This window comes from Homalodisca vitripennis, chromosome 1 (genome assembly GCF_021130785.1).
Source record: "Homalodisca vitripennis isolate AUS2020 chromosome 1, UT_GWSS_2.1, whole genome shotgun sequence".
Lineage (NCBI taxonomy): Eukaryota > Metazoa > Arthropoda > Insecta > Hemiptera > Cicadellidae > Homalodisca > Homalodisca vitripennis.
The window spans coordinates 33,542,969-33,615,057 of NC_060207.1; the positions used below are offsets into that span (position 1 = coordinate 33,542,969).

The window sequence follows — 72,089 nt, forward strand, 5'->3', positions numbered from 1 at the left end:
ACTCTTTAGCTATATTTATAAATTCTCTGTTTTATGCACCATATGTAATGGCCACAATAGTAAAATATTTTTAGTAAATTACGCTCGGTTAACAATAAACAAGATAAGAGTAGGCCAAACCAAATATTGCAAAACAGATTTTTCTTAGGTTACAGCTAAATTTTAAGTGTATTAGTCATTTAATTAGGTTACCTACACATCTTATATGTTGAACGTTCAAATTTCTTATGGTTGAACTCAGTTTATTTTACTTATTTATTCTATGATTTACCCGCTACTATCATGGTTACACCATAGGAAAATAACGATAGCTGTCATTCTTGTGGTCTATGGAAAAATGAAAAAAGGCCACTAACGATCAGGCCATGGACAGACAAGCATAATCAACTAAATTGATGTTGCTCATATAAGAAGGAGCAACAAATAGCATTCTAGCTTCTTAAGTGATAAGCTTCACTGACGGTCAGTATGTAAATAATATCTCGGCATGATTGAGCAAATATAAAACAAAGTTCCTTCCTGATATATCGTAAACATTTGATTTGTTTATATTACGCGTACAGTTTTGTACAAACAAAATAATTAGGTTTAGTATAATGAAAACCAAAATTTTTTATTTTTTTACGAAATAAAATTAATAGAAATTTCGATTCTATAATTCATTGAAAACATTATGTCACTATGTAAAAAAGTTTTTAATCTTTTTCACAATGTTAGTCAACTTAAATCTGTGATGTTAAACAATGTTTTGTACTAAAAGTTTTTCCAGCTCAAGTTAAAGTTAGAGTAAAGCTATTTCGGCTTCCTCCTCAGAGCATTCCAATAAAAAAGACAGTAAAGCACGGAAATGTCTAAGCTGGAGCCCTTGTCTGATCGCACTCAGAAATACACCCTTCCCACGCTTTTAAATGGCTCATTTCCTTCTAACTTTCATCAACTTACACCATTTGGTGGGAATCTTCAGAGCAATTTATATTTTTTACTATACCTTATATATATATATATATATATATATATATATATATATATATATATAAGGTATAGTAAAATATAAATTATAATATAAATATAAATATAATTATATATATATTATACATATAAGGTATATATAATATAAACCTAAAATATTAGGAGCTTCGTTATTTTTCAAGCATAGTCAAAAATACATTTCAACAATAATTGAAATAAGTGTTACGCATAGTGTAACTGCAATAATGTACGTAAATCGTAAACGTAATATGTGTATGTGCAGGGTGTAATAAAACTAAAAATATACGGAACTTTTAAGGTTTTTAAGATCAGTCCTTTGGTAAAATAAAGCAAAATATCAATTTTTATAGTGCATCCAACGACAAAGACTCCTACTGGAAATCTGTGAATCGAGGGGTACCACAAGGCTCTGTCCTTGGCCCTCTTCTTTTTTAAATTTACATCGACGATTTGACTACTATTATCAAACACTAATTTTTCACCTGTATGCCGACGATTTGAAAATTTACAGCCACTTTTCCGTTTCAAACTATCCAAACATTGTTGCTGACATGAACACCCACTGACATTGACGCTATTGCAACGTGGGCCTTCAAACACGGACTCAAACTTAACGAAAGCAAGACTCAAACTATTCTTATTGAAACTTCCAGACTTCTGAGCGGTATCGACTTGAACAACTCTCCTACACTCATATTGAACGGTCGTCCTCTTTCATACAGTGACAAGGTCAACAATCTTGGACCGACTATTACAAAAACTTTTAGTTGGGCCGATAATGATGCTGAGACTTGTGCCAGGGTATTTGCTGGTATTCATAGTCTTAAGCTAATTTGCTATTTACGAGTATTTACCCTTGAATTTGAAAGTAATGCTAGTGAAGACCCTGATTTTCTGCCATTTAAATTACTGTAGCGAAGTTATAAATGACATGACGGTTGAGCTTTCGGACAGATTACAACGTGCTCAAAATTATTTTGTTCGCTTTATCTTCAACCTTAGACGATATGACCATTTAACACCCTTCATCAATCAGTTACATCTGTTAAAGTTGAATCTACTCCGTCAGTTCCACATTCTTAGCATGTTACATTCTGATTTGTATGACGATTATTCCCCTTCCTATCTGTCTGAACGCTTTTCTTCCATTTCTGAAACAAGCAATTGGAATACTCGAGGTGGAGCCTCTCTGTTATCTATTCCTGTTCATAGATCCTCTATTTACAGTAAATCATTCACTGTCTCTACTTGTCGACTCTGGAATAACTCCCGAATCATATCAGAGGTATTTGTAGTCAGCAACGGTTTCGGGGGGTGCTTAGGGACCATCTGTTTAGGGCCTCGTCGGGTTGACGATATCGTGGCATAGGGTATGGGACAATAGCTTTGTATGAATGGTGATGGGTGAATGTCTGTTAATTTCCTTGTAAGTTTTATTCTATTTATTTATTTTTAGTTTCATAGAGAACCTTTATTTCATTTTATTACTTGATATAAATATAGATGATAATTTATGAATGTAAAATAGTAATATAACTGTAATGTGGCTCTTGTTTTACAGTAATAGTAAAGTTTATTAATTTATTGTAAGGTGTAAGAGAGGACTAGTCCTAACCTCGCCAATTGAGTATGCTTTACGTTTTATTCAATAAAGACACTTTTCATTTCATTGTAAACTTTTTATTTTTTACATTTTTATGGCATAATTTACTGCGCAACGGAACCGTTATAAGCTTACATCTAATTTATTTATTGACCAATGTTTATGATCTAGGTGCCAAAATATTTTTTTATTGGATGTAGCAAATTTTATCAGCGTTTATCAGTTTACATAATGTTATTAGTACGTTTTAAAAACTTGAACCGTCACAATCTTGAACGTCATATGATTGTAACATAAACTCTTGATTATTAACTGGAAAAATAGTATAATGCATTTAATAAATTTAAATATGTTATATTATTTATGTAATACAATCCTGAAGCCACATGAGTGACATATTACACATTAACGCAAGAATTGTAGTGATATTGTACAGGTAGTAATCAGGTAATCGAAATTGTCATTTATCACAAATATTAATTGAGTATATTAGGCCTATATGCCGTTATATTACGGCAGGTAAAAGTATTTAACTTAACATTCCAATATAGGTTTAAAAGATTTTATACTTTTGTACGATGTTCAACATTTAATCTTGGCTTAATCCTCTTTAAATGAGACAAAACTAAATGGTACTAATGTGTGAGATATATAAGGTTGCATGAAATAAATTATAGTTAATTTAATATATACAGAAGCTTTAATATATATAAATTAGTTTTTATTTGTAAACACAATAAAGAGTTTTAGCCACTAAGGTGTAATGTATGGAAAAACGTATTATAATCATCCAACAAATAGAAGTAATTTCTAAATTAAATGTTGGATAAGGTACAAATTGTTTACTTATTTCGCAAAAAGTGGTCAAATACCTTTACCCTCTTTCCTTATCTTAATTCTAAGGATAGGACACAGTATTAATTTCTTTTTATTTATTTATAATTAAATTATTGTTTAATTTATACAAAATATTCGATGTTTGACATTCGTTTGGCATCTTTAAACTAATTTCAAGGATTTGAAAATTAAAATAATTTCAAATAGTAAACTAATTTTTTTGCCGACAAAAAAGGGGGATTCTGTTATTGAAAATTGCTGATATTGTCTTGCATCGCAGATTACTTGTTAGGTTGTAGAATTAGATCTCAACTATTTAGGTGGACAAGTTAACGCTGTTGGTCATGTTCAAAGTTGGACATTAGTCCACTTACCCTATGCGTGCAAGTCGAGTGAATTGAAAGTTGTTAATGTTGTCACCGGTACATATATGCTTTCTTTATTCCTAAATTAAAAGCAATACTTAAAATAGAGTCAGTAACTGATACAGTTACTGACTCTAATTTAAGTATTGCTTAAATATATATATATATATATATATATATATATATATAAAAACACTTGTTATATATATATAAAACAAGTAGGGTACTGTATTAGCGTCAACGTCCAGAAACAAAACTTGAGCTATGGACTTAAGTTCTTAAAAAAACAGCATCTTTTCAAATTTATGTACAGCTAAATTGTAAATTTACCTCTAAAAGTCTATTTGTATTATCTGCTCTAGTTGTGTGCATTTAAATGGTATGAAAAACTAACACACTTGTTGAAAATCGATTAATATAAACATTGTTAACAAATAATATTTGTAAAATTGGTTTTATAATTATTGTTTTAATTACAGTCAACGAGTCCTATGGTCTGCACTGGGCATTTATTTTATAAAACAAAGATATTTACTGAGTTCTACTGATTTTCTTCTATATTCAAATAATGTGTGGTTTTAATTTGTTGGTTCTTTCACTATTGCTGAATAAAAGTAGTTCAGCTAAAAAACATGAAAACTTGTGAAACAAAACTGCTTCCTTTGGATTACAAACCATTCTGCAATACGTGTTAAAATGAGCATTAAACGTGAACAACACTTGAGAACTCGCATAAAACCGGGCCGGCTTTACTTATGCAGTACCGCAGCGCACGTCGCTACGTGATTGCAGCAGAACTAGCTCAAGCGCTCGAGGCAACCGGCAAAACGAGTGTAGGGGAAACGTTATTTAAAACGTGTCTCGCCATACAAAAGAGGCCGGATAGGAAGCGATGTCTGATTCTGTATCGCAAAAAAGTAAAAATATAAAAAGCCACTTGTAGTGCACGCCAAGGTTGGGGGCGGCAATCGATAGGGTGGGGGCAGTAACAGGTGTCGGACGGCACGGGTCGATACGACGCGGGGCGCAAGCGCGACGCCTACTCAGGGTGAGGTGTGGTGCGCCAGTCCTCGCGGCACCGATCAACAAGTCTCGCCTAACAACTGTTGGAGAGAGGCGACGTCACCGTCACCTAACGCCGGCTTGGCCCCTTCCTGTCTGCTTCTATTCTATTCTACCTCTACTCTTCGTTTCGTCTCGGGTGACAGCTCGTCCCTCCTCTTCCACTAGGGTAGTGCCAACAGTACTTTCCTCCCCCGAAGAACTCACGTCCTCGTCTTCGTGCACTGTTCGGTGACTCGTCCGGCCCGAGAAGTGTTGTCAGAGACTCAGCTACGCCGTCACTATCGATCCCTCAACAAGTGCGAGTTATAAACAAGTGTTTCGTCGCGATACGAGTGGAGAGCCCGAGTGAATCCACAGGTTGCCGCTGAAGAAGCTGTTAAACCGAGGTTAACGTTACTGCAGGACCCATCGATCCTGCGGCAGTATCGGACACGACACCCGACTCGCAGGCGATGAATGAGGCCGGTCGATACGTGCTCTTGTAATGAATAACACAAAGGGCAGAGGGTCGCAACACCTGTTGACAGATCGATAACACCCACTCTGAAACGTTGTCTTAACCATCCTTCAATCTCACTCTTCACCGTCTACTCGTTCTCCTTCTCAACTCTCTGAATTTACCAAGTGCAACGAAGCAATACAGTGCCGAAAGTATACAAGTAACATGTTTTATTTCAATTGAGTCGTGTTCAGTTCATTGTGTTCCGAGTGCCGGGTAAGATGCCACGCTGTTACATGGTGAAGAAGTCTTGCAACAAGTACCAGACACCGGTCAGGGATACGGTGTGGTCTCCGCCACCCCCGGTACTTCCTGCTCCCTCGGCCAGTCCTCCCAGCAACCGTGAGTACAAATATTCTTGTGTTGCATTTGTAGGATGACTGTCTGATTATGTTATAAGAATACTTTGAATGATAAAGTAGGCAGATAAAAAGTGCTATTTTAAGTTGAAAAATTGTATGGATCGGATTGAAAGTACTATATTGATGAAAGAAACATACCACCGCATTTTGTAAGTATTAGAATTAAAAATAATAAATTTTTGTAAAAGCATTTTTTTGAGTAGCTAGTATTTCTATTGGCATATTCATATTTAATATACCTATAACCATCAAATAATAAAATAATTATACATTACTTTAAACGCACTATCTGATTATAACTAAATAAATAAATTAATTGTACTATCTAGTATATTTGAGTTCCGTTATGTGTTCGAAAAAGTAATGGAGTAGGCCTACATTCATATCCTTCAATTAAATTAAATTTATAAAAATGTGGCATTGTTAAATAAGTAATTATTTTGCATTTATACGAATTATTAATTATTAAAATAATTATTAAATATTGTCAAAGTCCACTTGTAAAAACCTTTTGCGATAATGCATCTTATTTGATCATCCTCCTTTAAAACATATTAAACATACATCATTAAATTGCTATATTATGCATATGTATTTAGCATTTATACGCAGGATGGGTGAAATGTAGTGGCATTGCTTATTAAAAAAAATACATTTAAAATCTTTGTCCAAAATGAAGACCTCACATTTATTGCATGTTCAATAGGCTATTTATCTAAATTATTTCGTGAAGTAACAAGTTAGAGATGCCTTTAAGGGTTGAGCGTTTAACTAAATTTGTTTAAATGGATCCATGACAATGGTGCTTGCTAGAAAATACAAATAGCTTATGTTCTTGATAGCTTCACACATAACTCCCTTCCTAAAATATGATTTGACAGCAGTTGATATAAGTGTGCTAATAAAACTATTTGGTTTGAATAAAACTTAATTAGAGTTATATTATACTATCGTTATGCGGTACAAGCAACAAAAGCACGAAGACTAGAAAAAGTAAATGCCCTCTTCTCGTATGTAAGGTCCCATAACATAAGGTGAAACATTTAACATAACTGACACTGTTGACGCTACGATCGGGTCATCTTTCACACACTTGTAGTTGAATGTTGCCTGTAAGCAAGTGCAAGAGTTGATTTTGCTTGTAGTAACTAGCTAAAAATAACTAAGAGGAATTAAATGTATGTTATATGAATTTGGGCTTATTTTTTGAATTGTGAAGCCGATGATAAATATATTAATTTTTGAATATTAAAAACCCGTCGGTTTAATTTGTCATCTATCTAATGACCAGGTATTAAATTTTCTCTCCTAATAATTTAACAAGCTAAATCTGCTAGATAATTTTTGTGAGACAGTTACAGCTGTAAAAATCTAAAATTTTATGTCAGTTTTACTCTAACCTTTATTTTCCCTCAGCGTTTACACTGAAAAAATCAAGATGATCTACAAATATCCGCTATCAAATACAATTATGTTAATTAAAAATCGGTATTAATCCCATTTATAAATATTTCCATGTGCTATTCATCAGTTATGACTTGTGATTTTAGCAATAGTTTGTTAATTCAATTATCATCAGCTCTGTTCCCATTGAAATACAGTGGTTAATATAGCGTGTATTTTACTTATTATGTATATTTGGAAGAAGTTGGTATGGAGGTTTTGCAATTTTCAATACATATTCTTCCGTCTTTGATCGATGTAAAAATTGATAATTTGTTATAGTAAAAATTAAAAAGGCAAAAATAACACTATGGAATACAGTAGTTATCAATTTACCTAGCATACATACAACCACATAAAGTAATCATTGATATATTTCTATTTATAGATCAAATAATCGTATTGTAGATTTCTATCATAAACTTATTCGAAACGTTTAATTAGTATAAATACATCATTATTCTCTACAGAGACAATTTACTCTATTATTTACAAATCTACAATTTTTTAAATTTGGATTATTTCTCACTTTCTAAGCAAAGACTTCTTTTATGTCAGTGCATACAAATCTGATGTACAAAGATCAACATCTATGATGTCCAACACAAGGGATTTGACTAACAATACTATAAGAGTCTTAATTAGTCTTAACGGTTGTCAAAAATGACACCAAAATAAAAGTTTTATTATGATTTTTTTAATGTTTAAAACCAAACATTATTTCCTTTTGGGATGTCTTGAATGTATAGGAAACACGTACGACGGTAGGGTTAATAAGCTACTATTTAACTGCCTAAAATAAGTAAAGTATATTTACCACCCGATTTACTGCTCTTCTACATATTTGATTTATTTTACTGAAATAAGACTTAAATACAAGACTCAAGTAAAGAAATAAAGGTAAAACTGAGAAAAAGTATAATTTATTAGTCAAGAAGAACATGATGTTTGCTTATTTTAGATTGTGAATATTATACATTTCTGCTATATACCTACTCGGGTAATATATATATATATTAAATAATTTACCTGTAACTAACCTGTTCCATTGTGGTTTCTTGCAAAATATATATTTTATTTTTGCTAAAGCATGTGACTCTGAAAGTCATACCTTTTATGCTAAATTTAATTTCATGTAAGTAACGTTACTCAAAGTATTTTTTACCGAGATATTGAGGAACATGTATACTGATATGACTCCAAACTGGCTCTCAATACCTGAAAAGTTAGTCTTTAATACGGCAGGGAAATTTATGAAATTCCTTGGAAGCTGAAAACGTGTTGTACGTAGGGAGGTATACACTACTGCAATGCCACACTGGATGCCACGAATACCTGCAGTCAATAAAGAAGGCTCCAGGCAGGAATCCTTTGGCTGCGGCTCGCGTAGGCAGCCCCTAGGGAAGCGTTTATTTCACAAATACCATACCTGGCACCTCCGTGCACCGAATTGTAATGCTATAATATCATTCTACAAGTTACTCCTGTACTAAACTCAATTAACTGCACCTAGTTTCAGGCATTTAAAGACTTTTTCTAGACAAAAATTTGTGTTTGACGTTATAGACTCGAATACATAAAAAATTCAAGAAAATAGTGTTAATATTAGATAGGTAAACGATTTTGTCTGACTTGAACAAAAATCTATAATTGTGCTAAATCCGTTGTCAACTCTACTAAGAAAAGGTAAGAGGTAAGAGGTAACCTATGTTCCATGTATGTGGTTTTCATAATATAATTTTTAAACTGTTACGTAAAACAATTGTTAATTAAAGTATTAAAATGTACTACCAAGTTTATAAATTAACAGAATTAGCAAGTAGGAAATTATTTATAGGTATTTAATATTGACCTTCACGTTCTTCTTCTAATAGGACTTTTCTCCTACGGCCGTTCTATTCAGTACTTAGATGTTTATTAAGTTTCAGAGATGAGAGTTACATTAGGTGGAGGTAATTAATTGTTATTTAAGCATACATCGGTTATGCAATAAATGGCCGGTATGACCGGTACTAACAAATACAAACAGAAAGTGCATGAAGGCTATTTTAAAGGGTTTAATTGAGACCTTAACCTTAGAGTATCTATTTAACCTGGACAAGAAACAACGAGAATAGTTGCTCCCTAGACGAGCAATTTCTGTTCTGAGCGATTGTCTCCGACCTGCATTTACTATTATCATTCTTACTTCAGTCACTAATAAGCCATTATTTTTTAGCTTGTGTTAGGACTCTTTAGCTTTCAGGTAAAATAGTAATACAGCGAGATTAGTTGCTCCCTGCACGAGTAATTTCCGTTCTGAGCGATTGTCTCCGACCTGCATTTACTATCATCATTATTACTTCAGTCACTAATAAGCCATTACTTTTTAGCTTGTGTTAGGACTCTTTAGCTTTCAGGTAAAATAGTAATACAGCGAGATTAGTTGCTCCCTAGACGAGCAATTTCCGTTCTGAGCGATTGTCTCCGACCTGCATTTACTATCATCATTATTACTTCAGTCACTAATAAGCCATTACTTTTTAGCTTGTGTTAGGACTCTTTAGCTTTCAGGTAAAATAGTAATACAGCGAGATTAGTTGCTCCCTAGACGAGCAATTTCCGTTCTGAGCGATTGTCTCCGACCTGTATTTACTATCATCATTATTACTTCAGTCACTAATAAGCCATTACTTTTTAGCTTGTGTTAGGACTCTTTAGCTTTCAGGTAAAATAGTAATACAGCGAGATTAGTTGCTCCTTAAGCGAGCAATTTCTGTTCTGCGCGAATCTCTCTCCAGCGTGCATTTTCTGTGCCTCGGTCACATATAAGGCGTTAATCTTTAGCTTGTGTTAGAGGTCGTTATGTCTCAGATAAAACGCATTAATATTTTCTAATTTATTACTTTGGTGAATTAGCGTACTAAAGATCAGGAACTAATAGTAGGTGAGATTATTTATTTCAATATTTTATTTCTAAAAACGTTTTTAACATTCCAGAATAAAGCCGACAAATAGATTTTTATTTTATTGCCTGCCTCTTCTTTCCTAATGTATACAAGCATATTACGTATTCTTAGTTTGGTCCTATGGATTAAATTGTTAGTAGTCAATAAATGTACACAGAAATATTAAGGTTCATTAAAACAGTGTCCTCCTTTGAGGAGACTAGTTTAAACTGATTTTTTATAAGAGTAAATAGAATACCTATTTTAATTTGCAATATCGTTTGAATCATTGGAGAGTCTTTGATCGCTCCTTTGTCATAAAATTGCATTTAAAGGTACTAGACAAGCACAAAATATTAAATAGAGTTTGTAATATAATATAGATAACTTAAGTAATGGATAAGCTACAATATCCTTCAACATACTTTATTTAAACATCCAGTACAATTACTTAATATAATATTAATGGATATAAAACACACTATAACCCAGCGAAAACCGACTTAGAATTTCACTGAACTTCATTCACAAATCACACATTTTTAGCGATTGTTAGAATTGTTATCTATGGATACTACAGACTTCATTTGATGATTAAAACTAAAAAAAATGTTTGAGACGAGCAAATAATAAGTCAGAATGATAGAACATAATCTGGATAAAGAAAGAATTGTAATGTAGAAACTTGCAATTCAGATTTTGCTTACGATCTTACTACAGCAGTCTACATACACAACAAATTATTCGTGGAATTTCCTCCCAATAAAAATCGTTCCCAAGTATCAAACCCCAAGTATTTTAAGCAACAGATGGAGAGATCAAGTAATATAATAGACTCGCAGTCACGCAATTGCGTTGAAGGCACGAAATAGTGGGGACGATAATGCATGAGTCATCCCTATACAAAGCGTCATGGGGTGCTGTCGCCATTTCGATGTGGGAGGGATGTGCCGTATACATGGCGTATTTCCGGATATTAGTTTGTGAGAAATTGTTAAAAAATAAATAAAATATTTTAATAAGCTACTATTATAAATACTAAAAATAATCTGAAACGTAAAGAAACACGTTTAGACTTTAAAAATCCCAGTTAAAATGGGTCATGTTGCATTGTTATGTATACATGAGTTTAACTCAAGCTGACCTCGTTTTCGTTCTCTCTGTGTGGGAAATGAAACTAAGTAGTATAAGAAACATTTTTGTATACCTCGGTTTTTAGTTTTGTATACCATGTATGCATATATACAGCTTGGCAAAATAACACAGTTCGTGGGTTTGCTCTAACCGAGGTTGCCTGATTCATATGAGAAGCATTCACAGAGTTAAACAATACTCAGAATTATGTAGCTTTCAATCATTTATGAGGGAGCCAAGTGGAGGAGGGGGTTGCTAGGTGACTCGACCGACGCCTGCTAGGTTGCCACGCAACCGATACCCCTTTTTCCATAAAGTAGCAATAAAATTTAAAGTTAACACCAGTCTGCTATAGCACATATCGAAAATCTAACTGTACATTGCTTTATTTGTAAAGTAATAAATCCTACCGTGTAACTTTTCATGTATGCAGTTTCCACTAAATATTCAACAGGTTGAAGGTAAGATGTGACAGAAAAACGGGTCCTGTATAAAATATAAAGAGGTAGAAAGGCGCGCTTTACAGAGCATTCGCCTAAGGTAAACTCAAGAGGCAAAAGTTTTCTTTGTTTTGGAACTAGAAGGACATTACTATTCAGCAGGTAGACGTGTAACCACGAAATGAGACCTCCTCTGTTATTCCGCTAATGACTGCAGCAGTCCTTTACGCTGCGGCGAGGTAACGAACTGCCCTCAGCCCTGTTAACCTGCACACATTGTCCCTTAAATGCTCAAATTTAGTATTGGTAATTATTGCAATTAAAAATTATTATAATTCATTACATTATTAAGTACATTAATCTACTTTGTGAGAAGTTGAGTATACGATTGGTGAAGATAATGACAACAAAAATTCTACCCTTATCATTTGTTTTGTTAAAAAAATCTCCCTAATCCCTTAAAATTTTAACGAATGAATACATTTTATTGTAAATACAAAGGTCTTCAACCAAACGTATATTAGTATGTGTGTTTGGAGTCGGCTTGAAATGAAGTAATTTTAGTACTGGTTTTGATTTGGTGCTATTTCAAAACGGCCACATTGGAATATTTTAGACTAATTCATTAGTTTGTCTATAATCAATAGAAATACGATTAGTTACTATTTGTAGAGGTTTATAAAACTGCAATTAGTTTCTAATTGTAAAATCATATTTGTAATTTTTTAAATGTGATTTTCATAACGAAAATTTTCAAAAGCTTGTCAAAATATGTCAAAATAATGTATCTGAATTCAGTCTTATTATGGAAATTTAAGGCTTTCAAGCTGCGTGACTTGGTTGTTTCTGGTTTCAGAATCATAACTTTATTCCCTTTTAATATATGCCTTATTACAGTTTTGTGATATTCTTGTATTTTTTGTTCTTCTATGCTAAATTTCAAATCTATAGCTCGTTTCATTTTAAGATGTTCTGTACCGAAACAGATAGACAGTCAATCGTACAGAACCTGTATTCTTGTACTCTGAGTATTCTTACAGCCACCAGATAGACAGTCAATCGTACAGAACCTGTATTATTGTACTCTGAGTATTCTTACAGCCACCAGATAGACAGTCAATCGTACAGAACCTGTATTCTTGTACTCTGAGTATTCTTACAGCCACCAGATAGACAGTCAATCGTACAGAACCTGTATTCTTGTACTCTGAGTATTCTTACAGCCACCAGATAGACAGTCAATCGTACAGAACGTGTATTCTTGTACTCTGAGTATTCTTACAGCCACCAGATAGACAGTCAATCGTACAGAAACTGTATTCTTGTACTCTGAGTATTCTTACAGCCACCAGATAGACAGTTAATCGTACAGAACCTGTATTCTTGTACTCTGAGTATTCTTACAGCCACCAGATAGACAGTCAATCGTACAGAACCTGTATTCTTGTACTCTGAGTATTCTTACAGCCACCAGATAGACAGTCAATCGTACAGAAACTGTATTCTTGTACTCTGAGTATTCTTACAGCCACCAGATAGACAGTCAATCGTACAGAAACTGTATTCTTGTACTCTGAGTATTCTTACAGCCACCAGATAGACAGTCAATCGTACAGAAACTGTATTCTTGTACTCTGAGTATTCTTACAGCCACCAGATAGACAGTCAATCGTACAGAACCTGTATTCTTGTACTCTGAGTATTCTTACAGCCACCAGATAGACAGGAGAGGAACAGTGATATGCTTCAATAAGGCTCAGCCAAATCTATGTACAAATAAAGTTTCAAGAAGAATTTAAAGACTAAAGATGAGGTCTTTCTCGATACTACGGATAAATAACTGAATGTTAAATACCATATCATTGTTCTCCGTTTGCAAGTTTGCAATTATTACGTTACCAAGTGATTATGTTTGCTATCGTTTAGCCAAATTTCATACAGTAACATGCACCATCATCGAACTTGATATTACCCACATAAAAACTTTTCAAAATTTCAAATCTATCAAATCAGTTCGTTCTCGAAATATCGTGTGGACAGAAAAACAGAAGATAAATGTTGCCCCACTGAGTGTTACGCATTACTAACGTCAACCAATAGTAAATAAAAATTCTCCAACGATCCTCAAGTTTCCAAATAATATGAATAATAAGTGAATTATCACTACAAGAAATATTTTCTACACTTTGACTAATAATTTTTTGCAAAATTTTACAAAACATTCCATAACTATTGAAGCATAGGGGACTAATTCAGATGTATAAACAGTAGCTCTCTAAAGAACCAATATTATTATAGCTTACATCTCTGTTCAGGGCGCAATCGGTCCCAGAGGTGCCAAAGCAATTCGTCCAAGTAAACAGCAGCAAAGTGTCTTTCTCTTAACTCCTGGTTTCTCTTCTATTTTAACTTCTGGCGTTCAGAAGAGAACTGTTGTTTATTCCGCGACTCATATTACCGCACAGCAAACCACAGTCTTAATGAAGAAATTGTCCCAATCTTACAGAAGTAATGTTTCGTAAGTTCATTAATCATGCTGTAAAACTAATCTAATCTTCTTACTTATATGGTTAGTTGTATATTGTAGCTTTCTAAGTTCAGTGTAATAGATGCAAATTATTGTATATTCTTGATAAAAAAATTTTCTTCATTATTCAAAATTTATTTCTACTCCAAAATCCATCTTTACCCTTAAATAAAAACACTGGAAGACTGAAAAATACAAAATAAATTATAGTATAAATATATTTAATAGTTAAAACATATTTTTCTCCAAAATGTTAAAAAGTAGATTACTATCGTTGTCTTTAATTTGCAAAATTTGTCCTTTAATATTCATTATGATTAAAATCGCTTTTCTGTGTTCTGTATATTTGTAATTTTTAAATCTTAAATGTTGTTTAATCACGTATATTTCATTAATAACTTCAATAAACAGTTATGTACTATCTAGTACAATAATTTGTTCTATTGTTGTAATTTTTATTATTATTTTATTATGTTAAAATTGAAGAGTCATAATGTTAGTTATAAATCTCCCGTTTGTTAAAAAAAATATTATTTAACTCTTAAACTATAAGGAAATCCACGCGGTGCACACATCGGACTTCTGATATATGGTTCTTGACAATTCGTTGTGTACTTAGGATTATAAAACACAAATTATTAAAAGGATAAATAATTTTGTTATGTCATTAATGTAGCAGTGAAATATCAGAATCTTAATAGTACTATTGTATACTTTTATATGTAACGCCAACTTAGTATTACGACCTGTTGAAGCAGTTCTTATTTTGTAACCAGATTCGTCTTAAGAATATGGGTCAATCTTGAACTAGATACTAACATTTGAGTGATGTTTTTGTCGCCCTGCATACTTATTACATAAATTATTTATCATATATGAAGACAGCTGTTATCGTTACATCTCCAGAAATCATGATGTTATTTACTTGAATATTGTAACTCTTTCTGTAATGTTAGAAAACCAAAGGTTTCGAATATTAAGATATTACTTGAACATGTCATACAATACGCATTACTAATAAATAGTTTTAAATCAAAATTGTTTGTAGATTTTTTATATATACATTATTAAAACTAACTGTAGATATATTCGTGTTTTGAAATATTCCTGTGTCTAATAAATTTGTATACGCTCACAGCATAGGTCAATACTAAAAGGAAATTATTATTTTCGGTTGTTGTATGCATGTAAAAGTATTAGTATATTGTATACTTTATATATGACAATAAAGAATAACTGGAGTGAGACAGTTAGTATCCCACGTAAGGTGTGATAACCTTTAAAAGGTAACCCCATAGGGGTAACCCCCATTAGGCGTGTACTAATTAACGTTATTAGACACAACAAAATAAAAGCAGTTACCTTTTTTAGACTTCAGAAATTTAACTAACAGGAGAGGATGTCATGTAGCAGGTGCTGCTCATGTGTCCCAAGGCGATAACTGAATTCTTTTACTTCGATGCTCAGCAGTAATATAGTTTACAGTATTATTATCAAGCAGCATATTTTGAAAGTAGTTTGATCAGTTAGTCCATTTGATCTATTTACTTTTTACTTTAGCTATTTTCAAAAATCGTGGCAATATTAGACAGGAAATAATAAGAATGAATGTGTATTTGTGTTTTAAATACAGTATGTATATACTAATTCTTGTTTCGGTTCTTTCAGACCTCAACTAGAAATTTGAAATACACCCGGCCACCTTATAAGCTTTTGCTGTCACACACATTTAAAATATATTATTCTGATTAGAACGCTGTCTTATTAAATTCTGATGCTTCTTCAGTCACTTGCCTTCTACATAGGTTTTAAACTCTAAAATTGTAGATATAAATGTATAAGAATCAGTAGATCAATTGTTTAGTATAAATAATTAAATTTTTAATACGAGCCAAAAGACGTCAATTAAAATTAAAACCGTTAGTTTATAATTTGATTTAGTTACTATGGATGAAATCAACCAAAACCATTACAGTGACAAAAAACCTTACTACTGTAAACAATTAGAGAGTGAAATATTGCATTAGTCTATGCACATCGACTTCCGTTATATAATAGCCAAATAAAATTGTAACAGATTTAAGTTTGGTATTTGTTTTGTGTAATAGTACTGTACAGTTATTCATGGATAATTAAGATACCAACAGACTGATAAAGGTACTCGTCCTCACTCACTGATCACATAGTCTTTGTGGGAACTTTTTACTAATATATATTGTTTTGTCAACTGATTGTAACGTACGTATATTTGAATAAACTTAATTCAATTAAATTCAGTATATATTATATATATATATATATATATATATATATATATATATAAATTATAAAGTGTTTGTTTAAAGCAATGAAATGGAAGGGCCTAATGATTTTTATTTGTTTGTTTTAGGTGTCCAGCAGGAAAGACCGATGGGTAAGTGATAAGTAATATAATTTATAGTTAATAGCTGGCTGTAATGAAACTACATTGAGCTTCAACCCGTTGTTAAGAACAATCTGAAACTTCAGATATTTTTACGCTCTTCTTTTTGGTCGTAGTACTTTGAGAGATATCTAATTTTAAAATTGTGATGGGTACCCATCCAAATTCTTTTAATCTACTTTTACTGAAACGCTTAGTACAACTTTTTAATATATAAATGACGAAATAAAACATATTTGTGGTTTTTTAAATAACGAATAACACTTTTAAACTAAAAAATGTTGATAGTTTTAAAATGGAACAGCTCATATTATTATAATATTTAAATAATGAAAATGTAGCCTTCTATTTGAAGTTTAATACTGTTTTATGTGTTCAAAATCAAAATGGTTGCTAGTAAAGCGTATTTTTAGACAGTTGTGCCAAGATTAGTTGTTGCTATCTTTTTTATGCTCACTAAAGTCAATTACAAATTTGGAATCGTTTGGCGTTTGGCGACGTGGTACCTTTTCTTCCTATTAATGTATCAAACATTTAAAACTTAAGTTAGAGTATAAATTGAAAGTGTCTGTGAAGATAAGAGGCACCTTTAAATAATTTTCTTGAGACCGATACCAATTTTTTGTGCTACGTTTGATAACTGATTCTTGCTATTACTTCGATTACCGTCCTAAGTAAGGAAGCCAAGTACTTGGCTAGACATATGAATATAATCAAGAATTTATAAAACTCTCGTACGAGTAATATATGAGATATTGCTCATATTCTATGTCGAAACAATTTTGTTGTTTTCACCCTTTTCCGTCGATTTTTTATATATCAGAGCGCCAAGAATAACAGCAAGGTGGCCTCTCTTTTCAGAGGGTAAGGCAGAAGGGGTGGATCTGGGTGACAAACGACTAAGTGTCTAGGTGTCTGACGACGTAGGGGTTTTCTTGACCACCTTCCAAGTAGAAATGCTAGCAATAAATTTGTGTACCTGGATCAACTTAATTAGTACCGAAGGGAGCTGAAACCTATATACTATTGAAGAGTCGTTGCATTGATATCTCTCTACAGCTACATTTATGTGTCTAAATTGGTCTGGAATAATTGTCTAATACTAAATAACTGCCTACCCGTTACTCTGATTTTGCTACTAGAAAATGAGGGGATTGTAGTAAATGAGACGGTGGACAGTTTAGCGAGAGTTAAAACTATGTTGTCTTTACAAACGTCTAGCAATAGTTAGAGAAGCTATTTTTGGATTCAGAAGACCTCAGATAGATTGTTCTCTAATATGCTGACTGGATATTTCCTATTTAACTGCAATCTGTTTGAGGTGGGGTATCTGTGAGTCGGAGGTATTTAGCTTTTTTGCTCCTTTAGGGTTATGGTATTAAAGTAAGATATTCCAACAGTTTCTTCAGCAAGAAACTTTCGTCAGATCGTCGTTGTTGAGTCATTCTTTAAGTAAGGTCATAGTGCTGAAATATTACATTGTGTTACCTGCCTCGTACGAGCTCTGAGTATGAAGTATGAAATATATAAAAACGGTGATTAAAATAAAACAGATTGAATCCTCCTGTTTACTTTGCTTTCTTGAGATACATTCCTCCTGAGTTACCAGTCCTAGAATTTCTAAAAAAATCCCTATAAAGATAATATAACGGAACATTAATTGAGCGATAGCGGTAGACTCGTATAAAGACCACTTTTTTATTTGACGTCTTCAGCTATTTTAAGGGGAAAATTAAAGAAATAGTCTAAACAAAATACTTGTATACGAAGAGAAGTGAAGACATTTAGATGTTTGTTGCTATGGCGTGTGGGTTACAATAAGAGAGATCTTTGACAGTCCAGATACTACGAAAGTCTGGAAGTGCTGTACGTGATATCTAGATGCTGAAAACCTGAAGATTCTACCCCCAAGATTCAGAATATTTTTCAGAAGAATGCTATCAACGGATTAACAGCTAGGAAAAGTTAAAGAAACAAGCTTTTAGAACATAGAAGATTCTAAAATAGGCAATGAGATCCAACGAGCCATATGTTTCGGGTCGTTATAATCAATCTTCAACTGAGGGCTTCTTACGTCAGAAAACTCGTATGAAGTGGGCTTTTTCATAAGCTTCTTGTTCCCATGGACAACAGATCACAAAGGTAAAGTACCACAAAAGGATTCGGATAAAATACAAAGGGGTTCAGAAGTCTAATAATAAAAGAAGATGTGGGGTCGTCCTACAGACCTGTATTAACAAATACAGGTTGCCTGGCTTTCGATCAATCAGTACTACGTAACTGGTCATCTTATGATCAAGGCCCAGTTTTTACGTTGACTAGCTTTAATTATGAATGCGTTATAACGTCATAGTTTTATGGGAGAAATGCTTGTGACCCTAAAAAAAGAACACTCGACGCAAACACTATGTAGCACGAATTTTAAAACACTGTGTGGTAAGACGCACTAAGTGAAATATTCTGTGCGTTTATGCACAACTGATACGTTTATTTCTCCTTCTGTTAATGCGCTTGCTGAAGATGTTACTGTAACATCTGTTCTATCAATTTAAATCATTCAAAATGAAACAAATTTCCATGATCATATATGAGGTTCTAAAAGTGTTTTGCTTTATTGTCCATATATTTGTTAGATCTTAAAAAGGTCCCTATGTATTTTAAGCTATGATCCTCCATAGTAGAAATTTGAGTAGTACATTCTCATGAAATCGTACAATAAACACGAAAAATAATAATTGTGTTTAGTTTATAAGTAATATTTCTTTTATAATCCCGAGATAAGGTCAAGTTTAATTACATTTATATTCTTATATTGCCTCTTTTGAGTTTAATAATGTTTATCAAACGATGTTACTATATTATAATTAGTTATTTTAAAGGGAGAAAATTTTCACTACTCTGTGAATGTTTCTCTACATCTACTTTTACAGAAAGACGCATTCAAGTGAAACTAACAATGATCGGTGTAAGAGAGGTTGACTGCCTTAAGTTGCGTAAATAGCAATATATTTATTTAGTTATATAAGTATCATGTACTGACAAGAAAAATAATTGTTTGAATTAAGCATTTTAGTTACGGTTTTTGCACTAATTTCTCATATCTTCAGCTTACCAATGGTAGAATTCACGATTCAATCAGCACGTGCATTTAAAGCAATGCGGAAGGAACGCTTAGGAAATTTAAGAACAATTACAATCAATAGTTTTCTCAGTACATATTTACGACATACCTTATACTTTCTTTTTCTGGGTTGTATATTTGACGAAAGCAAAGGTTTTAATACAAGGGACATTTTTATATCTTGGAGGTAATATAAAGATCTTTTGTATTACTTACTTTGTTTTCGTTTAATGTTTCAATATAATTTACCAATACTAAATTAGTTTCCTCCATTATGCCTTAAGGAACGGCATATTATAAAAATCCTGCTATGTTCGTTTTATGTTCTAGGTTACATACAAGAGTTCATACCGGAAGAAAGGTGTCTTCGGGCGCAGGAGGTACTTGGCCACGACGGAGGAATTCCCATTTTCCGAATGAGAAGTATAGAAGAGACTGAAGCTGCTCACGACCTACTGGAGTTGTCGAGGTCACTTCCACCCCTGCCCGCCCCCAGCGTTGTCACCGTTCCCAGCGATCCTGTTGCCGCATATCGACCTCCAACCCCCGTCACGGTCGTCCATCCCACAGTCAAATATCCTCAGATCATCCAAGAACCCGTACCGGTATACCACATATACGAGGCTCAGGCCACCTGTTACCCCGCACCCCAGCCTCCGTTAACTCCTCCAACTTCGGAATACTCGTCTGACGCCGAGAACAACAATCCAAACCCCCAGAACTCCGAAACTACCCAAATAACAAACGCCGCAGTGATATACACCTACGACGCCCTCCTAGTGTCGGACGGTAGATCTAAAAACAAAAACACCAAAAAATGTGCTCCATTAAGTCCGTCCTCGTCGGAAGACAGTATGACCACCGAGCGCGACGGTGACGACGTCAAGTCCGGTAGATACACATGTTCAGAGTGCGGTAAACAATATGCCACGTCGTCAAACCTGTCGAGGCATAAGCAGACACACCGCAGCCTGGATTCTCAGTCGGCCAAAAAGTGCATGACTTGCGGCAAGGCGTACGTCAGCATGCCGGCACTCGCGATGCATCTGCTGACGCACAAGCTGACGCACGGCTGCAGCATATGCGGCAAACTGTTCTCGCGACCTTGGCTACTGCAAGGACACCTTCGCTCACACACGGGAGAGAAGCCCTACGGGTGCGCTCACTGCGGCAAGAGCTTCGCCGACCGTTCCAACCTGCGCGCGCACATGCAGACGCACTCGCTCGACAAGAACTTCGAGTGTACGCGATGTCACAAGTCCTTCGCCCTCAAGTCCTACCTCAACAAACACCTCGAGTCCGCATGTCTTAAGGACGACGACGAGCCTTCTCAAGGGCATTTTATAGACGTCGAGTAGCAGCAAAGGAACTTTTCAGTGATTCAGTTCGCCGGTGTTCTTCCCGATAATGTGAAGGCGGACGAATCACTTGAAAAGAATTAAACAACTCCAAAATGAATTTTTAATACTCATTATTTTTATGATATCGGTTCATATCGAAACACCGCAGATTGGTATGACAAAAAGACATTTTTTAGGGAGGCAGAACTAGTCTACGGTGCTAACACTACGAATGTCCAGTTCTACAAAACTATGTGTTATTCCTAACGTTTGTGATATAAATTAACTAAATTAAAGGATAATATGAGAGTAAGCGAATGTGTTTAAAAATGGAATAAAGTTAAAAATTTTATATTTATTATAAAGAACTTCAGGATTATTTTAAATTTTAACGATAATGGATATGTTTACTAGTAACAGAATCCATTAAGTGTATTAATTTGGACGAGTGCCATATTACAATTATTGTTTGAGAAAATAAAACCAATTAACTTTACTAACTACACATACACATATCAAAAACTAATAAATGTCCGATAAACAGCTATGTACTTGTCATAACTTGCATAGCTCTTTTGTCACTTATAAAAGCTCAAAGATCAAAAGGAATGAAATAACTCTTAGTCATTACAGGGGCCTTATTTCAAAACCTTCAATATGCTCTGTTTATTTTGGTTGACTGAGTTCAGCCGCCTATTGGAATGTAACAAGATAATTCATGTTTTGTGTATTGATATGCCAAAAACGTAAAATAATTTATGTGAATGTAAAACAATATTTTCGTATGTGTTAAAGCAGTTTTGTATGTCAATTTAAGGAAGTAACCAGTGGATTGTAAACTAGTCAACATGTGATTGTCTACATTTTGTGCTTTTAAAAGGTTTAACATGTTTGTAATAGTAAGCAACGTAAGTGGAGGGCTGAGCAGCGCTAAGTAAAACACTACAAACTGGTGTTGTGTTAGAATTGGAAACTAAGGAAAGCTCGCATAGGAACCAATTTTAATGTTTACGAGTTTGCATTGACGTAGTCTTAAGAGTTGTATTCCAAAGATATTTCAGAAGTCTAGTCAGAAGCTTTATAGTTCTCTTATTGTAGTGATATATAGATGATTTTTTAATTTATTTAAACAACGATATAAGTAGATATTTTAGATCTCCCATTTAGATAGATTCAACTAGATTTTTACATATAAGTAATGATGACAGTTTTGATATTTTTCAAATCATGACGTAATTACTCGTACTTAGCCTATTTACCTGCTCAAAATATCGTTTATCACCAAGATATAATAAACTTATTAGAGTATAAATATGCATTCAGTGTATATGATATTTTATAGACTGTATTACTATAGCAATGTAGGTATTTTTGGATAATACAGAGTGCGCTATATGTGAGGTTTGTAGAATAGTAGGCGGGACGTAGAAGAAATCCTGCAATTTAATTCCTTGTGTTTTGTACATACTTAGCATTCACTCATCTCATAGTGTTTATATCATATTGAAGTAAGTATCTTTTTGAAACCGCTTTTAATGAATGAAAATATTTTGTGATAATTGAGCAAATTTATGAAACAGACACCTAGAATATGAATTTTAAAGACGTTGGGTTGATTGACGTTTGTTTGCTACAATACTTTTTGCTTCGCTCGGTACAACGAACATTGGTTTTCTTTTTTGTTTTTTATAAATAATGTCATTATTGTGAGTGTGGTACAAGAGCAAAAGCCAATGCGTAGTCACATTTATTGGAGTTATAAAAAACTATCCGTGTAGAAACGATGCACTGAAATAAAGTCAAACACACATTAAGCGTTACATTGCATAGTAATGTTTTTATTGGTCACAGTGAAATTAAATATTTAATAGTTTACTGGTAGTTACAAAAACTTAAATTACCATGATGATGACATATTGAGACACAATATTTATGTTATTGGATTTATATGTTTCGTATGGCATACATAAATACCTTTTCCTCAAAAACGTATTAAAATATCTTGTTATTTGAGTTAATGAGGCTTAAAAATGGGAAAAAATAAAAACTATATCTTATAAATAATTTTCTATTTGTATGTATAATTTTGTATATTTGCACCGTTTTCAGACAGATTAACTTTTAGATTAAAATATCTTTAAGCAAAAATACAAGAAATAGTTGTTTTTATTACTCAGAGTTATGAGATATAACGTGAAATAATATTTAAAGTACATTATATAATATCAACTATACATGATAAATATATATCGAGTTGTTGTTTACATCTAACCATATTCCGAAATTGAAAATCAATCATTGTGTTTTTTGAAGAAGGACAAATCCTTTGTCTGTTTGCTTGATTGTTACGGTCGATAGTAAAACGTATCTCCTAGACTATATAACATATATACGAGGAATACAGCAGGAAAATCCGTTTATCCGCACTTTATCGCAAAACTAAGCTAGCAGTGATATCTGTCACAGTAACTTGGTTGTATATAGGTCGCTACGAATCCTGCAGTAAGCAATTATTATTAGATGAATCCATAACTCTACATTCCATCAGGATGCTCTAATGAGGCTCTAGGCCGGGTCTATGATAGAAATTCAAATAGAGCGTAAAGATTTAGGCTCATCTGACGTTTCCTCTATTTTAAGAAGAGACCAATCCCGTTTCACCCTCATCACGAGTCATATTCCATAGGCAAAGATCTTATCTTTTTTAGGCAGAATAATAAATGTGGATAGTGTAACTGTTTCCAAGATAAACACTAGAACAGGCATAGAAACGATATTATTGATCCCTTAAGTATAATTTTAATCCAGTATTAGTCCCGATTCGAATTTCACTATTTGAAATGACGAGGAAGATGGTATTTATGTTGTTAAGGTGGTGTAATTATTTTGGTTTGGAAAATACTAATTTATTTAAATTCGTAGCTTTAAATAAAATAGCTTCTCAGAATACAGTAAAATGTGCTGTTGATCATACCTAGTGAAATTACTGGCATTTTAATTATAAAATTCAGGCACTTGTAATCAGTTCTAAATAAAAATGCCTAGATATAAAAATGTAAAATTTTAAAGGATGTTCATAAGAAATAACTTGAGGGAGTGATATGTTTTTAATTATAAAAAATTAATTTTAATAACATAGAAAGAAATATTTAAGAACATTACAATTTGGCGTGCCAAACCTAACACCATCTTTTCAATAACGGCGTTTACATTTTCTTCAATTATACTTTGTTTTAAATATATAATTTCCTTAAGCCACAAAGAATGAAAAACTTGTTGCTTAGTGTTGCTTTCGCATTTTGTGAGCCAGATTACAAAATAGCTAACTCTAAATGACTTTAATTACGTGAGGAGTGATTACAAAATATTATACTTTTTCTGGATTTTGAGAACCTGTAATTTTGTTCCTAACCCAAAATCTATTGCATCACTCTCAAATGTTACAATTTAATTAGGCTCAGTAACACTATTTTTAAACGTTTTAGTTTTTTAATCAATACTTGAATGTGACTACGTGTTTATGGCTAGAGTTCCGCAGCGCAGGGTCGAGAGGAGTTATTCGAGCAATAAAGGTAGTCAGTAGTGCAACAGATTGCTCAGATTCTGTAAGTTAGACAATATAGTGTAACTCCATTTACACATTTAGTGAAACTGATAAATTTGCCATTATGCTTTTTGTAGTTCGCTGCACGTCTTATTTATAATGCATGTAATGAGAATTAATTTTGCGACATTGTGATATTTTGCTGGATCAATTCTTTCACCTTCATATTCGATTTTCGAAATGTATGATAAATAAATACACCAAAGACGATTGAGTATCTAAATGGGGAGAGTTGAGTACAAGGTTGTTGAATTAGATATCTGTTCACTTTAAAAGTGTATATTTTAGTTGATATTTAAGATTATCTTTACAACTATGAACTTATTTATGTTGTCCAACTGCCATCACAATTACAAATTAATTAATAATATATTTTTAATAGTTTTTTTAGCTTTAATCTAATCTAATAAGAATTATTATTAATATTAATTTAGGTTATCATTGATCCTTACCAAAACCAATGCGTGTTTTCTTCCTATCTCATGTTACCTCAGTTTTCTAACCCAATATGCCATAGAGATATTAGTTGTAAGATGTGTTCCTTTACAACATTAGTTATGTATGATTTAAGAAGTCGAGGCTTTCAGTGACTTCAGAAATGTATTTTGTATCTTTATAGAAAGTAGACTAGAGCGCATGACTAGGGAAACTTGAACATGAATTTAACAGTTCTGTAAACACCAATGCAAATTAATTATTTTCAACTCATATACGATATTGTACTCTGACGTTATCATGCATTGTTATTATGACGACTTGTGAACAAAGGTAAAATAATGGCAATAAAATAGCAATATTACGTAAATCATTGTTTAATTTCGATCCCGCTTCCAATTGAAACTAAAAATATAATGTTGTTAGACTAATATAGAATAATTTTAAAGGGTATGGATGAAAACAACTTGTAAAGTATCAGTATTTACATGAAAAGAAATTCATATCAATGTATACGATGCAATGTATATCGCTGGATTGTACGGGGTATTGATTAACCTATTGACAAAATATATTGGCCATATTTTAGTCAATACCAGCTGATAATAAAAGTGAAAGTACTCTTAAACATATTAAATATGAATTTGGCCAGTCGTCCAACAGACAGAAGTGATCTTGCAGATCCAACAGACAATACCTTTAACGGGTTGGTTTCTCATTCACCCAGTAACTTCAGTCTATTCCCATGATGATTCATTTCTGGCTGGTTTATACCTACAGTAAATTTTCATCTGGTTCAGGAAAAATGGATATGCAACTTACATTTAGATAACGAAATAGGGATATACTGGTATAAAGGGTTAATCAATTGGTATGGTTTGCACAAAGAATGACTGTTGAAGGAGGTGTAACTCTCTTAGATTAAAATGTCTTGCAGGAATAAAATTTAAGGAGAGTCATTCGCTGCCCGATTTGATTGGTAATGGCTGAAATAGAGAAAGTCTTCCCTTCTTTTGAAAGACGTGACAGATAATGCTTACTAACTCTCCAATGGTAGTGCATAATGGGATCTTGGCAAAGAGCATCTCTAGTCTCTTACCAATACCCATCTTGAATATCCTGTTATCCAAGAAACCACTCAACATCCTTATGGGGTTGTGTAAAGAGATATCCTGAGTTCTGCCCTGAAAAAAATACATAAAATTAAAAACAAAAAACAAGGTTCACCCAAATCTAGGGGTTTAGTGGTTTAATACTGTGTCATGCATGGTGTCTCTATTAAACCCAGACGCTACAAGGAGAATCCTTGGCTGGACCCTTCAGTAGTTTCTTTATTTATACGGCATTGCCCAATTTTACAAACTATTTATCATATTTCATAGACTGATAACAAGTATGCAATACAGTAATAACAATTTTCAGAAAAATTTGCAAGCTTTGATACATTACAAATAAATATTACTGGTAGGCAGTTTATAATGTGCCTTATGTTCAAATGACCTGAGAAGCCAAGTTATTAAAGAAAAATACATAAGTAATTTCAAATGATCCAAAATTTTACAACACAAATAAGATCATATAAAAACAGCGATACTATAAAAATATCAACAGTAATAGTAAGTGTAACATACTGAGCAATTACAATAAATTACAATAAAAAAGTTATAAGTTTAGAGTATAAGTTTGATCAGTACTAAGACATTAACATTAAAAAAGCAACGGACATAACAATTGAAAATTAAATCATGTTATTAATTAATTAAATTCGACTGGTAATCGTAAATGAAGAGTTCAAAAAAAGGATAAAAACGAATAGCTACAATAAATCCAAGACTTAATGCAATATATGTGTTTCATTATCAATGTTTGTTACCTATAAATACGCAGTATTTCATTCCATTAGGGTAAATGTATAAAAATAATTACATACAATATCGCAATATTCTCAATCAGTTAATTTAGGTGTAACTTAACAACTGGTAGGTGCAGGCTGGACTAAATGTAGTAGTGCCACCATGTTTTGTCTCATTGTAACAAGTATAGGAATTTACAAATTTATTTATCAATGCCAGTAATATGTTATGTTAGCATCCTTTTGTGATCCTAATAAACTCTAAAGAGTTTAGCAATTTTAAAATGATTTAAAGTATAATAATTCAAAATTATTTAAAAACGTGCATTTGAACGCTTGCGTGAACACATAATTTCTCGTTATGACGTGGGTTTACATGTGACGACAAAATAAGTGTTTAAACTCACTCATAAAATAGTGCCAATAGTACAAAATATAATATGTATAAATATCTATCGTAGAATATATTTTATGGATTACGTATGCGAAATTCAAACTTATGCAATCATTTTGATTCCCAAGATAAACAAAATTATAGGTAACCAAACTATAAGATTAGTTCAGATTAGTGCACGTTTAGGAGTGCCAACTGGTCTGGTTAGAATACAAAAACACTCCCAATAATTTGGGATCGCAGTACTGGAAAACTGTAAGGTAAACATTATTATAATAATATGCTGATATAAGGTGTATAAGATCTGTCATCAGACCTGATATGTTTGAAATCGCTGTACTGGAAGACTGAAAGGGAAGCATTATTATTGTAAAATGCTGATATAAGGTGTACACGATACATCAACAGACGAGATATGTTTGGGATCACTGTACTGGAAGACCGTAAGAGGAGACAACATTTTAATAATATGCTGCTATAAGGTGTATATGATACTTCAGCAGGTGTGATATACATGTTATGTACTGGAGGATTGTAAGGGAGGTATTACTATAATAATATGCTGATATAAGGTGTACACTATCTGCTAGCATGCCTGATATGTTTGAAATCGCTGTACCTGAATACTGTAAGGTAGAAAGTATTATAAAAGTATGCTGATATAAGGTGTACACGATCTATTAGCAGACCTGATATATTTGGGATTACTGTACTGGATGATTGTAAGGGAGGTATTATTATAACAATATAAGGTGTACACGATCTGTCAGCAAACGTCATATGTTAGGGATCACTGTACTGGATGACTTTAAGGGAGTCAATATTATAATAATATGCTGATAATGAAGTGTACACGTTCCGTCAGAAGACCTGATTTGTTTGAAATCACTGTACTGGAAGATTGTAAGGGAGGTATTATTATAACAATATAAGGTGTACCCGTTCTGTCAGCAGATCTGATATATTCGGGATCACTGTACTGGAAGATTGTGAGGGAGGCATTATTATAACAATATAAGGTGTACACGATCTGTCAGCAGACGTCATATGTTAGGGATCACTGTACTGGATGACTTTAAGGGAGTCAATATTATAATAATATGCTGATAATGAAGTGTACACGTTCCGTCAGAAGACCTGATTTGTTTGAAATCACTGTACTGGAAGACTGAAAGGGAAGCTTTATTATTGCAATATGCGGATATAAGGTGTACACGATACATCAGCAAACCTGATATATTTGGGATCACTGTACTGGAAGATTGTGAGGGAGGCATTATTATAACAATATAAGGTGTACACGATCTGTCAGCAGACGTCATATGTTAGGGATCACTGTACTGGATGACTGTAAGGGAGTCAATATTATAATAATATGCTGATAATGAAGTGTACACGTTCCGTCAGAAGACCTGATTTGTTTGAAATCACTGTACTGGAAGACTGTAAGGGAGTCAATATTATAATAATATGCTGATAATGAAGTGTACACGTTCCGTCAGAAGACCTGATTTGTTTGAAATCACTGTACTGGAAGACTGAAAGGGAAGCTTTATTATTGCAATATGCGGATATAAGGTGTACACGATACATCAGCAAACCTGATATATTTGGGATCAATGTACTGGAAGATTGTGAGGGAGGCATTATTATAACAATATAAGGTGTACACGACCTGTCAGCAGACGTCATATGTTTGGGATCACTGTACTGGAAGATTGTAAGGAAGGCATTATTATAACAATATAAGGTGTACACGATCTGTCAGCAGACGTCATATGTTTGGGATCACTGTACTGGATTACTGTAAGGGAAGCATTATTATTGTAATATGCTGATATAATATGAACACGATCCGTCAGAAGACGTGATATGTTTGGGATCGCTGGTCGCTGGAATGGAAGTTTGTAAGGGAAGCATTATTATAACAATATGTTAATATAAGGTGTACACGATCTGTCAGCAGGCCACCTGTTGTACTGTGAGGGAGCGAAATGAGCCATCGACTGAATGGGTGTGTCGCCATTCACACACCCCAGCACTGCGGCCCCGTCGTCACGGTAACCTACGCCATAACCCACCGTCGTTTACAACAGCATAAACATGTTCCTTGAGTCAAATGCGTGTCCAATATCTCTAAAAAATTTTCATGCAATAACAAGACCATCGTAACACTTTTCTTTTGGAATGGTAACATTTTTTAAATAGAGTGATATTTCGCTTATTTTAATTTAAATCTTTATAAATTTATCAATTTTAAGGATGCTAATACAGAAAAAGATAGTAGTATCAGGTCAAAACACCACGTGTTGAAACAGGCTTCGCTAGTGTAAAATGCAAAATTTAAAATCTATGCCTCATTATAATATCTAGATGGACGAATAGATAGATAGACTTACGAATAGATAGACGGGCAGATAATTTCAGACAAAAGAAATTGATACGAATATGACGCACCGTGTGACTAATGTTTAATGTATAATGTATTATGTATATTAATGTAATAAATTTATTTATTTTCTTATAGCTTAAATTATACAATAGAATACACGTATAACAGTTATTAACTGTGGGTATATTGTAGTTCTATGTCCATGAAATAAAATAGTATAAATTCTGAACCCTTCGATCTTATTTCAAAGTTTCTTATAGAAAGTTCCACCTTCTCCCCCCCCCCTCCAACACACACACCGTTCCTCATCACCAAGTTTTGTATTTTCTCATTAGTATTCATGGAACGTGGGAGGGAGTCGGTGAAAAGAGAGTTCAACGATGTCGACCGGCTAATTACAGTTGCCATTATTGCGGATACTGCAATACACAGGCGAGCGCAATGTTCCTAAGCAATTACCAGCTACGTCATTTCAACATTTAGTACTTAAGTCTCCCAGAAGAAATAAAATAAAACTTTATTCTCTGTGTCTGGATTCACCGTAAACCATTTTATTGACTACGTTAAGGATTACTAATCGATTATAACTAATCAGTTATAACAGTTTGTACATATATTTAATTTTAAAGGATTGTAAGTGTATGTAAAGGGTACGCCTACACTCATTAGTATAGAAACTCTGCATTGATCTCATACTTTGTAATAGTGCAGTTATGAATATGAAAAGAAAAGGAAATTGGAAATTTTATCAAAATTTGATTTTATGTTGTGGAACAAACTTGAAAATCTTATCAGAAATCTTGTGTTGATAAAATATAATTTTGTCTTATAAATACGAGTGTCCGATCACATTAATGTTACAGTCTTGACGATATTTGTATACGTTTTGTAAATATGTATTTTCTTTAGACTGTCATAATACTACTTAAACAGTTAGTAGATATTGGAAAGTCGCTAAAATGTCTCTAAAAATTCCATGTTTTAAGTTATGAGGTTAGGGCTCATAAATTATGAATGCGATTTTCTCTAAAAGAAACAAAAAAATGTATCAGTTGCAATTCTTTTTGTGTGCATTTTTTCACAAAGAAATAATGTTTTATATGACTAGGTTGAGTTGCAATATTAAGCTCTTTGCCAAGTAATCAAGAAGGAATGCAATTAATGGTCTATTACATTAGTGATTCCTGTAGAACATTTTGATTAATTTATTACACTTTGTAAAGCGTTCTAAACACTTAAAGTAATTTTAGTAAAAATTATTTTAAGTCTCAACAGATAATGTATCTTTTATTTGGTTCACAGATCTTCTATTCCAATTAATGCTAGTACCCTCGAAGGCCTCACTTCTATTTCTACTCACTTTTTTTCTTTCAAGTAAAGTACATACCTTGCTATTTTCTCCACTAGGGGTTAATGATTGTTGCACCCGCTTTCAATGTACAATGTGTTTGCATGAAAATCAACTACGAAATGTAGGCCTATTTATTTCTCAGTAAACAGTTTTATGTTTATATTACTGTTGACAAATATGTGTTGAAACTTCTCAAATTTCCTTAAGAAACACATCATTAGTAATACCTGACAGCAGTGCACCCATGTCAGTAGGTATTTTAATGACAACCTCATTAATTAATAATTTTAGATTTTTTTGGCTCATCTCCAAATATTATTATTATATTAAGTGATTAGTATTCATTAGATCATTAAGGTTCCACCTTATTCCCTTCATAATGGATATTCAGCCTTTTGGCGCATTTTTAACCTCACCATGCTGCTTTTACTACTATTACAAATTTATCCGTTAAATGAAAAAGGTTTGAACATTGTTATCCTTATTAAAATTCGTTCAACAGAAAATTAAAACCACTAATATTAGCCTTAATACAAGCCCGATAATTTTTAATTCTATATTAAAATTACTTTGAAAGTCACATTGCGACTGGAATCTACCATAATTAATGAAAGTACCAAAATATTATAAGGGTTAAGCAACTTTACTCAGAAAATTAATTATATTGATTTTTTTTACAACTAAAGAGTCGTAAAATCGTGTGTTTTAGAGCACCGTCTCATAAGCCCATAATTAATCTCCTTCTCTCTGGCAGACATTACTAAACTCATACAACATATAGTTTATATCACAATTCACAATAGCATGTTCCCAAGAGATATCAAAGAAGTTGAAAAATGTTATATTTGAAAGTTAATTAAATAGAGAAAGGTTTCAGCGCCACACAACTTTCAAATAATCAGAAATGTGAACAATAATAGTTTTACATTGACTGCAATGCCATTAAAATTTAAATAATCCTCAAGTTTTTCTATATTATTTTCATTCGAAAATCCTACTGTATTACAGAGTTCCAGTAAATAATAGAACAATTAATTATACCTACTTTATATTCTTTTCGAATAAGATAATCGCTTTATTGATTGTACCACAGCCATTGAATATATTAGCCTCTATTATATTTCGGTGCAAAGCTTTACCTTGCAGTTTTGTGCCGTTTCATCGTTTGGGAAGGACGATGTTCCGTGGTAACATTATTGCAGATCCAGCAAAATTCATCCCCCCGTAACTGACTTGAAGCTACATATGTCTTAGGGAGATCTATACAAAACTTACAATCCTCCCTTATGGGCCATACTGCACTCGTTTCAGACAGTCAAGTATTGGAATACCAGTAATGTTTAGGATAAGGGGCACTTTAAATGCCACAGACGCAGTTTTCCCCCATCTAACAAACGTGGCTGTTTTTCCAGATGATGTGATCGCGATTGCTACGAAAATATCTTTACTTAGGTTTGCGTATAATAAATTAACTAAAAAATAATATAATTATCTAGATTAATAATTGTGAGAAGTGACTGTTTTTCAGAATAAAGTATACTCTTATGCTGAGTCCCAAATAAAGTTCTACCATCAGGTACCAGAAATTAAGTTATGGCCTTTGCTGCCATAAACCACGTGTGTTTCTTGGGTTATCGAGGTTAGACAATTTCTTCCTTCTTGGTAAATCAAAAGCCATGATGTCTTACAAATTTAAATATAGCGAGGACTTTTCAATGAATAAATACTCTTCGTGATAGATTTCAGTTTTCGTGTCAGTGCGCGTTTTCAGAAACATTGTGAACGATGGCAGGTTAGCTCTTTCATCAAAATGAACACTAACACATATATTAATATTTAATATAATTGAATTTGTCTTACAAAAATCCTACTTACTCTATTTTGGTATACATTTAGAGCCTATCTTATAAATAAGAATACATTGGTAAATGCTAAGCCCGAAACTCCAGAACGTCTAATCCGACTAGGCTAATTCTCTTTAATATATTCGTAAAGTCCGACGAAGGTTTTGAGACAGAGAAAAATAGGAAGGGTTTCCCGGATATTTAAGAATTCGGTAAAATAATTATAACATTTACGAAACGTTACCCAACGTTAATGTTACTAAGTAGTCGAACAAGTAGTGAAGTTTACCAAGGAGGTAGAAACATTTGTTTCAATATTTTAGAAATTACAATTTTAGAAATTATTAAATAATTACTCAGTGCTTTATCTGTAGTGTAACGCATATTGTAAAGACGAAATTACTATTAAATTTTTACTTTAGATTGGACCAATGATGAATAAAACATTTAATGCATTGAAATACTATTTAAACGCTGTTATAAAATCCGCCTTAGTGAATTAGGCTGTAAATGTTAATTCATAATGTAGTCAAAATTGAATGGCTACCTTGATATGGTGTTTGCCATTCTACTGTAGATTAAGGAACATATGCAAAGGAACTAGATACATTTTTACCAAAGAAGTCTCTTTAAGCATACGTATAAACATATATTTTAATCGGGGTAACAGATCAAAATCAGTTATAGCATCAGAATATCGCATATCAGAAATAGACGGTTTTTAATCTAAGTTTGATTCCAAAACCCACATATGTATCTATTTTCTCAGTCAGTGGAACAACATAATCTCAACTGTGGAACCGAAAATAAATTACACCGCAAGTGCATTAATCAGCCGGAACTAACTCTTTTTCACCAGAGTAAATTTGCAGTCTAACGAATGTTATATATTTTCACCATCGGGACTATAAATGCAAACTATAAATGTAGCACTTGAACATTTGAAACAAAAAGTCAATTAAAAAAGCCGAAGGTAGACGTTTTATGATTGTTGATTTTTGGTACATATTTTCTTCATCGAACCACAAGACAAACTAAACTAAGGCACTGGAATACCTTAGACAGAAAGTGAATTTAAACAGCAAAGGTTGATACTTTTCAACCAAAGTATATTTTTAAAATTTATATGTATATATAGTTTTTATATACTTCACAAAGAAGTCTACGTTCTTCGATTTTGAGAATTGCGTGTGATGCCACGGGTAAACGATAGTCTTAAAATTAAAAGAAATAGTTAAATGTGTTGCTAAGCGCTAATCTCGAGATCGGCGTTGCCAATTTCCCAAATAAAAAGAAATATTTTTTTCTGAAATACGCGGAAGGTTATATTAATAGAAATATCGGGGAAGTTTACAGGAATTATGTAGAATTAGGAAAATAACACAATGTTTATGTTTTTTAATCCACGTTAAACTGATACTAATGAGCTGTTTACACGTTAAGCTATGTTAATATTGAATTAATTAAAAATTTAAAAATATTTAATACACATGCTTCAATACTAGTGTAATACACAGATGAAGCTGCTATCTAATATTTTCTACAAATTGAACCTCCTAACGAATTTAAAACGTCTAATGCATTTCCAATGTTCCTTAAACGCTTATAAAACCCATATTATAAGAAAATCTGCAAATGCCTCAACAAGCCACGGTTTTCCACACGAGATTCCACAAAACGTGAAAACTTTGACTACAAAAAAACTTATTACAAATGTTTATGTTGATATATTGAATGAATTTAGTTTCAAGGATTCTATACTGTTACCCTTATACTGTATTCAGAGTACAGGTAATGGAAATAAATGGTTTTGGACTGAAGTAGTCTTTTTAAGTTTACGTATAGAATACGCTTCTTAATCTAAGTTGATTTAGAAGATATGTATATGGTTTTTGGTCTCAAATATGATTGTGGACCCTTAAATACATTAAACCGGAAATGAGTATAAGCGACCGGAATAAACCGGATTCACTATAGACAAGGTTACACGGCCTGAAAGTGACTTTTATTGCTCGTTTAATTACCAACGTCACTGGATTCGGTGATATGGAAGACTTCTCTCACGGATCAATTTTTGGCCATGCAATTAGTTCGATTACTTCAAATTTGCATAATAGGGGGAAACATTAAATATAACTTAAACGTACATGACTGGAAAAATGTAACTCAATCAGAAAACCTAAGTTCAGATGCAAACAGTTGTAATAAGTCATTAAAACAAATTTTACAACCTTATTCTTACTCTTTCCAAATTTCAGTAAAGAATATCAAAATGAAGCCATATAGAAATATATTATATTCCAGTACAAAGCGTGTAAAACACAGCATGGGAAAATAAATGAGGCTGGTCATGATTCTAGGAAATTATAACGCCCTATAACACCCGAAGAACTCTTTGTTATTGTTAACAGTGTGAGAGGACGCTATGCCCCGGGCTAGCAGGGAATTCCAGCAAAGTTCATCAAGGACAATATTCACGAATTGATGGAACCTCTACTGCACATAATCAATTTAAGCATTGGAACAGGAGAATTTCCTGGCAATTTAAAAATAGCCAAGGCAATTCCTCTTCACAAATCTGGCCCAAAAATACTTATATATATATAATAATTTCCTCCCAAAATCTTTATTAACAGGCATGACTACAATTCTAGAAGAAGTGTATAAAATTACAGCTTTCTGAATATCTTCAAAGAAATAGCATCATTTCTGAAATAAAATATGGCTTTATGAATAGGATAAGTACGCAGACATATTCTTTGATATTACAAAATTCGTCTTCACAAGCATTGGAAAAAAGAAGGCGTATGACCTACCATCCTAGATTTAACAAAATCTTTCGATTCGGTAAAGAGAAGTAAATTGCTAGAAAAGCTAAGTGATGGTGGTGTTAATAACAAAGCATTACGTTGGTTCCATAGTTATTTTGAAAATAGGTTACAAAAAGTCACAATAAATGGGGTACAAAATGTTAATATCAATTTATATTATGGGTTTTTGCAAGGTAGCTGTCTTGGGCCGCTTCTTTTCTTAGTTTATGTTAAAATATTTCAAAACTAAACCTAAGTGGTAGGTTATTTTTATTTGCAGATGACACAGCTCTTGTTTCTGCGGACTGCACGTGGGATGAGGTTTAACTTCGTGCATCTAAGGATCTAATTAAAATTAAAAGATGGTTTGACAATAACATCTTTTTGGCAAACATTGATAAAACCAAACGTATGCCCATTATTATTTGTAGAGACCATAGACCAGGCCCGAGGGTGCACTCCTGCGGTGATCCGCAGTAGGAAGCTTGCGGCTGTGGCATTGATGAGTGCGTGAACGAATATACAAATTTAGGTGTCGTTATTGATACCAAATTTAAATGTATTCGAAATGTTAGATATATTAAAAATCGTTTGACAAAACATTTATATGCTTTTTCGCAGCTCAGTCCGGTGGATGCTGACTGTGGATCGTTGTCGGATTTGTGTACTTAGCATACGTGTAGTCCTTGCTACAGTATGGGATCCTTGCCAGGGGCGGGGCTCTGCGTAAGTATTAGAGCCGCTATGTGTTGTGCAAAGAAGCATAATAAAAATCATATTAAATAGGGACAATTGATACCGTACACATTTACTCCTTTCACAATTTACAGTCGTGAATATCCTACAACTGTACATCATAACCCTCTTAATTTTCATTCGTCATGAAATATTCTTTAATACTCCTCATCAATATCACACGCGAGTTAGAGAATATTTTTATATTAATTTATTTAGACTTCGCTGCAGTTTAGAAAGCTTAAGTTCATTTTACATTGTGTATCAGGTGACCGCAGATTGCCTGCAGCAATAATTTAAGCGGAGAGTGACAGCGTCGCCGTGTACAGGTGAAGAGTCGGTGAGTGGATGTTGGGTATCGGTGCTGCTGCTGCAGAAATGCTGACACAATCTCCGTTCGATCAACATTAAGTTAATTTTTTTTATAAATTTTAAAATTTCTCCCTCACTTTTCTTTTTATGATGTTATGTTTTTCCCTTTCTTGGGGTTAAAAATGTACATCTTTATGTTAGCTGTACGCCTTTATAGTTTCTCCAATCCTACGAATTAACTAATGTGTATTATTATTTTTAATTTGTTAATACAACATTTAACTTTGATTTACTTATAATCTTTACTTACTTCACACTTGTTTACCAATATTTAATAGTTAGTTTACAATTTATCTATGTATAGTATTATTTCATCTAACAGTTAATGTTTTATTATAAATAAGCAATACTTATTTCCTTGAAGCTGAAGTCAACTACAATAATTCTGTATATGAATTCCTTAGTGCACACAGGCAATTTGTCTATGCAGTGAGTAATTCTTTAAGTCATTGTGTAATTCATATAAATTTCAATGGAGAATAAATGTGTTTGATGTGACATGTAACGTTTCTTTGTTATGCAGGTTTATAATATAGCAAATATCAGGATTGCCAACTATAACATATAAATAATCGTCAGACACGATTATAATAGACGATTGTATTAGAACAAAAGGAGATATGCCTGACGGCTAGTAACGTAATCGATCGCGGACTGACCTTCCCAACACAAGTGGGTGGTTGGTTTTACTCATTTTGTCGCAAACCAAATATTTAAATATTGGATTGTGTAATATGAAATAAAATCTGATCATTTGTTATATCTTTGGCTCAAGTAGATATACCCACTATCGCAAACCACGCATTCTAGTCTAGTATTTACTTGTATTTTTCACCGTTAGGATTTCACCTATAAATATACTATAACATTACCTTCCATCCCCATAAAGTACTTTAGCAGGAGATGAGGACTTATTAGATTGGTGACTAATCTCCATCTTACTGCTTTCTTAGTTTTTAAATTAGATTTTAAAATATACCTTTCTTGAATTTTCAAGGTTTTGTCATTGGGTGAATGCGTTTCTTGTTTTTGAAGTGCTGTGGATGTATGTTTTTCACGGCGGAAAACTTTCGTTTCGTCATGAAACGTCACGCATCAAACATGTTTGCTCTGTAACCTTCAGGGGCGAGACTATCGCGGGCATGTCGATGTCGGTATGTTTCTCCGTTCAGTAGCTATACAGGCGTGTTAATTAGATTAGCTTTTAATAAATACCTCTTTATTTATTTTTCAGCTGATAATAATATTTTTCTAAAAAAAAAAACAATTATAAATAGAAATTGTTCTTGGGTTTTTAAATGCATGCTAACTGAGGTATAAGGATTCTTCCGATATTAAATACATTAATTTAGTGTCATAGCCACGTGTATTTACGAAAGAAAAGTTCAGTTAATCATATTTGATAATGAATGGAATAGAGTTGCTTTGGATATTGTGTTTTACAAAATTAATTATTTTATTACATTTGTGACGTTTGATTGATTTTAGTATGTTATAAAATTAAATATATTTAACATTTTGAATATCATAGGACGACAGTGTTTTTTTAAATCAAACACACCATTTTAAAAACAAATTAATCTTTTGTGTTCGTCAAAATTGTATAATTTTTATATACAGGAATTCTATATTCTTCTGATGACCACAAATATCCTAAATAGCGTACTAATAGTAAGGTTATGTTTGTAAATGTGAATAACTATTGTTAATAGTTTAGGTAATCAAATTTTATATCATAAATGTTTAGAAATAGATGTCAGTGATCATTGTAATATATGAAAAGTAAAAACATTACAACAATATGTATACAATTAATAGAAAATAGAACACTTTTTTATTTTAACATATTTAGTGTCTTACATTATTTAAAACTATAAAAAATTACCATTGAATAATTAGTAAAGATACAAGACATTTTCAAGATATACATTCACTTATATACAGTCACTTCTGTCACGACTGCCCCGTTACCATGGCCACAAGAACAGAAACCAACCAAATAACTATGCCTTAAGAAATCGGATTTCAGTAAAAACTTTACTGTTAAAATCACATCACATTTGTAATCAGAGAGTCCCTCTGTCTCAACCGTGAAGTGAAGATGGCCTCTCCTACAGTTAAGACACTCGCCGGTGATATTTCTTACAGCAACCAATTACAAGGTTACAGTTTAAACAACTGTTATATTTTCTTTCTTTGCACCATTGTAATTGAATGAATATACATTATTTGGCATAACAATGTGAACATCACTCTTAATATATTGCATAAGAAATTTGATTCAAATAATTTAAAATAAATGATTGTATCATTTTTAAATCATCTAAATAGGATGATAGAAGTTCAAGGGCCAAATAATCATAACCAGCTTTACGATATAAATCTGAATAAGTTAATTTACTTTTAAATTTATTTATTTATCTCATTTACATATATACACGAATATAGTTCCATCAGATTACACTATAAGGTTCCTACATGGCAAAAGCCTGTGTGTGAGAACCGATTTAAAATGTATATATCCGATTTTAATATGTGGATATCTTCTTACGTGTTTTTTTTTTCATAAAATGTAGTATAAACGGTCTATTTTGGTTTAATTTTCCTGTAACCAATTTAATATAATTCATCAACTTATTTGTTAAAATTAATATAGCGATGAGCTCTTCTCCCAAAAACTCAACTTAACCAGTTTCGTGATGTGAGAATAGTTAGTACTTCATCCCTTTATATGTTTCTGTTAATAAATATTTGAGCAATACAAAATATTGAATTACAATATTTATCCGTTTCAACATATAATAAATAACGGTACTGTAGAAGCACAAGTAGAATATTATAAAGAATATTCCTACTAGAGATATATTCCTTTATATAGCTCACGTACTTGGAAAAGCGATAAGCGTGTCAGCTACAGGCAAAGGGGATCTGATACTGTATTGGAAGACAAGATAAAACGTGTCATCCATAATTTGTATTATACAGATTCACCAAATTTAAATTTATCTGATAATATAGTGATGACTATCCAGAATGATGCTTTTGTACCATAGACTATCCAATCGTTTACAGAAATGTTTTAATGTGAAGACAAGTTGACATTTTGTATGTGGAACTCGCCTTACACTAATGACACCCCACCTTTACCTACCCTCTTCCGCTTCCTTTTTGACTTTTGTTTGATTGAAATTCTAGTCCGAACCTTGGTTCTCTGGTTAATGGTTTGCCAGTTTCAGGTTTTGAATAGTACTACTTTTTATTCTTAAATGCACTTTCCACTGATGGAATTGTTTCACGTATTCTATAGTGTTATCTTCCATTCCCTGAAAATAAAGATAATGACGTAACGGGTAAAAACGTCTCAATGAGATGATGTGCAGTCTCCAATTGTCTAATTCTACATGTTCCATACCTATTGAAAACTTAAAGTTAGATAATTGGACTCAGTTTATAGTCCAACTTCCACTCTCTAACCGTTACTTCATGTCTTCATAAAAGGTGCCGTTAGCCTTGTATAATAATAACACTTCCATAAATCATAAAGTAATAAGTGTCCATTTGCCTTCCATTGGTTAAATTGCCTTCTTGTAAACCATAATATTCAAACTAATGCAAGATATTAATATATAATGGTCTGCCTATTCAATAATTGACTATGATATAAAGTGGAAATTGTAACAGTGGTTAAACTGTACCATTTTATTTGGTTTTGAAAGAAATATCACCGGAAAGTGTGGTAACTGTAGGGGAGGCCATCTTCATTACACGGTTGAGACTGAGAAACTCTCTGAATACAGATGTGATACGCTTTTAAACTGTAAAACCTTTACTGAAGTTAGATTTCTTAAAATGTAATTCCTTAATTGAATACATCTAAAAAGAATGATTTATAAATGTTATGATTCTAAAATAATTTGTATTATAAATAGAATACTAACTACTTAAAAACACAAGCAATATGCACGTCAGTATCTGTATGTCACTGAATTGACTAGCATGATTGTGATTTGGCTTAAAGTAGAAAGTATTTATTTATTTATTTATTTATACATTCCAACGGCAATGCCATTTTAAAAATACAATGAATTGATGACATGCGAATAATTGGTACAAACATACATGGATACAAAGAAACAAAATTGCATGCTTAAGATAACTACAAACAATTATATAAACGTGTTAAATAACATAATAATAGAATATATAATAATGATAATAATAAATACGGGTATGTAATAACATAATAATACAATTTGTTATATCAATGTAATAAATTGCAATATATAAGTAAAAATATAATAAACCAATAATATATACACAACAATAATAATATGACGTAACAACAAATCCATTAAATAGATCACAAAAGTATAAACTACGACAACTGAAGTGCAAGTGTAAGCACAGTATTTAAGAGTAAAAAAGAGCATGAACTGGGTTATGTAGGTCAGAGAGAGAAAAATGGCAGGAAGGGTCAAAGTAAAGGCAAAGGAAGTTTGGTCAGTGGATGGGGAAGAGTTATGTTGAGCTGCAGAAGGTGGTGGATAGTGTAGCAAAGAGTTTAGACAGCTTGGTTATCCTCATTCCTCTCAATCCACAGATAAGGACACCCATTTCTTTTTCAGTGTTTTCAGATTCGTGCAGAACAGGTCTAGCTCGGCAGGAACGCAGTTTCCAACGCGATGCAGTCTGGCCATGGGTCCGTTCTTCAGGTAGTTTGTCCGATAATATTTGCGAACAAAGAGTTCAGTTGACCTGGTAGTGCGTGGAATTCGAAAGTTAATCATGGCAAGAAGATCAGGACAATCAAGGGATCCATTGATAAGCCTTGAGAGAAAAGCTAGATCAGCAAGCTCACGGCGAACTTCCAGCGGGCAGAGGTTGAACTGTTTCATGACGTCATCGACAGGGACCTCATGGAAAGGAAAGCCCAATGTAGTTCCAACGAGTCCAACAAATCTCCCTTGAATCCTTTCAAGCCTGATAATGTGATGTTGGTAGTAAGGGTTCCAAACAACTGAAGCATATTCTAAGATCGGACGTAGAAGAGACTTATATAAGATTGAGATGGAGTGTGTAGATAGGCCACTTCTAGCTGTACGTGACAGAAGACCCAACAAACGATTAGCTTTGGCACATATGATGTCAATGTGATGATCAGGAGAGAGTGCGTGATTGAGATGCACGCCAAGATCCTTTACAACCTGCACCCGCTAGAAAAGTATCTAGAAAATATCAATTTATTATCTTTATGATTGACTACAGAAAGACGAAACGTTATTTTCGTACACATGGATAGCTTAAATTTAGGTATGAAATGTTAAAAAATCCAACATTACTTGAAGAACAATTCTCCAAATTTGAACTATCAATTCTTCTTTTTATTTTCTCTAACAATCCATTCGATTTACAAAGATCACCTACCCAATAAACGCCGCCTTCCCCCTTCCCTTTTACTGAGCGAAGGATGCTTCTGAATATTACTTTTACTTTGGAGCAGCAGTTTTAACTACTTAATATCTTGGTTCCTTCTCCACCTTCTGGCAAATTATTGAGGAGGAAATCCTGGTGAAATAGTTACAATTTTCATAGCTCTCTGCCATATAGAATTTCTGGTTTCAGGTGGTCATCAACATCCCAGCGACTTTTCATTTCCTTCCCTTGTGTTGTATACTGGTAACTCTTAGATGCCGTTAAATAAGGCTTTTCATTGGCAATAGCAGTAAGTATAATGTGATCAAAATCAGGATCTGGGTTTGATAAAAGTGGACCTTTTGTGTCATCTCAACCACATCTGAATTTTGGATTAAGAAACAGAGAGGTCATAAATAGCACATATTGTATTGTATTGTGTATGCCATTAAAAAGAGTGTGACCGAGGATATTTCCTGAAGTATACTACTCATCATTATTCTATGCACACCACTACCTAGTTCTAATGGCAGTACTTGAGGTAGGTTTAAACAATGCGTAGGAGCGGTAGTAACCTGACGCCATTATACCCAAAATTATACTACTCATTTATCGACCACCAATAAAGGCGTTGAAATCAAACTGGCGCGTTGGGACAGAGCACTAATATCTCAAAACCAACAACTGAACGAAAACCTGATTGACAATACTGAGTAAATATTTCGTCTTATGAATACAGTCTATCTTTTGGTTTCCTTTTCCTTCAGAATAAAATCGCTTATCACGTATTCGATATTAACAACTAATGCCTTGTCAAGCCTTGTCAGGATATCCACTTGTAGCCATCTTCGTCACATATGGTTGAATTTCATCCAATCATAAAATCCTATTACATTTAAACTTCGTCCAGCCAATGAAAGTTCATATCTGATGACTGACAGAATCTCTATCGCACCAAAGTCTGTACCATGTATTTCACTGTGTAAGATCTATAAGATGGCATTCAAACAACACAGAGCGGTTTATATCTTCTATGGTTACTAGTCGGTGTTTTCTCCAACTAATGTTTGTTAAGCGTTTGCAAAAGGATTTTTTTAAGTTCATGGCACATATTGTAACATTTGTATAATTGTTGTAATTCGATTGTATAATTGTAATTAAAATATTGGATTTCTTAAAACCTTAACCTCAAAAAACAGAGTTATTAAACCATTATATGATTTGAACACAACAACGTAGAATATTAAACCTGTGACTATTCTACATCATCCAGACCACTATTTAATTAAAATCATCATTAATAATTAATATTACTTAAAGTTAGTTACTAATCACAAGTAATACCAGAGTGTATGTGAAACTTCTATAATGTTGAGTTAATCTAGTCAAATTTTTATGTCACCTCAGATAAAATATAATTTTTGGAAGGTAACCATTTAAAAAATAAAAAGCTCTTAACTAGACGACATAACGGATAACTAAGTAAAACGCACCCCAGAAAGGTTCACTTCTGGCTGGTTTATACCTTTCAGTCAGTAATAGGATCCTATATGAGATTTATGGTGGACCCATTCCATGTTTCGACAGTAATCCCAATAAACATAAAACAGTAGTTCATATGAGACTAACCAATGTAAGAAAGTAATTTCATCACACGTATTGATAAGTTACTTCGAAATTTCATATGATAAATATGCAAAATACATCTGTTCGTTCATTCACATTTATTTATTCTGTTTTCTCGTTATCAACATGGTTAACAATAAGACCAAAGAAACTAGACAAACTTACTAGTAAAGATTTTGAATTACGACCCAGTGGATTGATGACCACTATTTCCAATAATAATGTAAAGTTGGAGTTTCACACCAAATTCCAATCGTCTCGGTAATCTCATTCAGCACTTATCGTGCGTACAGACAGACAGACAGTAATCGTATTTCGTTTATTAGCAGCTGGTGGGGAGGCTACACTAAACGCTCAGCCAATTAAGATATAATTGGTAACTGGTTGGATATCGTGGCAGCAGTGTTCATCCTAAGTCTTGGCGTTTGTTTTTCTTAAATCGACGTGCAACAAATAAAATAAATTTTAATTTCATAAAGTTAAATGTACATATTTGTTATCAGGAAATACTCATTATTGTGTTTTAATAGTGAAACATGGTTAGCCCCTCATACAATATTTTTTACTTCTTACTTCTTTATATATTTTCAAGTTCATGTCATTTTGTGGATTGCGTCTCAGATACTCAGATACCCTGAGTAACTGTGGAATGATCGCATACTTTCGGTTTAAGTTTATTTTTAATCAGACCCAAATATCAGTAAAATATTTCGTGTGCATAACATAATGTATTATGAAATATGTTAGTCAGAAACCTTACTGATAGAGATGTTGTAATACACCAATAAATAAATAATACTAGTGGACCTATTTCAATAGCAGATGGCAGATCAATGTGTTCCAGGTAACAATGTGTTGATATCTTAATCCAATCAGTAGCAAAGATACGGATGAATGGAGACGAACAATAGCTTGCCGTCTCACGGAAAAGTTACACTCTGGTGAACAAGCTGTAAAGAAGTCAATATTGAGCCGAAATCGACGTTATTGCCATTATAAAAGATGTTACAAATTGTCCAAAAGCTAATTTATAATAAATAAAAATGTAATAGAAACTAAAATTCTAACATTTTTTGTCGTTTTATTTTACCAAACGAACTGTGTTTGGGTCCTTAGAACTGGGATCTACATTCCTCCTTAAATGTGTTAGATATGGCTTGACATAAGATTAAACATGCACAACGTCTGCATTCTTAATAAGCCACGGCTGTCATCAAGATTTTTCGGTTCAAACCACATCTCAAAGCTCCCATAAAAAAAATCTGAAAATTTTTCGGTCTTAATGTGGAAAGCTGCAAAGTTTGGTTTAACATTTGTTGACTGGAGATGACTTTCTACAGCGAATCTGAAATATTTCAAAATTTACACCGAAAAACTTTGATGATGCTGATAAACCCGTTAGTCAACGATAAAAGCTACATGTAGAAAATAAAAGGAATAATAAAAAGAAAACTCCACTACGACACGGCGCGCGACATGGCACATCACAGTGACCCTTGCTCAGTGGAGCGGCTTACCAAAGGAAAAACAATAATCATAGTGGAATGGGATTTCCATGGGACTTTTTTAAGTGAATTAATTTATGTTTTTAAATTATTTCTCTAATCTTCTCTTTCGGATGTCGACGTCATTTTAATATCTTTGATTTTAATTGTTGAATATTACTTTAACTAAACGGTTTTAAAAAGATGATTAGTTCTCGCACTCAATTACTAGTATTTTTTTAATTTCCATAGCAAATAATTGTCAAATTAATGTCAACATAAAATTGATATGTGTTGATTTGAAGAGTATACATGAAATTTTGTTTGAGAACTTCACTTTCACAATATAATGTTTTGGCTAAAGGGTATTTTAGCGTATTCTAGGAATGATTTCCAGTCTAGCATTACTGAGAAATTAAAGACGGTTTAACAAGCTCTTTTATTATATCTTTCCTCGCATATATTACACTATGAACACAATATTTAGAGTCCTATGTACCAATATTTAGTTTATTTTTGTAAGATTTGACTAAGGGTGTTTTTATTCTAAACAAAGTCTAAAATATTACAGTTTCTCTCCTTTCTTCTAAAATTTTCCATTGAATCCGCAAGCATATAATGGTGGACCTGTAAGCACCATATCATTAGTTTTTATTTTACTGCCTTGGCATTTGTTCTAATGGTTTTTGGTACTTGTATGACAGGCTGTATATAACCTACAAATCAGCTTTGTAAGATTTTCTTTTAGCACTCAACTATGAGTAAATAATATTTTGTTCTGCAAAAAAAAGAGTATTCATATCCTACTCCGTTCAGTCAAGTATGGTTAGGTGCTTTTTGGTTCCATAAACATTAATAAACATTGAAGACCTCCCTACCCCTTATACACGTAACTAGACGAGAGCTTATTTTATACATTAATATTTTTGGTTAGTTATATCAATAGAGACATACTATTTATGAATTAATTGGTTTTTAGGCGGTGTATTGGGAATATACCGTTAAATGAAGTTAGTGATAGGGAAATATGGATGTATTAATTTTACATTCAAATTGGATTCGAATAACTTATATTGACTCAATGTCGTTTAGCAATGCTTAAGTAGTACTGTTATAGTGTTCATTGTAATTCATACCAATAAACATGATTTAATTATTTGTGAAATAAAGTACGCTCTTGTTCGTAAAAGCTATTACATTATTGGTTAGACTTAAACATAACAATACAATGAGCAAGTTGGAAGTATGTAAAAACTCAATGAACTTCTATAACAACGTTAAAATCTTTCCGCACTTTGTTTAAGGCTGGTTAATTGAGTTTACTCACGGCATTACAGAGCTTTGTGTCGAGACTACGACTGTTGTGTTGATGAAGGGAAGGCTGTGTTGGAAGAGGGGTGGGGAGGAATTGTCAACATAGCGGGTTGCTAGGAGACCAATTCTCCTTGTTTCTGCTTAAAATTTATTATAAAATATTACAACCACAGTTAACATTTTGCATTATTTTTTTCATGTGATAATATTTAACAAATTGACAATTTAATGATTTTGTTCAGCATTACAAAAAATGTCTTTTTACATTTTTAAATTTAATTCTCTTCCTCAGTATATATACTAACCACATATTATTTACTATTATTCTATATATAAAATATTTTCTTAGCAATGTGCGAAAATAAATGTAAATGTAAAAGTACTAATAAAATATTATAATATTAAATAATATATGCCAAAAGATAAAGTCATTAATTATGTCTACCATTATAAAATAATTTTCAGTGACTTAATTTTTAAGTTTACGAATAAGGCAAAAAAGTTTAGTAACACTTGACCTCGTTGAGCTGAAGTTTATTTAAATATGACCTCTCTCTTTACACAGAAAAACTAGATGTTCTCGAGCCACTTCGTATATATTTATTCCTGAGGTACATGGAGTAGTGTGATCGGCAAAAACAAGGACAATGACTATAATTAGCAAAAGAAAACTGAATTAAGGACTGAGATACGTGGAACACGATATTAGGCTAAGCCTCTGAATATATTCTTTTTATCTTAAAATCTGTCTACGGTTTTGAAGGTATTAATATCCTGTATTCAGAGCAATCCCTTTAGCTAGCATTCTCAATAAAGATAAAGCCTACTACTTTTTGTCTTTGAATGGTTTTGGTAATAATCTCAGCTAAGGCTGAATTTGCTGCAGTGTTAATGAAACCTTTTATCTCACATTGGACAATATTTATATTTTGATATGATATGCACTTTCAAAATATTGCACAAGCAAGGAAATAATTATATGTAAGAGATTCGTTGCAGATTTCAAAATGTAGTTTTACTGAATATTTTAATAATTTATATATTAAAATATCTAAAAAATTTACACGGTATCAAAATATCAAATGCAATTTTTTTTAAATAGGACTGTATATAATAAAACTGGACTGCAGATTTAGAATGTGTACCAGTAAAATTTATAATAACGGCTTATTATTGATTGTAACTTTTAATAAAGTGTTATATATGTTCTAGTCTAATATTAAAGTAAACAAATAGCATATCATAATTATTGATCGGACAGTAAGAAAGTCTCTCCGTGGTTTTCCAGATGATTGGAAAAGTAATTCTTACAAGTTCGTGTGTTTACCTATCTTAATGATCGACCAGACTGAGATGAACCTCTAATTTTTGTATGAAAGAATTATTTTGTGTAACAATAACTGAAATTTCAATCCTCAGCTCTGATATTGGACATGATAAAAACAAGCCGTGTGATGTGTGGGATTGTTTAAAGTAAGTTTGTTAATGCCGATCTATTTAATATGTTTCACTTCATCTAAAGTATATGGCTGAATCGAATTCTAACTGAAATATAATGTTATTGATTGTACCAAAACACTTTCTGCCTTAAGGAATGTGTGTGTTGCATTGAAAATCTGCTGATTCTACGGACGAACTCCTTAGCTGAAGAGAAAAATCGAAGTCGAACAGAAAGTTATCACAAAAATATCAGAGCGCTCGCTTAAAGAATAAGTTTGCATTGACACACGATCTAGTCACGTAATTATCAAACGGTCTTTGAGAAATAAAACAGTACTAACTGAAATATTATTAGTAGTTAGGTCTTGTGCGTTGTCACTGGGCTTTCTGAATGCTATATCTGGTAATATCAACATAAGGCAAAGTCACGGAAATGTATATGTGAGGATGAAAGACAATGAATGTGTGTATGGAACAAAATCCTCGTACGCTGAACTGAAGTCGGGATAGCATTTAACCTGAGTTCTCCTATATTTATAGGTAATTCCTACTTTCCAAGCGATAATATAACACAAAATTAGAAAAGGTCAAAACAGACCTACCTATATACACAAAAACAGTTCAAAAATTATTTAAATGGGAGTGCCGATGGCCGAGTGATCTAAGACGTTGGACTTTGAGTCTGAGTTATAGATAGCGCAGGTTCGAATCCTGTCTGTGACCTAGACGGGCAAAATAAGGCATAAAAGGAGATCGGCTTCTCCTTAAAAAAAATTGTATGTGAAATAACAGGCTGTTTTAGGGCTTAAACACGCTTATATAACATGAAGGTTGTTCCATATGTTATCCAATAGTAATACGATTATGTCCAATGTTAGTAGGGTAACGTATATTTGTCTGATTAAAAAATCCCATAAATTTAGTTAGTGACTTATGACTATTGAATTTGCTGTCGTAGCGAAAAAATTATAGTTTATATAATCCGTTGATACTATTTTCTAATCCTTTGTGGTCCATAGGTTAGGGGTATTCCGGACCAATTTCACGTAAAGGCTTCGCTAAAATTCACACATTTAGTTGTAGAAATATCGTGTGGATTGAAAGATCGAAATTAAATTTTTACTGTCTTTTCGTTCAAAGCTTCGCTGACGTTAAGCCAATCGAATACAATAAATCACTTGGAAAATACTAGAAAATTTTCACTTGGAATTATAAGGAATATTATGTTGGAATATGTTAATTTATACATTAAATCAACGTAATTTATATAAACCCAACATTGATAAAGGTAACATTTGTTTTGTGCAAAGCGTCACACTAGTCGTTGGCAAGAACAATAAAATGAACGGTACGCATTTGTGTTTTGAATTATTGCTGTGCTTTCCGCTACCACATGAGGCGCAAACAATATAAAACACAACTATAGCGTTTCAGAGTATTTTGTATTTTTTTCTCATTTATAGTATTCCTCGTATTACAGTTTAAAATAATCAGCGGTTGATACATCATTTTACATTGATGCAATAAAAGGACGGTAACACAACTCATAAAAGAATTTATTTTTATAGCCGCTAACTTCCTTAATGTGTCCATCATAAATCTCTACATGTATTTCATTGTAGAGTAATCTATTGCTAATCATAACCAATCTTATAACTTAGTTATAACTATCATTGCAAACTTGCAAATTATAATTTATTATATATTTTGTTTTATATATTTTATAAGTATTGCTATACGAACACCCACAAGATTTGTAAACCAATTAATAGTACATTTTTGAGTTAATATTAATATGAATGGTTTAATATCAACAATAACGCCATTATATATAAATTATATGTATATTATATATACCTAAGAAAAACATCACTATTCATTACAGTTATCAGTATAAAAATTTAGAACTCCATAGTAGTTCATGTATCACTTACCACTTGTTCTCAAAATAGAATCTCTGCAATCGAACAAAGATTTTTTTTTTGCAGATGACCCATTCAAAAGTCCTCGTCCAAATATGATTGCCACTGATTAAGCTATTTACGAGAATATGTTTCTTACTAATACAGGTCCAACATAGTTTATTTCACATCAATATTCCGACCCACACCAAACTAATGAAGTTAAAGATTGTAGTTCATTACAAGCCTCTAAATACTGCACCTACTTAACAATATTTTAAGATTAATATAGGGGTTTGATACATCAATTTTAGATTCCTGCCACAAAGCCACTTGGCGTCTGTGGACAGAGGGGTGTTCAAAATAATATGCCGTGCATTACTTAATGAAAATATGTTTTTATAATATTTCTAACAATAAATCGATGGAAATTACTGCAACTATTAACCGTTAAAGTACAACATAGTTACATAAATCTAGAGAAATCCGAGATTTAGTTGCTCAAAGGAATCTAACGTGCAATTAAATTAAGATAATACATACCACATCATTTTCATTTAAATATTCAAAAATGTGTATTACGTGTTTGTCTTGTTAGGTCGTAAACAAGTACATTTTTCAAGAAGTAACAGACTTTTTGTGTCCTGTAATAGACACACGCCACTTTAAATGTAAGTACTACTACCTCTAGTTAATATTTATTTATGTATATTTCAAATACCTCTTGATTTAGGTATAACTTAATTTAGAAAGGTAACCCTTTAATTAACTCTTCCATATAAGTTTTAAAAAGCTTCACTCTTCAAGTTTTGCCATTTTAGAGTATTATAGCAGATAGTTCACATTTTTTGAAATCTAAATACATTTTCGCCTAAGTAAAATTATATATTTTTTGTATTTCATTAAAATATGTATTTTTGATAATCACACTTTGTAAAACATATCGTTGTATGATTTTGCATTATTGTACTGTAACGTTTGAAAATTTAAATGTTTTCAAAATATATGTGCACTCTTCAGATCTAACAAGAAAAATACCTGTAACATATTACTCTATCCAAGAATGTTTTAAAATATTTATATTTTATGAAATTTTAAAAATTGTTAGTATTACGGCTATATACCCTTTAATATAGCAAAAATTCAAATGCGTTTTCAAATTAGGTCATAAATTCCCATTAATCCTCTACTTTATTAAACCAGGTGTTTAATAATTATACGTTTTTGTATTTTTTATTCCTGACATGAAAATGAGTCCAGTAATTTCTCGTGGAAATCCTCAGTCCAATATGCGTTATTAGTAACGGATTGATAGTCTGAACATTAACCTCTTTTTCAAAATATTGTCAACGTAATAAGTAAGGTATTAAAGCATGGTGTAATAGCCAACCGTACACAATCTTATGTCCAGGCGATGTTATTTCAAGTCACGCTAAAATAATTTAACTTTGATCGTTCCATCGGTTTTATTATCTGTTGGAGATAACGTGGATTATTACTACACGTGACTCGTCTTCACAGTGTTGCTAATTCACACTGAACTGATACACACAGGTGTATCGAGTCAACTTTGTAGTAATTTTAATAGAATTACTTACAGTAAAAGTAGGCGGACATGGAAGCCTGACGCTCACCTTAAAGGCCATTCCAAAGGCCGTGTTAATTAACTACACACGCTGATACATCGTTTCGGCTTCAGTGGCCTTTATATTCCAGGGTCCGAGGGCAATTCGCACTGTATAGAGGGAGCCAAGCCACAAACATTTTATTGAAATCAAAACAGACATTTTTTAAAGAAAGAAAAATTGTTATTCATTTTTTTCCGAAGTCGAAATAGGGGGGGGTGATATTAAAAAATATAAAACTATAGTAATTTTTCATATTATAGTTTTAATTAGCTCCATACATATAAAACCAATTGTTAGACACATAAATTGTCAGACGAATAGATCAAGAGACGCCACTTCTTTATGTGTATGTACATACTGATTGGCTGAAGCTGATTTAAATTTTTTGCGTTTAAATAGTTTAAACAACAACAAAAAACACTAATAATGCATAATCATACCTTATTATTAGCGTGTAAGATACAAACCAATCATTATACTGATATTTATAAAAACATAACAAACTAATTCATTTGTTTATATCTATTTATTCCTTAACTCTTAAACAAATTTTATATTAAAATGATCAAATAAAGCGAAAAATTATATGTATTTATTAATATAAATATTGTTGCAAGATGAATAATATGATTGCAGCCATGTGTACTTAATAGTAAAATAACATGGTTACATAACACACAACCGCTATAACTAATGATTCTCATTGCAGACTAGATTAGCAATTTTCCGCTGTCTGTCTGTTAACGTCATTCATCATGAACAACCAGAATATTTGATTTATCCCCCACGTTACATGTGGCTGCGTCATTTAATACACTACAAACGGCGAATAACTAACTAATTTTAAACACAAGCGCGTCATTAATGAAACATCATAGACCAAAATTTTATGTTGTTAAATATTAACTCTATTAATTAAGTATTTAAACCACCCTTACAATGTACTATTATTCAGTTTTACGTGTTTCCTCTTGGTTTTTAATTATATTTTTTTATCCAGGACTAATTTTTAAACCGTATACATTCCCTTGCATTATAACGGTAGCGTCATAGACGTTTCTTTTTAAAAAAACTCTGTAATTTTATAGTTTTTAGGATAAGTGAGGGTTATTGGAAGATTTTTCCATCTCCAGAGCCACTTCCGAATAATAGGATACTTCGTTTTAAAGGAAAGTTTGTCGGCACTCTAAAATCGAAAGGTCGTACAGTTTCCAGAGGCGCCAGTGAGATAACAGGAACTTCTATTCAGAAGTCTGTGACATTTTGTAGCATAGCCCCTCAGATTTGAATAAGTTAGATATTGTGATAGTTATTGTCTTTAAAAGAAAATATCGTATTAATAGACCAAATTTGGAGAGAAACAGGGTTTGGATCGTAGTAACTTGATCTACTAAAAATTGCAAAAAACACTATTCTGAAAATCTATTATTTCAGTATGTAAAATAGGGAAATTACTGCGAAACCTACAATCACCTGTGTGTACTTAATCACGGATCTAACGTTTTTTTTTTAATTCTTACATTTTTATCATCATATAAACTGTCGATATATGTGGAAAATAACCCACTTACGTAACATTAAATATACGTTTTTTATACAAATTTAAATATGTAAGGGTGGAGAGAGAAAGGATGCTAAAATTTTACTAATAGTATGTGTTTATATTATACCCGTTATATTACATTATATATAAGCCTAACCGTTTAAGATGGATAAGACCGTAACATCAACGTGTTGTATTTGTAATTATTTAACTGTGGGAATTTTTAAATAAACTTAATAGCGAAATATCTCACATTACACTGGGGACCCCTGAATAATAATGGGACACAAAACGAGTTCCAGGAGCAGAAAAACGTCGGGTTCTAACATCAACCTACAGTGTCGCGGCGTTAATTAACAAAACCCAGCAGAGCAGCTTCGGGCATCGACCTTCGTTTCGTGCTTTGCATTAGTTTTTATCTGTGGTTTATATTACTAGAATATTACGTTTATTAAACTATTACTTTAGTATCTGGTGTTGTTTGTATCTAATATTTTAGCAGAGTAACAATTCATGTTTTAAAATTTGTACGAAGGTTTGTTGAAATTAAATTAAAATTAAGATTAATCTGAATTAAATGATGTTTTCATATCAATAAAAGCTGGTAAAGATTTGTATTCAGTCAATCAAAATGGATTAATACCAAATGCCTAAATCACTGAATGGCCCTCTTAATTACGAATTACTCATCGCTAACTTTTACTGTATTTTTGTGCATGGGGAGAGTTGAAAACAGCATGTCTAAAATAATTATTAGGGTTCCAGTCTCAACATTGTAAAGTTTGTATTAAATCTGTGATATTAACGTTTGAAATCTCAAATTCTTAAAATTTGTTTGAAAGTGATTTAATACATAAATAACCACTCATATAACATATCATTATTAGATATTTTTTAGAATAAATCATCTGAGCAATATTCTTGGTTTCGTTATCTACATCATTCTTTCGACACAACCGGGAACGTGGGTTGAAGGTGCTGGCGTTTTCAAACTAAAGATGTAATAATGTTTTTTACAGTTATTGTTGCCAGTATGCTATGTTTATTTAAATAAATTAAGTACTGCCCTCCCTTGCACAATCTGTATTTACTATTCTAATACTCAATTATTCGTCAGGCTTTCACAATCTTATTTCCTAATACGCATGACGATTCGTGATAAACAATTTTAGCCTCTTTAATCCCCTTGACAACCGAGGGCTTGTCTCATTATAGTCATCATTGCATTTGAGAAGTTATGTTACAAAGTTTACTCAAGCTCTATAGCTCTGCCAACGTTGAAATTCCGCACAACGATCAAGTAGACCTACATAATAACACATTTACAAGTTAATTGTGTATTGGACATCTTCCTAACTTTAATAAATCCTTTAAAGAAAAATAAATCTGTCGCTGACATTAAATCAAGCCTTTCTAGCACCACTTCGTTATGTGTATGTTATGGCGAATACTAGGCAACTTCTCTAAAATATACAGAGCATCTGGAATTATATAGAAGGATATGGAAAATGTAAAAATTTTATTTTATTGGAAACAATGGTTTCCCTGGAAGTAATACATTGTAAATGTAAAGTTAAATCAGGCTTCTCCAAGACAGTAACCCTAATAATTAATACTTAATAACGAAATTGTGAATGAAACAGATTAGTCAACAACCCATTCTCGTCAATCTATTCCAGGGTGGAGAATTAAGTTGTTTTATCACTAACCACCTATCACTCTTATGTATGTACTTTGCAGTTATTGAAATCGTCAAATTTATTTGACCAAAGTGGTGATTCGAATTTCTATTTCATTTCACCATTCCTAGGGCAGAATTGGAAGTACACTAACGTAAAATTTAAATCTATATATCAAAAGCCAAACAATTGTATTAAAGGTGTGATTGCTTCACCGTCGAGTTTACCAGCTTTTTGAAGGGATATGAAGTATTCACCAGCAATATTTGATTAGTTCCAGCGGCGTGTTCCGAATACAACAGAGTCGCTTGAAAATATATACCGGCATCTTCAATGCAGTATCTTGATTACACTATAAAAGACTAGTATAAAGATTGTCTCAATGGGAATTGGCAATGGTCGAATATCATCTTTAAACTTATATTACCAGCCAATACAGATTATAGTTAGTCATCATAGGCTTTGCTGGATATCCTGCATTGAAAATTCAAGGTTTTATAAGGAACACGTTTCATGTAACAGTTACCCATCTCGTTGACCGGGAAAACAATGGTTTCTTCTGACATCACTTTATAACTACTGATTCTAAGTGATACTTTGTGATGTAACCACCAACAACCCTACTTTATGAATCTTAAAACAGTTTTAGTAATACACAGAACCTACTAAAAACTCTACGTATAAGACTACCTCCTCCACGAAAATGGAGGAGACTACACTTTCACTAGCAATCCTAGCTCACCAGTCAATGCATAATCAACAGAGAATTCTCTTTTGCAAGAACCTTATCTCACCAAACCCAAGGCGCCCTTATCTCCCTCAAAGCGAGATCTATTATATTACGGCGTCGTTTGTTGTAACCCCTTCTTGCCGTTTTCTAGCAGGTGTCGGTAATCAACAGGTTTCACTGTATAATCTTTGCTATCCTCACTGTGGTACTTAGGGATGTATCACCTCAATTCTACAACATTGTCTCATATTCGTAGTAGGATTGGGGTCACAGGCTTTGCAACAGATTTATTAGTTTGAAGCTTGTTTTTGACGATGAAAGGATTGTGAGGGATACTGGATTTTTTAGAAAATTTGCCATCGTTCTTTGACACAAAAATCAGAAAACTACGTGACGAGATCTGCAATATCATATCCTCTTCGGGAAATAACTAACCTAACACATAATTACAAACTTGGTAAAAATAAACTGATCATAATAATAATCAACTAATCATTTAATAAAAGATACATCACTAATTATTACAACTGAACTAAAGAATACAGGTCACAATAGATAAGCAAACCAACCGCCTACGACTGACCAGTGTTTTAATAAGAGTATGTTTTAGAATGAGTGAATTTGACACACAACATGGTAGATGTGATTCCTAACTTATGTGTGTCACAACTCTCTGGTATAATCTGTTTATTTTAACCGAGTTTGTAATAATGTGTTAGGTTACATGCCTAAAAAAACTTTGTACAAAAATTAAGAGTCATTCAATACTATATATAAAACTCTTTGAACCATAGTTAACAAAAGACCACGGTTAGCAACGGCGGTCACAGAGATCCGTTGCGATGGCAACGCTAGCAAATGTTACCACATGATATGAAGTTAACCTCTATACAATAATGCGAGATGAACATACGAAAGACGATGGCCCGTAACAACGGCGGTCAGCAGGGGTCCGTTGCGATGGCAACGCTAGCAAATGTCACCCACACGATATAAAGTTAACCTCTATACAATAATGCGAGATGAAAAATACGAAAGACGATGGCCCGTAACAACGGCGGTCAGCAGGGGTCCGTTGCGATGGCAACGCTAGTAAATGTTACCACACGATATAAAGTTAACCTCTATACAATAATGCGAGATGAACACACGAGAGACGATGGCCCGTAACAACGGCGGTCAGCAGGGGTCCGTTGCGATGGCAACGCTAGTAAATGTCACCACACGATATGAAGTTAACCTCTATACAATAATGCGAGATGAACACACGAGAGACCCCTTGACAGAGTTGGGCACAATAAAGCGTGATGAAGTTAGGCCCCATATCACAGCTTTATAATTTTATATATAGTGCTCACAAAATATATCGTATAGCGTCTGACATATAGTTACATCGCTATTTAAACACTCCTTTGCACTGCTAAAATGTTTTACAATTTGTTCAATATTTTAATTAAATATCTTGATTATATATGTATGTTTATCATGGAAAATATTAATTTTCTATTGGATTTTAACATTTCTATTATCGTATACTAAAATGAAATGGTTGTTTCCAAACATGATTTTGAATTATGGATACTTGGTTAAACGATATAGATATTATATTTACATGATATGTGTTTATATATAAAAAAATTTGGGCATGTTTTACCGAGGGATAAAATTGGATTATATTTATTATTCAAACTTCTTACATTTGAACGCTAAGACATTAGGTTTGTTGTTCAAAAGTATATATTTTTTGGGATATAGATTATGATATTTAAGAAATTTAATTGTGATGTGCTATAAAAACTTTAAATTACTATTTCATCATACGAGTTAAAAGAGGGGCACTGTGTATGATGTCTGGAAAACAAAAGAATAGTACAATAGTACACTTATAATCATTCGACAATCACTACATGGGAAGCCCAAATATGATTTAATTTATAAATAAATAAATTTTAAATATATAATTATCACACAACATAATACACAAATCAACTGTACATCAATCTAAAGTGCAGACAAGATAAGATTGTGTTACAGAAATTGAATGAGCTAACGTAAGGTGTAACCGTACATTTTGTGTAATGAATGTTGATTACTGTAGACTTGGGAAACAAATACCACTGATGTACGCATATTTAATTGCGTTTAGAAGTGATGGGTTCAGTAACATAGTTTACAATTAACTGCAATAATATAAATTGCCTGATCACGCTACTCTTAACAATGATTGGGTTATTTTTCTTAAACTAAAGTATTATTTGTACATTTGATAAAGGAGGAAATAAGAAAATAATGATTCTTCATTCTTCTTTATGTTATCAATTGTGTAACTTATACTAGGCATGAATGGATATCAAAGTCAGATTTAAAAATATTTGAAAGAGAATAAAAACTTCGTATAAAATTATCTTTTGTGCAATTTAGAAAAGCATATCTTTATGAAAACTATGATTGTGAATTATTTTAGTTTCGATAGCAAAATGTAAGAAGTTATTAGTAAATAACTTTATTCAGATTGAATGTCATCTAAACAGTTTATGGATACAATGTATGGCATAGGCAGTTTTATATATTACATACGTTGTTTGTTTCTACTTATGTTATAATTTTCAATAAAGTATTCCTCTGACATCAATTTGACGGTATCAATGCTGTATGACAAAAATTATGTTTCACATTGACGTAATACTAATTAATGAGTAAACTTAGAGAAACATTTCAAACACTGTTAATCCAAAACCCAACTCTAATGAACATTCCGTTGGGAAAGAATATCCACCGTAACAACAGACCTGTATCCCTTGTTTAAATGGTGGCAAACCCATTCAAAATAATGGTTCATTCCGAGCACATGTCTCCAACAGGTCCCTTCCCCTACAACGGCCTTTACTGGCCTTAAATACAGCCATTTAACGTCGCAGTGCTGATCACTAGGGATACGCAGGCATATTTTGATAAATAATATTTTAGCATACAACTTTCAGCTAACTTTTCTACTAAATTTGAATATATTATCCAATAAATATTTTTATTACAGAACATTTAACACAGTTTTATTATTATTATTTACAAAACTGTATGTTACTTCTGTAATAATACTAACAGATAACAAATGAATAGGTCAATTTACCTATGTTTCTATCTAATGTTACATGATAAATAATATGATATCTGTATTGTGTATACTACAAAAGTTATTTTTTACCAAGTTCAGTTTTAAGATAAACTTCAGTAGTGATTTCCCTATATGTATAATTTCTCTCTGTGTCTTGTTAACTTTCGTCTAATTATTCTTTTAGATCAGTAAATTATTTTATATTCTTAATAGATACATATGTCCCACGGTTCTATAACTCCTGTAATACAATGTCTGAGATTGACACTTATTTTAAAAATAGCTATGTTTGAATCCTACTCTTCATCATGTAAGTGAGGCATTTAAAGAAATAATAACGAATAAAATAATAAATAAGTACAGCTAAATTATTAGTAAATAGCAACCGCTATATTAATACCTACGCACAGTGTCCAAACTTAGAAACAAAACGTTTTGAAGACTTTCTCCAAAATTCTGTTGAACATAGACACATTGTACTATAATTTGGTGAAGCCACTGCCGTGTGCACTGACCTTTTGCATGTCAATACCTATTGCTTGTTTATCCCTTCCACCACGCCTGGTTCATTACTCTAAGCGCTAGTTGAGTTACAACCGTAGCTTTTTAAATCCGCTCTTTTCTGGTATAGAGCCTAAAAATTGATATAGCTCTCATGTTAATATTTCATATATGAGAAATTCGTTTTCGTTTAATTTTATTGAACCTTTTACGACTGACAAAGAATACTTTGCAGAAGATACCTTATATTAAGATGAGATTGGTTTCAGGGTACATAATTTTATGTATAGTACGATTACTTTGAACTATGAAACAGATTTTAAATTTGACAATAATTAATGCTTAAAATATTTTAATAACTTTTTATGGGGAGTTATAAATTAATTTTAATGCAACGTATGGACCATCTTTTTTTAAAGTGTTAATGTGTTGTACACAACGTATAAGGAATAGTTACTTTTTTACACGAGAGTTATTCAATAGTTTTACCATTGTTAACATTTTAGTAAAGACTGTTTGTCACATTTTTTGAAAGCCCATGTGTGGCAAACTTTTCCTTGGAGGGTTCATTACTGGTGGCTTAAACCTTCTTTTGAACTTGCACTAGGTACATCAAAATCCGATTTGTCATTTACATTTGGGAAACCCCTTGGTTGTTCAGGAGTGGTAGGACCTCCCTTAGTATTAAACAGATTACGATAGCCTAAAAATAAAAGGATACTGTTCACTAACCGATTTTGCTGGAGAGGCTATAACAGAGTTAGCTTCTCATTATTCAAAGATGACATGGCTGAGTGACAACCCTTCTCATGGAATCTCGACAGGTACCTATGTCGCTCTCTATCTTTAACCTTACCACTTATGTAATTCCACCACTCCGGAAGCAATCGTAAATGTTTTTTTAGAAGAATGTGCAATGAAAGGTTTACTCATCTTCTTGTTACAAGCGAACATTGAAAACTGTAAGTTTGGGGTTCCTCCACTTTGGCTTCAAAGAAACAAGAAATTAATTGTTCTCTTCAATTGAAAGGTCATGTGAATTAAAGTTACAATTTTGAAAATGTAACTGGTAGTTTTGTTACACATACTCTTGAATAAACTTTTATCTGTTTGCATTTCAAATAATTAAGATGAAAAATATAGAGACATATAGGGATCTTTGATACGAAAAAATTGCAATGACCGAATTGTAAATCGACCTAATATCGACCTACTATCCACAACAAACAACAATACATATTCAATTAAGAACTATTTACTAACGAAGTATTTAGAAGCGGATATATATTTGAACAAAATTCCATCAACTCGCGCCGAACATTCTCGCCGTATCTAAATGCTTGTTTCAAATCACATTTGTATTCAGGCCGTTCCTTTGAATCCACCGTGAAATGAGGATGACTTCTCGTTACTTGGCTCCATTTACTGCTCTCCTTGGTATCTTCCTGCACAAGTCAAAGTATTCAGTACCATTCTAAGGAATGTTAATGTATTCTCAACTCTCAGAAAATGAGCATCCACCATTTCTCTTCGTAAAAGAAGATTAAATTGCGAATAGTATAGAGTGAATGTTGTGTATAACCTGGATGTATTCGTACGCCACTGATAGCTTTATTATTTTGGAGCAATACTGAAACATATTAGTAAACTGTTCCTAGCACAGTGTAAGCAAACAATCACACTATTCCAGTAGAACACTATGTGTAAATCACTCGTAAATCTTTTTATATGTATCATTGTATATAATTTCTTATCTTTTTTACGCCGTTTTAATATTTTTATTTCGAATAATATTGAAAATTACAAGTGATTGTTATAGTAGAAGTAAAGACAGTTATAAATCTTTATTTTAACCCTTTCAGGGCCAGGACCAAATATGAGATGTTGCAAAATTTTTTCACATATCATATCCCCTTGTGACTAGTCAAAAGTGCCAGGCTAAAATTAGCGATTTTGCAGTCTCTTAGATTAAAATTTATAACTTTTCATAAAAAATAGAGAATGACCTAAAAGTTGCACCAAATTACTTGTATAGATATATACTATCAACAAAAAAATATATAGATGTAGTTTTAAGTAATTTAAAATTTAAAAAAATAATGTTTTAATGGATTACATAAAAAAAATTTTTATTTTTTTATTTTTTTTGTAAATAACTAAAAAAGGAAAAATAATTTTACCATGGGAAGCTATGTTATTATATTGTACATTTAGAAAGGAACAACCATACAAAATTTTGTGTTATTTCTCTCATAAATACATTTTTTATGACAAATTTTGTATAAATACGCATAATTGTACTGCGCAACATTTTATAAATGATAAAGCAACTGACTCTTACACTGCAAGGAACTTAAAATAAATATTCACATTATGGATGTACCGGTAAACAGATGATTGTAGGATCCAGTTTCAATACAGTTAAAAACACTATTTACCAAGAAATATTTACACAATTTTATTTGAAATTTATTTACACTTTTTCTATTTACAAATATGCTACTTACAATTTCACTCCCGTGAGATCGCAAATTGTCAGTCATTGTAACTACTACACACAATAGCTAAGCAGGTAATTACTAACACTACTAATATTTACAACCACAAAATAAAATAATGAAGAAGAATCCAGCATACAATAGTACGATTACACTAAAGCATAAAGAATTAACAACAATAGATCGAGTCAGCTGATAATGTCACGTGACAATTACGAAATAAAAATGCATAGACCTCCAAAATAAAAATGATATTGATATTAATTATCTACAAATATACCAGGGAATATAAAAACATAAAACTTTAATCATTTGACGTCGTATTTATTTAAGAAAACGACGAATATCAAGGCGGCAATATATTGCCACCTGGCGCTTTTCAGACACGATCTATGGCGGCAATATATTGCCGCCTGGCCCGGAAAGGGTTAAATATATGTTTGGAAAAAAAAGTCAGCTATTATAGTAATTTAAAAATTAAACCGTGCTGTATAGTAACCATAAGAATGTATACAAATCATTTTATCTAGAACATATTTAGCGATTTAGGGGTCCTTGTTCTCTTGTAAATGTCCTTCGACTGCCTCTGGGGGACATCACCAAGGAAATCTGGTTTTGAAAACTGTTGAAGCAAAACTGAGCAACCACTACTAGAAATGTTTCACCAAGTTATCACTGGCTTCAGAAAACCTTTGGATGCGAAGCAAAAAATAGGAAACTGTCAGTATTGTACCCCTTTTAATTCTAAAATATAAACGCACTATATAGCCTGATGGAATTGCACGAAGACGAATGTACTAAGGGATATTTGAGTGAAATTATGTTGTGCTCTTGCCTATCCTACCACTCGTTTTCGATTTGTAAACTAAGCCCCCTTCGTTTTAATTTATTTTGCTTGTACTTTAAACAGAATTTAATGAGAGTTTATTGTGTAAGGGGTCTACTGAAACCTCTATTCGAGGCCGTGCTGTTCAAAACACGCAAACTCAGTTCTGCTGAATCGTAGCAGCAGAAAATTTGAATAATGAAAGAATACGTATAACCTGAAGGACGCTTGGCGACACCCTGTGTTCAATAATAGTTCAGAGAGGTGGCTTTGTTAGTGACAACATCATCCTTTAGTGAAGTGTAAACAAAAACCATCATAATATGCAATCTTCATTACAGTCAAGAGGTACAATCAGTTCAAAGTCTTGCACAAATACTGTCTACATGGTTTCTCCAAGCTTATGGATGGACATATGTGATAAAAATTAACTCTTAAGAAATTGAGGGCAAAAGAGAATTATGATGGGCTATTTCTTTTACTTATTATTGGTCATTAGTGCATTGTAATAAATACTTCATAGTCAATGACGTCAGTATATTAGATACATATTTTAATAGACATGTATTGAAGAATATATTTTATACAAGGAAATATATAATAATGATAATATTATAATTATATAATAATATAACCTAATGAGACCCACCGATACATAAAAAGGATAGTAATTTATAAGAAATTGTGAACAATACTCTCATATAATAGTCAAGCATAGGTTTTAAAATGAAAAATAAACACAATTGACGTGTCTATATGTATTGTGTATTGAATATTTAGTTTTATTCCGGTTTCGAAACTAACGCCTGTTGTTTGGCCTAAAACATTAAAACTCGCTACAAAAATATGAGTTGATTGTTTGGACAATAGTTCAATCAGCAGAGAATACGCAGTCGAATTAAATTAAATAACTTGTTAAATTTGTAATTTTTTAATTAATACAAATACTACGAATAGACCACAACTGAGTATAATGTTAAAAAGGGTTATATCAGGAGATAGATCAGACCGATTAATGGCGAGTCAGTTGCCAAGAGACTGTTGTCTGCCTCCATTGATCGGGCGGTAAGTCGCTGATTGGATTAAGACCGTTGTCAGCACAATGTTGAGCAGTCCGCATTACTAAGTAGCCCAGTGTTTCACCACGTAATGTTGTTAACACTTACAGGACCGATTAATGGCGAGTCAGTTGACAAGAGACTGTTGTATCCTAATTTATCGGGCGGTAAGTCGCTGATTGGATTAAGACCGTTGTCGGCATAATGTTGAGCAGTCCGCATCACTAAGTGTTTCACTGTTTCACCAAACAAATAGATCCGATTAATAGTGAATCAGTTGCCAAGAGACTGTTGTGTGTCTCCATTGATCGGGCGGTAAGTCGCTGATTGTATCAAGACCGGCATAATGTTGAGCAGTCCGCATCACTAAGTGGTTCACAGTTTCACCAAACAAATAGGGCCGATTAATAGTGAATCAGTTGGCAAGAGACTGTTGTATCTTCATTGATCGGGCGGTAAGTCACTGATTGGATCAAGACCGTTGTCGGCATAATGTTGAGCAGTCCGCATCACTAAGTGGTTCACAGTTTCACCAAACAAATAGGGCCGATTAATAGTGAATCAGTTGGCAAGAGACTGTTGTATCTTCATTGATTGGGCGGTAAGTCACTGATTGGATCAAGACCGTTGTTGGCATAATGTTGAGCAATCCGCATCACTAAGTGTTTCACAGTTTCACCAAACAAATAGGGCCGATTAATAGTGAATCAGTTGGCCAAGAGACTGTTGTATCTTCATTGATCGGGCGGTAAGTCACTGATTGGATCAAGTCCGTTGTTGGCATAATGTTGAGCAATCCGCATCACTAAGTGTTTCACAGTTTCACCAAACAAATAGGGCCGATTAATAGTGAATCAGTTGGCAAGAGACTGTTGTATCTTCATTGATCGGGCGGTAAGTCACTGATTGGATCAAGACCGTTGTCGGCATAATGTTGAGCAGTCCGCATCACTAAGTGTTTCACAGTTTCACCAAACAAATAGGGCCGATTAATAGTGAATCAGTTGGCAAGAGACTGTTGTATCTTCATTGATCGGGCGGTAAGTCACTGATTGGATCAAGACCGTTGTCGGCATAATGTTGAGCAGTCCGCATCACTAAGTGTTTCACTGTTTCACCAAACAAATAGGGCCGATTAATAGTGAATCAGTTGGCAAGAGACTGTTGTATCTTCATTGATCGGGCGGTAAGTCACTGATTGGATCAAGACCGTTGTTGGCATAATGTTGAGCAATCCGCATCACTAAGTGTTTCACTGTTTCACCAAACAAATAGGGCCGATTAATAGTGAATCAGTTGCCAAGAGACTGTTGTATCTCCATTGATCGGGCGGTAAGTCGCTGATTGTATTAAGACCGGCATAATGTTGAGCAGTCCGCATCAGTAAGCTGCGCACTGTTTCAACACACAATGTTGTAATCTTCTAACAATTTAAAACTATGTTCACATCAATACCAATGTTATCTTTCCAATGTTTTGTTTTGTTCATTCCGAGGAAATAATTGTTACTTGTTTTGAAATATAACATTAAAAGAACTCTGCAGTACATTCTAATTTGGTAGAGTTTGTCACACGCCTTTAACTGTAAAAGTTTAGGAGATATTTATAAAATGTTATATATAAAAAAATATTTTATATTCGAATGGTTGAATGTAATATTTTGCAGTATATAATTTAATTTTGCGTATCGAGATAAAATACATTTAAGGTTAATGTTGAGCACATGTCGTTGTACCAATATTTACATGTTATTAAATCTTTTACACACTAGCAATAGTTTGTAAAGTCTTAAATTACTGTTAAAATATATAAAGTATAGTCAAACCATTTTTAGGTTTATTAAAGTTTTCTCAGTTTTGTGTTGAAATGTTTGTTATGTACATGAATATTTTAAATGTTGCACTAGTGTATATAATGTTAATTTATAAAATATGACGTCTTATTTTATATAATTAATTTAGGGTTACAAAGGTTTTCGATTGTGTCAATACCAGCATGAAATATCTCTAATACATTAAAGTAATACATACTTTTTAAATCTTCAAACTTAATCTTCAAATAAAATAAGAATAGTAATATAATCCTGCGATCACCCCCCTAGGCTGTTGGGTTTGATGTCAATGACTTCATTGCTGGTAAATAAATTAACTCCCAGTGGCTCTGTTCCATTGTTATTCCTAACATTCTGGTTGCTGCTAGAAATCTTTGCAAATAGTAATAGCTACATAAACATGTGTGACTTAATTTCTTGGGGTTTTATTATTTTATTATAAAATACTTTTTTTATCCCGAAAAATGTATGTTTTTCTTGAACTGATTAATAATTTTACAGGGCCAAAGAAGTGTGATATATAGTAACAGTTACTATCTTGCCGCGGGGCATTATGTTGTTTACATTTCTTAAATACTAGCTGTATCCCACGGCTTCGCACGCTTTTCGTAAGCTTTGCCTGTGTGCACTTCTGGTTCAAGTGAATTTATTTCCAGTGCCGATGCCGAGCTTGCCTTGTTGCCACGATCAAGAATTTATTATAAAGTGGTCTAACACTCAAACTTTAAATTCAATCAGAAATTTATCTTCAAGACAAAATACACATCATAACTTCAATATAGTGTTTGGTTATTTAATATACATAAATGTCCCGTAATTGCAGTTTTTAGTGTGCAGGCGATTTGAAAACTTGTATCTTTTGCAACACTGCCTGGTGGCGAATTACATCAATGGGCATAGTATATAAACCTTCTCTGTGGAAAAATACATATACATACAAATTTTCATAATGGTCGGTTAAATAGTTTACGATTCCATAAAGGACAAACACACACACACATTCATTTATATATTTAAGATATCTCTTTATGTAAACAACTTAGGTAATTAAGGGCATGGGATTTTAGCGAGTGTGCACATGGAAATTATACTTTATTAGATCTATAAATAGTGCGAAGATAAATTCTAAGATATATTACTACATTGCTCATATAAGCGATTTAACCATATACAGATTTTGCATTCTGCTAATAACATTTCCTATATTTTATTTACCCGTATTTTATGTATCTAGTCAAAACATGTAAGTTTATTGTTGTCTAAATAGAAACGGTTGAACGTTGGAAAATAAATCATGAACAACAATATTTTTATCATCAAGAATTATGGCCCTGCTTTCCGCATCTGCGTACAGCGAGAACAATGTAAGCTACTGTTGTAGTGTTTTATAGGAACTGCGCCAAACTCTATTCTCTTCATTGTTTCCTCTTTCATGAGACAAAATATAAAAACTGTAACAAGCCCTATACAACATAGAAAACCCCAAAAAATAATTATCAGCTGATTATAAATATACAAGTGTTAAGTTTAAAATGTCCAACAAGAGGTCTATATTATGTTTAAGTCACATTTATTATAAGTATATTTTGTTTCTTTCAACACTATTACATGAAAAGTATATGATAAGGTATAAAAATGAGTGGGATCGTAAAAAATTATATTTGTAAAATCTGTATAGCGTTCAAATATACCAATTGGTTTTCTAAACGACTATTTTTTTCGTTAGAAAGAAAATATTTCATTTATTAAAACAAACTAACAAACTGTTAAATAGCGTCTATATTTCGTGGACTTTATATCCACATCTTCAGGAAGCAAAATGTATGAGTATACAAATACAATAAAGGACAATATAACAATAAACTGTAAATACACAACTAGAGAAACATTGAAATACTCAACTGTAATACAATTTGTAGCAATATACTTTTGTATTACACTTAATCCAATTGGGCATTTAAATTTGAGAATTAAATTATGGGGATGTTAAAAATAATTTAAATGTAAACTATTTAAGGGTTTTTCAAGGTGAGGGATGAATTTATAACATTAATTACTTTAAGTTCACAACAATCTTCAATTTTGTTTTGTTTCTTCTCAGCTGATTGCTTGGCCAAAGGTTTCTCTTTATCTTATGAAATATATCAAATCTATGCCTCTTGATTCTAAGATTATTAAATGTTTGCGCAATATTATGTTACTATGAACTCTCTGGAGTTTTCCAAATGTTTCAGGAAATACAACGTAGTTTATTGCGCGGGTTACGTATATTATGAACTGATTATTTTAATGTGCATAATTTAAGTTTGACAAGTTTTTTTTTTAATGTAAAGGTTTGCGAAAACCTTCGGGCACCTGGAGAGGAAAGTAACACAATGTTTGAAATTTACGTAATATTGTTAATTTTGTGTAGTTCAGGAATGAATTGTGTAGTAAATACTGGGGGTGTTTTATAGGTTGAAACAACTTTGTTCTTTTTTTGTCTGTATAATATATAACTGATTCAGGTATAGTGCAATGATTTCACGTATGTTAACGAATAAACTAACATAGCATGTGATATGTGATGGAGACCTACAAGTATAGCACGTGTAAGCTCGTCCCTCGCTGTATGATAATCATACGTTATTGTATGTTAACGAATAAACTAACATAGCATGTGATATGTGATGGAGACCTACAAGTACAGCACGTGTAAGCTCGTCCCTCGCTGTATGATAATCATACGTTATTGTATGTTAACGAATAAACTAACATAGCATGTGATATGTGATGGAGACCTACAAGTACAGCACGTGTAAGCTCGTCCCTAGCTGTATGATAATCATACGTTATTGTATGTTAACGAATAAACTAACATAGCATGTGATATGTGATGGAGACCTACAAGTATAGCACGTGTAAGCTCGTCCCTCGCTGTATGATAATCATACGTTATTGTATGTTAACGAATAAACTAACATAGCATGTGATATGTGATGGAGACCTACAAGTATAGCACGTGTAAGCTCGTCCCTCGCTGTATGATAATCATACGTTATTGTATGTTAACGAATAAACTAACATAGCATGTGATATGTGATGGAGACCTACAAGTATAGCACGTGTAAGCTCGTCCCTCGCTGTATGATAATCATACGTTATTGTATGTTAACGAATAAACTAACATAGCATGTGATATGTGATGGAGACCTACAAGTACAGCACGTGTAAGCTCGTCCCTCGCTGTATGATAATCATACGTTATTGTATGTTAACGAATAAACTAACATAGCATGTGATATGTGATGGAGACCTACAAGTATAGCACGTGTAAGCTCGTCCCTCGCTGTATGATAATCATACGTTATTGTATGTTAACGAATAAACTAACATAGCATGTGATATGTGATGGAGACCTACAAGTACAGCACGTGTAAGCTCGTCCCTCGCTGTATGATAATCATACGTTATTGTATGTTAACGAATAAACTAACATAGCATGTGATATGTGATGGAGACCTACAAGTACAGCACGTGTAAGCTCGTCCCTCGCTGTATGATAATCATACGTTATTGTATGTTAACGAATAAACTAACATAGCATGTGATATGTGATGGAGACCTACAAGTACAGCACGTGTAAGCTCGTCCCTCGCTGTATGATAATCATACGTTATTGTATGTTAACGAATAAACTAACATAGCATGTGATATGTGATGGAGACCTACAAGTACAGCACGTGTAAGCTCGTCCCTCGCTGTATGATAATCATACGTTATTGTATGTTAACGAATAAACTAACATAGCATGTGATATGTGATGGAGACCTACAAGTACAGCACGTGTAAGCTCGTCCCTCGCTGTATGATAATCATACGTTATTGTATGTTAACGAATAAACTAACATAGCATGTGATATGTGATGGAGACCTTACAAGTACAGCACGTGTAAGCTCGTCCCTCGCTGTATGATAATCATACGTTATTGTATGTTAACGAATAAACTAACATAGCATGTGATATGTGATGGAGACCTACAAGTATAGCACGTGTAAGCTCGTCCCTCGCTGTATGATAATCATACGTTATTGTATGTTAACGAATAAACTAACATAGCATGTGATATGTGATGGAGACTTACAAGTACAGCACGTGTAAGCTCGTCCCTCGCTGTATGATAATCATACGTTATTGTATGTTAACGAATAAACTAACATAGCATGTGATATGTGATGGAGACCTACAAGTACAGCACGTGTAAGCTCGTCCCTAGCTGTATGATAATCATACGTTATTGTATGTTAACGAATAAACTAACATAGCATGTGATATGTGACGGAGACCTACAAGTACAGCACGTGTAAGCTCGTCCCTCGCTGTATGATAATCATACGTTATTGTATGTTAACGAATAAACTAACATAGCATGTGATATGTGATGGAGACTTACAAGTACAGCACGTGTAAGCTCGTCCCTCGCTGTATGATAATCATACGTTATTGTATGTTAACGAATAAACTAACATAGCATGTGATATGTGATGGAGACCTACAAGTACAGCACGTGTAAGCTCGTCCCTCGCTGTATGATAATCATACGTTATTGTATGTTAACGAATAAACTAACATAGCATGTGATATGTGATGGAGACTTACAAGTACAGCACGTGTACTGATAATCATACGTTATTGTATGTTAACGAATAAACTAACATAGCATGTGATATGTGATGGAGACCTACAAGTATAGCACGTGTAAGCTCGTCCCTCGCTGTATGATAATCATACGTTATTGTATGTTAACGAATAAACTAACATAGCATGTGATATGTGATGGAGACCTACAAGTACAGCACGTGTAAGCTCGTCCCTCGCTGTATGATAATCATACGTTATTGTATGTTAACGAATAAACTAACATAGCATGTGATATGTGATGGAGACCTACAAGTATAGCACGTGTAAGCTCGTCCCTCGCTGTATGATAATCATACGTTATTGTATGTTAACTCATATCCTGTGGTGATATTCGCCGCTGTTGTCATAGCAACACAAACCCGCTGACCTCTACCACCACGTTCAGTCACTTTATAAAATCACATGCTTGTTTTTGTCGTTCTGAAGACTTGATAACAACTCGTGGGTGAATATTTTTGTCTGGAATACATACAAAATAAATATAATGCATAATTTTTAAATATTGCTTATATGAGTTTGAATGTCAATGTTTAATATTATTTGATCTCAGATGGTAAAAATGAAGGTGCCAGGTTCTAGTTATATTTTTATAATGCCACATGAAGGATATATTTAATATAGTCGTGTATATTCAATTCAGGAGCTTAACTTGGACATTTTATACTTTCTAGAAACGAAATATATGTTCAAAATATATGATTAAATATATGTTTAAGACAGCAAAATATGAGACTTTTGTATTTTAAAATTATAATATTTACATTTCCTCAAGTCATAAGATAATAGAAATGCATCTCCCTGAACCAAAACCTATTGTACTCCCTGTAGAGATTTCACACTTTTATCTTTAGCAGTTTTTATTTTATTTTATTTGTAGCTGAATAGTAATTTAATTTTTTGTGTACTTATAACACATTGCTGGAATTTTAGACAATATAAATGCTATCAAAGGACTATAAATAAAAAAAAAATCTATTTCACAAAACATATTCTACCTCCTCCATTTTTTTCATTTACTCTTATAGTGAAAACTGTTTAAGGCAATTCTAATATTTTAGACTGGTGTAAGAATTCTATTTTAATTGCATGCTTGGATGCATTACTGATGCAAGTAACCCAAAAAACAAAGGAATTAGCAATCCAGCATCAAATAGAAATTTATATAAGTCTGTAGCATATTCTGAAAACTATTTTGTTTCAGAGACCTATATTTTTAAAACCAGCATTTATTTCTTACCAGAAAAGAAATAATATTATAGTTAATTAAAATAGTTGTAATTGGTTTCTTTAATTAAAATCTTAAAACAAAATAAACATTTTCAATTACAATCTAAAATTGCTATAAAGAGTACTAAATGGAATGGATGATATGCCCTAAAATATTGTAAAATAAATTTAGCTCAGAGAGGTAACATAGATGTAGTGGACTGTATGATAAAACAGCCAGTATTTGCATACTCTCGTTACACGATTATTAATCCAGCCGAGTGCTCTACTTGAGATCAGGTCAAACGGATCGCCTTATTTATCTTGCTGTAATTAAACTCAGTAGCTCTATCTGATTAAACTCCCAGACAACTTCACCTGATGTTTTCTCCATCACGTCTGACCCGTTAATATAGGTCATAGTTTCGGTAAACTGACCAACATATTATTTTATTTGCTAAGTGATGTCTCTTCTGGGCTAGTTATTTCAATTTATATTATTATTGTAACAAATTTAATGATTAATTGGGTTATTTATTATTTCTTTAATAATTTTTATAATCCATTAAATCTATCATCAGTCAGTAACTGTATCCCAATACTGCTCCATTGTATCTCTGTAATGATGTAATTTCCTCATTACTTTGTTAGTACCCACTTATTTACTGACTTATACTTATCTTCAATTTGTTATCCTTAGGTTATTATAGAAACTCTAGCATAGACAAACATTTATTTAATGAATAGTTTCATAG

At 32.7% G+C, this 72,089-nt stretch overlaps 1 protein-coding gene across 1 annotated transcript; it reads left to right on the forward strand.

The window, feature by feature from the left end:
* Window positions 1-4,870: 4,870 nt before the first annotated feature.
* On the forward strand, window positions 4,871-25,484 carry LOC124359599 (transcriptional repressor scratch 2-like). Its single transcript, XM_046812484.1, has 3 exons — window positions 4,871-5,701; window positions 16,582-16,605; window positions 20,066-25,484. The coding sequence occupies exons 1-3, from the start codon at window positions 5,581-5,583 to the stop codon at window positions 21,091-21,093; spliced, it is 1,173 nt and encodes a 390-aa protein (XP_046668440.1). The 5' UTR covers window positions 4,871-5,580; the 3' UTR covers window positions 21,094-25,484.
* The last annotated feature ends 46,605 nt before the right edge of the window (window positions 25,485-72,089 follow it).

Coding starts and splice junctions, on each gene's coding strand:
- LOC124359599 (XM_046812484.1), top strand. CDS start 5,581: ATGCCACGCTGTTACATGGTGAAGAAGTCTTGCAACAAGTACCAGACA. Junction 5,702..16,581: donor GGCCAGTCCTCCCAGCAACC/GTGAGTACAAAT, acceptor TGTTTGTTTTAG/GTGTCCAGCAGGAAAGACCG. Junction 16,606..20,065: donor CCAGCAGGAAAGACCGATGG/GTAAGTGATAAG, acceptor TTTATGTTCTAG/GTTACATACAAGAGTTCATA.